The 72,089-nt window shown below is 42.8% G+C and overlaps 2 protein-coding genes across 5 annotated transcripts in view; one reads left to right on the top strand and one right to left on the bottom strand.

The window, feature by feature from the left end:
* Window positions 1-37,841: 37,841 nt before the first annotated feature.
* On the bottom strand, window positions 37,842-45,862 carry preb (prolactin regulatory element binding). Of its 4 annotated transcripts, none has more exons than XM_022753634.1 (11): window positions 45,774-45,862; window positions 44,767-44,838; window positions 43,600-43,789; window positions 42,910-43,108; window positions 41,720-41,973; window positions 40,792-40,872; window positions 40,553-40,680; window positions 40,280-40,453; window positions 39,077-39,149; window positions 38,842-39,001; window positions 37,842-38,728 (listed from the first exon to the last, which is right to left on the bottom strand). In XM_022753634.1, exons 3-11 carry the CDS (start codon window positions 43,732-43,734, stop codon window positions 38,634-38,636), a joined length of 1,299 nt encoding a protein of 432 aa, XP_022609355.1. In that variant the 5' UTR covers window positions 43,735-43,789; window positions 44,767-44,838; window positions 45,774-45,862; the 3' UTR covers window positions 37,842-38,633. The 4 variants fall into 4 exon arrangements, with proteins under 4 accessions (XP_022609355.1, XP_022609352.1, XP_022609353.1 ...); XM_022753631.1 differs by lacking the exon at window positions 45,774-45,862 and adding an exon at window positions 45,000-45,169; XM_022753632.1 differs by lacking the exon at window positions 45,774-45,862 and adding an exon at window positions 45,008-45,169.
* Window positions 45,863-52,095: 6,233 nt separating this feature from the next.
* Window positions 52,096-72,089, top strand: part of LOC111227842 (adenylate cyclase type 3-like) — a 23,206-nt gene continuing 3,212 nt past the window's right edge. Inside the window, 13 exon segments of the mRNA XM_022753567.1 lie at window positions 52,096-52,770; window positions 58,224-58,373; window positions 61,619-61,749; window positions 63,042-63,153; window positions 64,333-64,460; window positions 64,699-64,857; window positions 66,256-66,421; window positions 66,636-66,755; window positions 67,149-67,291; window positions 67,696-67,857; window positions 68,048-68,135; window positions 70,421-70,551; window positions 70,761-71,211. Of these exon segments, the coding sequence (XP_022609288.1) occupies window positions 52,096-52,770; window positions 58,224-58,373; window positions 61,619-61,749; window positions 63,042-63,153; window positions 64,333-64,460; window positions 64,699-64,857; window positions 66,256-66,421; window positions 66,636-66,755; window positions 67,149-67,291; window positions 67,696-67,857; window positions 68,048-68,135; window positions 70,421-70,551; window positions 70,761-71,211 (2,616 nt within the window).

Raw genomic sequence — 72,089 nt, 5'->3', positions numbered from 1 at the left:
TGTTAATCAGAGAGGCAGCAGAGTGATCCTCTCATCTCAGAGAGATTTCTATTCTATTTCTTTAAACTCTACTTCTCTGAATCCCTGCCCTCCAGTTACTGTCAATGACAGGTCCATCCAAACAAAGAACAGAGATTTGTTCCAGAGGGCGTCCACCATCCAAAGTCAACCTGAGCAGAGCCTGTGCCGTGCGAAGCGACGATGGCTCACTTCACCCTTTATTTTCCTAAAATACTCTGGAGTTGGCAGCAGCTCTCAGCTCAGAGAACACTGCTTCCCCTCTCTTTCCTGTGTAATGGAAACCGATGTGAAACTACAGAAGCTGTGTTAAAGTTAAATCGGGGGCCCGGGGAAAGCAGGTGCTTCCCCAAACCCCTGGGAGACACACTCGCCCCTGAGTGCTGGTCCAGGATCAGCTTTCTCTACCCCACATCTGACCCCTGTTCTGACCTCAGCAGCTATGAGCTAATGGGCCGGCCCCTCCCTCGAGCAGTGGTGCGAGGTGAACGCCACCCTCGTGCCTTGGTGCAGCAGCAGGATGACTTCCTCAGTGGCAGCCGTCTTCATGGGAGGAGAGGTTTTGAGAGCAGGCGAGGGACTACTCACGGCTAAAACAAGGTCATAAACAGGATAATTTATTTCTCAATCATGCTTTTGGGACAGATTGAGCAGTTTCATTGGGCCAGTTGTGTAAAGTGAAACTGCACTGTATCATATTCTGTCCCTGTTGACCTTTGTGCTGACATGTATGCTTCTAATTTTCTCCGTAAGAGAAAGAATGGAGAATACATCCATCCACATCAAAGTGGAGCCTGAGAATAAAATGGTATTGCCAGAAAATTCCTTGGCCTCCTGTGAGCATTCCAGCAAATCCAAAACTTCTGCTCCGCCGCTGTAGGTAGAAGGAGTCACAGATTACATTAGAGAGGAGAGGTACCGTGAGAGAGGAGTAGAGCAGCCCAGTGCTCAGAGCCAAACTGGGCTAACAGCGCTGCTATCGTCCCTCCATTATCTAGCGTGTTAAAGGTTCAGCATGTTTATAGTTTTTCTCTCCATAAAAAATTTACACTCAGCCGCACTTTCATGTCGGTTGACTTATGTGGCTCTCTCTGGCAAGGCTGCAGGAGGGGGCTTTGATGTGGAGCCATAAAAGCTGGAGGAGAGCGGCCAAGGCTGCATACTGCAGTGTAGGCTGAAGACTGAGGTCAGCAGTGATACACTGTACGGTGGGTGAAGACAGGTACCGCTGAGGAGGGAAAACACTGGATCAGGAACAGCCTAATTCCTGGAGCAGGAACAGGACAAGACTAAAGTTTATGAAGACAAATAAAGTGTTTACTGAAAACTGCAGCTGCAAACACAACTGGTAAAATTACGAGTTGGAGAGGAAAATAAAGTGAAGGCTTCAACTGTGGCGTAGTGAAGTGTGAGAATTAAAGGTCCATATAGTATAAAGGTAGATGTCCATGTGTTGTTTGATTATAAAGCAGGTCTTGGTTCTGTATTAATACTGTGAAAGTATCAAAGTGCTCAGTCCACAGAGAAATGCACACAGCCTGTATTCACAAAATGAGCCTTAAAACCAGCCGTCAGGACTTCTGGAACTTTGTGATGTCACAACAAAGCAGCCAGCCAAAGCAGTCAGCAGGAGCAGGAAGTAAACACAAGAAGACCGTTACGGGACCCGTCTAGCTCAAACTTATGAGTTCACCTGCTGGTGGGGTGGGATCAGATTCAGAACTGTTTCACTACAAAAACTAACCGCTCCAGAGTTTGTTTGGGACCAGACCCAGACCACCTCCTCAAAAGGGTCTTGGCGCGGTTGTTTTGGTCTGCACCTGAGTGCGATTGATGTTTTCACACCTGCCCAAACCAGTTGTACCAAGGGGGAAAACCGGACTACGGGTGTTTTCACACCTGCGCTATTTAGTCCGATTAAACCATAACCTGGTTCGTTTTCCCCCGTGGTATGATATTTTGGTGTGAAAGAGTTCTGAACTGGATCCAACTCCACTAGCAGGTGAACTCACAAGTTTGAGCTTGACGGTTCCCGTAACCTTCTTCCTGTTTTTACTTTCCTGCTCCAGCCAGACAATCTGACCAATAAGAGGAGTGAATGTTGCCAAATGGTTTGTAATGATGCATTTTGGTTCACTTGAATTTCTCTGTGTGAAAGCAAATCGAACCAAGGGGAAAATGCTACAAGTTTACAAACTCTTCAACTGAATCGGACCAGAGCCAACTTTAGGTGTGAAAACGCCCAAAGGGACCAAAGCTGTTTCACAGATGGCAGGTAAAAGCTTGGGGGCAGGTTGGAGGGGGGTACAACATGAGAAGGATTCACTGAGTCTACAGTTCGCATCTTACAATAGGCGGAAAGATGGATCCAGTATCCTCCACTAAATTTACAATACAGAGAAGATCTGAGACGAAACCTGATGATGAATTAAGACAATAGATAGAAAGAAAATATAATAAAACAAAAAGATTTTTGGTAGCCTGTCAGAAACATCTCAGTGGCTGTGGTTCTGCTCAGGGAATCTGGACTCATGACCTCATTATTTATAAACCCTGGTCACAGCCCTGGCCCCCGTCTGTCTAATGTTCAACCTCCCCATGTTTTCCCACACCTCTCTGCTTCTCTGTTCACTGCTCCAGCTTCCTGCTGCAACTCAAGTCCACTTCAAGACTCCAGCCTGCAGAGCATCCAAGACCTGGTCATCCCCTGGTCCTCTGACTCTGCTCCACAACACTCCAGTCTACCTGTCCTCCTCTCTTCTCCTCTCATACACCATTCACTCACTAATGACTCATTTCCTAAAGAAGAAAACAGACACCTGCTCTGCCGCAATGATACATAATATCACACAACAATTATATTATACATAATATATAATACAAAAAATATAATTTATAAAATCTAACATCTGTGTAATAATATCCGCAGAGGTATAAATGACTCCAGACAGTAACTAGATCAGGCCCTTTCCCTCCACCCTCAGCATCATTAGTGGGTTCAGGGCAGGGACAGAGTTTGTGTGGTCCTCTGAGGAACAAGACCAGAGTCCAAGGGAAAGCGGCCGAGGTTTATACAAGATAAGACCCACCAGTGTGTTTCAAGTGATAAACTGATGCAGATCCAGACATTCCACTCCATCACCTCATGTGTGTGAACCAGAGCTGGAAACAAGATAACACCCACAGTCACATTACACTGTGTTGTGTTAAGATGTTACAACCTTCAGTGTCAGTCACTCATTCATCTGCTCTGTTGCAACATCATGTCAGTGTCAGTGTGAACAGCTGTACTCTGTGATCTGGTGGAGTGATAGATATTTCCTTCATGTTCGGTCTATGTGCTGCTTAAGGTTGTAATCTGTAATTTTTCCACATTAAAATGTCTAAAAAAAACTAGACATGTGTTCTATATGTTGTTGAGTTGTGTTCTTTCGTTATCCCAAATGTTTCCATCAATTCTCAAACCAGAGAAATCTGTGACTGAATCGTGGTAACGGTATGTGCCATTTGGTGGCCTTTCAATGACATCATATCTTCTATGATCATGTGTCAGTCTTGTTGTTGCTTGCCAGAGGCTCATAATTGACTTTCATCTAGTTTTAAGCCACATACACTTTTTACACCTTGGTGGTTTTCAGCTCTATATTTGACCCAGATGATGAAATCTCAATCTTATGTTATGAGAGAAACAAACTGAGGAAATGTTAGACAGCTCAGCTCCAAGCTGCTGGAGACGTCCTGTCCTGTGTCCACTGAGGAGTTGTCAGTGAATATCTGATTTTCTAAGTGAAGCTGTTTTATTCGTTTACCGGCTTTAATCCCCTGCTCCGTTTGTTATGGAGAGGAGGACAGCTCAGTGGATAATTCAGCTGCCAGTAAAAATCTTCTCAAAGTCTGGTTCATAAGTTATTAAAGAAACAAAGGTAATCAGTCTCGGTTTCCAGTTACTCCAAGACGTCATGTGTCCGCCCAAGAGCGTCAGTGGTATAACTGATTTTTTAAGTCATTTTTTGGACATTTTTGTTATAATCACTGGTTCTGGTTCTGGCGAAGACAACAACTACCTGTGATCCGACGCTGAAGTTACACATTGTGCGTTTAATACAGTCTATACAGGAAACGACAGATATGATGATGCTGCCCCCACCATTTAAATAACAGTCTAACACCAAAAACACCAAACATGTTTGTCAAACGTGGAGAGAAACAACTGAAGTTGATTCAGGATTCATGGACTGTATCATGAAGTACATATGGTGTCATCAACCCGACCGCTCCTTTTTGTGGTGTAGTTCTGAGACTGTCACACTGAGGTTTTCAGCTTTGTTGCTGTCGTTCCTGTACAGAGACCAGAACCAGAACCTGCACTCCGTAATCAGAGTAGCACCAGGTGAGTGGATGAACTGCTGCTCCTCAAACCTTTACCATTAAATATGATTCATGTTCCCCTCAGGATGAACGGACTTATCATGTAGCACCATCATCAGGTCAACATCTGAATTTGTCCAGTATTTTGGTTCATAATTTATACAAACTTCAACATGTTAGCCTGCTGAGCATTCAGCTCACAGTGCTACTGTGCCTAAACACAGCCAGAGCCATATGTTGGCTGTAGACTGAAACACATGGTGTGTGTCAAAACCCCACATGGTTTGTTTTTTGTGACAGACTTCAGACCAGCAGCTTCTTCAGATGTTTCCAGCGTTCACTCATGTCCAGGCTGGTCAGGCTGTTTCCTCAGCGAACTCACCTCAGACATGAGAACAACAAGAACCTGAACGTCTCACTCTCACAATTAAAATGACTGAGTGTCAAACTAAATGTTGAACTGTTCCTTAAAAGGATCCAATAGACAACAGTCTGTTTTCTCACTTCCTTTCTTTCTCACTGGATCATTTTTCCCTGTATTCTCCTCCTCCACACACACACACACACACTCACACACACACACACACACACACACTCAGTCCTGGCTCTTCCTGACTCCCTCTGTCATGATATAAAGTGAAGAATGCTTCTCATCAGGTTACTGTGTCCTTTCATTTGCTGCCAGCAGAGAATAAAAAGGTTTCAGCAAATTCTCAGGTCCTGAAATTTTCAAATATTCTGCTTATCAAGTCCACATATAAATAACAATGAAAACCACTCAGATCAAGAACTATAAACATTATGGCTGAAGTAAGGTAAGAGTTCCCACAGGAAACATATAGGAGGCCATTGAGTGTTTTAATGTGAGCGAGTGATGGCTGCACATGAAAGAGGAGCCCGCTGAGAGCGGTGGGAAAAGGGTTAACCCCCCCAGCTCTGAGATGTATAACTATTTAGGAACAATCTGTGGGGGGGTGTGTGAAAGACTCCACTCCAGACACAGTGAGTGAAAAAACACATGCTCCTGGGAAACTGCTGAAATATTATCTTACTAAATCATAACATTTTGTCATTAACTATAAATACTCAGCGCTGGAGAAACGCAGCGCTGCGTACCCAGAGTCCACTTCACCGGCTGACGGACTGACGAGCGCCAGAAGTTTCCATGGAAGAGGTCTGTGAGAAGGGCGGTGGACGAGAGGGAACCTCACACACACACACACACACACATACACTGCAGACATGCTCAGGTCAGTATGATAAATTCTGTACTTCATGATAACATGGAAATTCTTTCAGATTTATAGTTTAATTCTTCACATGATAAATTTTATGCTTCAACACATTAAAGAGACATTTTAGTAAAGAACTGTGATCAAAACATGCAGTAAGCCTGCCGTCTGACCACTGATGAATAGACCTTGCACATACATTATATTATGTTGTTGTATGTATATATTATTATGTATATATTTCTTTCATTGTCTCAGTATGTCGTCAAAATACTTGGCTGTAATGTTACTTTTTACATTTACTGATCTGTGACGCTTTTTTCCAAAGCGACTTACAACTGAGGGGCATCACTAAAGCTTCAGTGCAGTAGGAGACCTTGTTGTAAGTACTAAGTAAAGGCAAAAATGCCAGACAGTTAGTGTTACAGTTTAAATTCTAATTATTATCACTACAACCGTGGTCGATTACGATGGTTAATTACTGTGATTAATTTAACTTGCATTAGGAAACCAGCAACAGTCTCCCAAAGCATGCACAGCAAGCATAGACTATATAAAGATGGACATAGCCTCCATGACATCACCCACAGGTTTCTGAAGAGCAGTTTTGAAGCTCAGAGTAAACTGTTCCACCATCGCCACCTTGGCAGTATCTGACTCCACCCCTAACTCCCACCTCATCCAAAAATGGACAAAGAGGAGGGGCTTGTTTGGAGCAAAGACTTTCGTGCATGTCGGCTTGTGACAAGCATGCATTCAACCACCTGTCACTCAAAGAGGCCACGCCCTCAATTACACATAACTTTAAGCCTTAATAAAATGTAAACAGGTGAGCTTTATAAACAGTTGTCACGAAAGAGGACATAAGCTGTAGGGACCAAAACTGTTTTTGTTCCAGGCTGTAAACATGTTTATTTCTGCTGTAAAGTTGGCCATTTTAACATGGGAGTCTATGGGGATTGACTCACTGTTGGAGCCAGACTCTAGTGGTCATTAGAGGAACAGCAGGTTTTGGGCTCATTTTGGAGCATAATTCAGATTTATCATAATAATTACCTTCATTCCTTTAGGTACGATAACATTTAAAAATTTTAGTTAGTTTAGTTTAAAAAGTGAATTGTTGGGATATGTGAACAGACACTTTATTTAATTGTCTTCACTGTGTCTGGTTTTGATTTGCTGCAACATACCAGATTCATCTTTTCATTCAGATTTCATCTTCCTTTATTTGAATAGCTTTAAACTACACACACACACACACGCACACACACACAGACACACACACACATATACACACACAGACACATACACACACACACACACACACACATACGCACACACAGGTAACTTCACAGTTTCAGATCATTGCATTGTCAATTTAATTTTGGACTCACTGGTGCAGGCTGTGAACTCCACCTCTTCCCTTCACCCCCTCTTTCTTCGCTCGCCTTCATTCCTCAGCTCTCTGACAAGATGATGGGTACTTGCACACTTTCCCAGATGTACACAGTGTGCCCAGATGTACCCAGATGTGTGAGATTAAGGACAGACTCATGAACGGCTGCTTATTCCAAGGTGAAAAAAAGGAGCTGATGATGTGGAACTGTGGAGTCCTATCCATTTTCATGTTTTTTTAACTCCAGTATTTTCCACCTCTGCCTGCATAAAGTGCTGTGAGTAAGCTGCTGTTACTCATATGGAGATGAATATATTTATGCTGTGAGTTTATATTTAATGTTACACAGAATAAAATCCCTCCACCTGGTGTGTCATATCACCCTGATGTAGCAGGAGTTTTTGTACTGTCACTTTTCAGGTACATCATCAGCCACAATCTCAAATCACACATATCTGAACTTCCAGGCAGACATACTCTTGGCTTCAAATTAAGTTTCTTGGTGTCCATAGAGCATATTCACACAGCGACCATATTCCTCTGACGTCACGCTCAGTGTGGGAAGCTCAAATTCTGTCACCAAAAGTACAATGGTGTACTGTTGTGTTCCAGGTCGTAAATCATATAAACGTCAGAAATCTGACAAATCATTGTCATTTCACCACTTCTCGATCAATCAGCAACTGAAAAGACAATGGATACCCTGTATGATGGCTCGATTTTAACCTGACACTGGTGGTACTGCTGTCCTCAAAACTAAACTGTCTGTGATATGTCACTTGCTTCCTGACAAACTCAAACTATAGTTAGGTTCCAACAGTGGTCAACAGTGGTATACACTATACATGATGTGTGCTGAGTGAACTAATGCAGTCAGCAGATCAAAGGTCTGCACTGTTGACCAGTCTTCATACTCAGAAATGGAATTTATTATAGCCTATACATGCACACATTGTGCAGCAGAATTTTACCACCCAACCCTGTAGCATTTTCCCCTTGGTTCGATTTGCTTTCACACAGAGAAATTCAGGTGAACCAAAATGCATCACTACAAACAATGTGAGAACGTTCACTCCTCTTATTGGTCAGATTGTCTGGCTGGAGCAGGAAGGTAAAAACAGGAAGAAGGTTACGGGAACTGTCAAGCTCAAACTTGTGAGTTCACCTGCTAGTGGGGTCAGATCCAGTTCAGAACTCTTTCACACCAACAATGAACCACTCCAAAGTTCATTTGAGACCAGACCAAGACCACCTCCTCAAAAGGGCCTTGGTGCGATTAATCTGCTCTGCACCCAAGTGCGATTACTTTTTTCACATCTGCCCAGACGAATCGTACCAAGGGGGAAAACGAACCAGGGTTGGGTTTAACCCAATAAAAAGTGCAGGTGTGAAAATTCCTTAGCTAACATTAGTCAATAAATCATAAGTTCTCAAATTCAGGGGCACTGTGGCCACACTGCCTACCTACCTGTGTGTAATGGCTACCACATTGAACTGCTCCAACTTGTGTGTGTCCACACTGCCAGCCCTATCTTTCTACATTGAGTTTGCCTCTGGTAATGGCTTCCATCCATTGTTGATGAGCAGTCTGAAAAGTAAAAAGTTGTAATCAGAAAGCAGTCACATGTTTTTTGTTTACCCTCATCATAAACACACTGAAAACACTAACATTAATAGAGCTATTTCTATGTTTCGCTATTGCCACATACTACATACTTCTTAAAGGCAGACTGGACACTACAGTGTTTTCAGTATCAGAAAGTGACTGAATGGAGCTAGCAGGCTAACTTCAGTAGAAGACATGATAGAAACAAGAGTTGACATTGGAGTATCTTTCCACCTCTGGAGACAGATGGTGAGTAAAGAAATGAAGTTTGATGCTGAACTCACATTTCTTCTAAACTGGTAAGTAAACAGTTGCTAATGCTAACATTAGCTATGTAGCAATAGCAAAACATACTAATAACTCCTACAACAACCCATAATGCTACATAATCTCATGTGATCAATTAACATGTAATTATCTTCCCCTGAAATATAAGACAACTGTTACTTTGTTAAAATCTAATTTCCAGAAAAAAATGATTTTTGTATTTGGGTCAATACGGTATCCTTCCTGTCCAGAGTGGCAGTGAACTCTTACCATAGTTTTTTTCTGTTCATTTGGCCTTGATGCCGCAGCTAAGTCTCATAATGGTCGGGAAAACCCTGCATTTACTGAGTCCCTAACTCACCAAACCGCCTGAGAAAAACAGTCCATTATGTACGACTGCCCTCACTTCACCCCCACTTCACACACATTAGACTTCCAAATCTATTTTTATACTTGTTTTTTCCACATGTGTAAACGCTCAATGTGAAGCTCCTGGAGAAAGCATCTGACTACTTTAACACAACTATTTCAACCACATAATAATTCATGCCATTCTCCCATCATTATAAAATATCTTTTCTATATTTAGCCTGGGCACAGTGTCTGATGAAGGAAAGTGTTGTGTCTGTGGTGGGCTGTACAAACGTGTCTCTTTCAAAACGCTCCACATCCATCAGCATGACATTTCCTGATTGGCCCTTTGTCATTTGGCCATCAAAATGCAGCTCCATAATTTTAAGACAGGTTTTCAGACATGCTTTCATACTTTTGTTCTGAACAGGAGTTTTGGATCGCAGACACATATTCCATTCTAGTTAGAGTGGTGGTTGTGAAGGTTTTGACTATGCAGCTACAAGCCAGCGTAAACTTTATTTTTAACAGTAGTAAACACAATAGTATTTTTAGTAAATCTAGTTATAAATCTTATATTGTTTAATTCACAACTAGTAAACTCCAACTTCAACACTTAAAAAAGAAAATACTAATGATATACATCATTCTCCCAAAGTAAGCTTCAGGCTACATAAAGCTGATAACTTAATAAATAAAGAAGCATTTTATTTAACTTATTATGATAATTGTGTTGATGATGTGTATTTTTACAGTAAATAAAACTCTGCCAACTCGTTTGTCATATCAGAAAAGCACAAATAAAAAAATTACTTCAAATTAAAAGGTAGAACAATTATGAAAGGAACTATATGTAATATATTCACTGTACTAAATGATAAAATGACTATAACTTGTCATCAGAGATTAAGGAAACATAATAAGTTGTAATACAGACAGTATGTTCTCCTTTGATCCCTGTGTGATTCCGCCCACTGCCCATTTCAACAACCCGGTTGCCAGATATGAAACATGCTGGAGATGCCTCCTCTTCTTGTGCCATTTACATGCTACCCCTGGGGCAAATCGTGCTTAGACGCGATATTAATTTTCACTGCTATGTGGATGACATGCAGTTGTATGTCTCGATAAAGCCTTGTTACAGGGAGGCACCCTACATCTTGTCCTGCCTCGCAGATATTAAAATATGGATGTCCAATAATTTCCTGCAACTAAATCACTCCAAGTCAGAGGAGATTCTTATTACCCCTTCAATACCCCCTCCTAACAATGTTCGACAAGAGGCTCGCAACCTGGGTGTTATTTTTGATTTCAATTTGTCTTTTGATGCTCAGGTGACCAAAGTAGTACAATCCTGCTTTGTTCAGCTGAAGCAGCTAGCTAAAATCAGATCATTCCTTTCATATGCTAAATTCAAAAAGGTCATACATGCTTTTATCTCATCAAGATAAGACTATTGTAACGCATTTTATTCGGTATCAGCAGATCAAACATCCTTAGACTGCAGTTGATTCATTACACTGCTGCCAGGTTACTTGTGATTTTTAGAATTGATTTTAAGATACTGCCAATCCAAGCTGCCTTTCATTGGTTACTTGTGATTTTTAGAATTGATTTTAAGACTTTACTGCTTGTGTTTAAAGCTTTGAACAGTCTGGCTCCTCCCTGTATCTACGACCTGCTTACTCCCCATGAGCCCGACTGCTGCCTGAGATCACCCAGCAGGGCCCTGCTCACTGTTCCAAAATCACGAGTTGTTACCAAAGGTGACCGGGCCTTTGCCGTTCAGCTGCAGATCTCAGGCAGGTAAACTCTGTATATTCTTTTAAATCTTTTATAAGACTCACTTTTATCGCATGGCCTTTGATTGACAGTTGTTTTTATTATATTGTAGCGTTTGGTGTATTTTACTTTGGATCTTTCTATTCGTATTTCTGTTTTTATTGAAACTGTGCACTGTGTAACTTTGATTTTGAAAGGTGCTATATGAATAAAGTTATTATTATTATTACTATTATTAACCATTACCAGGGCTAACCTAACCAGGGCTAACCTAACCAGTAGCTAAACCAGCAGCTGGGTTATTTAGAAACACCCCACCTCCCCGGAGATAACCAAGAAAAATGTCCCAACACACTCAACCCTGTGTTTGAGCAGATATATTAACCCAGGATTTCTCTGTGTGTAAAATTACAGACCAGAGGCTGAAGTTTTTGTCCGAAATACGTCTGAATATGAGCACCTGTTCAGCTCAGTTCAGAGCTGACTGACCATCGACAGTTAAATTTACAGTTTACAGTTAGTTTTACCAAGCTACAGTCATAGGCTACAAACCGTTAGCTGTGGTTGGCTTGGCTGCGTGTCACTCAGAAAACAGTCAGCCAATCAGAAAAGAGGCTCCGAGACCAACACAAAACACCCTGTGATTAGAGCTCCAGAGAGAAGCCTGCGAGAGGATATGTAAAAGAATATTGAGATGGTTTTCGGTTCTTAAAACCACATATATATCTTCTTATGGATCAACACTTATAAAACAGATGAAAAGTCTTAAATATGGAGCTTTGAAGTTATAATCTGTAACTTTTCCACATTAAAAGTCAAATGTTAAAATGTCTAAAAACAACTACAGTTTGTGTTCTTACATCATCCCAAGTGTTTCCATCGCAAACCTAGAGAATTCTGGGATTTTAATCATGGTAATGGTACATGTTATTTGGCCTGTCAGTGACATCATATCCTCTATGATCACGTGTCACTATTGTGTTTTTCTGACAGAAGCTCAACATTGACTTTTATCTAAGCCACATACACTTTTTCCACCTTGGTGGTTTTCAGCTCTATATTTGAACCAGATGAAGGATTTTAGTCGTCGGACGTCTGGATCTGAAGTTATCAGAGAAACAAGCTGAGGAAATGTTAGACAGCTCAGCTCCAACTCTTCCCTGAGTCTCTGTCCTCCGTACAGCGTCGCTCAAACACTGACTTTAAATGTGAAACTGCTCTATTCTGTGTTTTTAACGGTTATCCAAATCCAAACCAGGGGAAGCTTACGGTAATGATGGTGAAGACAACAATTCCCATGATCCTACGCTGTTATTGTTTTGATTGAGAGACCCCTAGAGGCAGAAGTTACATACTGTGCATTTAAGGGTAAATATCTGTCAGTTATTCTGTCAGTTACGTCTGGATAAAGGCTGCCTATCTTCACATTCCTGTCCACACACCCCACCCCTGCCCTTTAAATTAACTCCACTGTATGCCCTGAGAGGCCACTGGAGACAGGAGATAGGTGAGTGAGGTCAGGAAGCCTCCCACTGCCAGCTACTGATATGAGCCAGGAGCATGAACATGTGTTGTCTCGTGTCTCATGTGTGTATATGTGTCCATGGTCTATATAATATTTACAATAACAGACTGTGAGGTAAATAAAATTCAGAGAAAAAAATCTGCACCCAGAAAGGAAAACATGATTATTAGAGCCAATTCAATACATCAGCCAGGCTACGGTCAGTTGGAAAATAAATGGAACTAAATGAAAGAACAAGACAATTATAAAATATTTTTAATAAGAGAAAGAAAAATTAAAAATTAATAAATAAACATATATATATATATATATATATATATATGTATATAAGTGTTTATTTATAAATTTTTCTTTATAGATGTTTTGTATTCATGATGGTGCATCCTGTCTGCTGTCATTTCTCTGTTAACAGACAGAGAAATGTTTTACCTGTAGTCAATCAAATCATTTTACTATAAATTACACTCAGTTTATTAGGAACACCCAGGTAAAACTTAGTCCTGTAGTAAATCCTCCTTCATGAAGGTTATAGTGTTCAGTCTGTGTTGAAGCAGTGTCAGAGGTGTTGATTCAAACAGAAAGATGCTGAACTGTATTGTGTTGCACTGGCAGGTGTTCCTATTATTTTGACAGACAGCTGAGTATATCTGTGTATAAAGCACTAACATGCAGGGCTGTAGCCAGGATTTTAGAGCAAGAGGAAATTTATAAATTGTATAAATTTAGATTTTATTTTAGTTTTTGAGTTAACAGTTTATTAACTGAATTACATTATGATATTTCTCAACATGAAGGTTCCACACTGGCAGGAATCAGGAGAGACAGGTTTCCCAAGAAGATTTGTGCCAAAGTTCTTATTGAATTTGGAACTAAATAAATTATATTATTATATAATAATAATAATATAATAATATAAGTAATTCTAATCTAATTATTGATACGTAACAGGGAAGAGAGGGAGTAGTGAGGGGTGATTTTACTTTGATGATGAAGTTCAAATTGTTGTTTCATGAACACAAACTGTCTACTGTCTGTCTTACTGTGTTCATTGATGAAGGTCTTCTTCCTCTTCAGTTATTAGTCGTATCTCAGTGGGAGCTGTGGCCCATTAACCATCAATCTGTATCATAGTCTGATGTTTACCATACATAAGTTACATAGATTGGAATATTTTATTAATAATTATATATATATATGCAGAGGCTACAGTCCTCGCTGCAGTCGGCCCCGGTTCGAATCCCGCATCAGACGACCCTTTACTGCATGTCATTCCCCCTCTCTCTGCCTCCCCATTTCCTGTCTCTCTCTACTGCACTATCATAACGGCATAAAAAGCCCAAAAAAATTATATAAAAAATAAATAAATAAATAAATACATTTATATATTTCAATATACAGAATCTTAATAGGAGAAAATACGTCTATTGAATAAATGTATTTGAATAGTTGATTTTGGGCACTTTTTAATATTTTTCACATATAGTAGACATATGTAAATTTATTTTATTTTATCAGGGATATTTAAACATATTAATTGCCTTTATATGTAAATAGTTGCAGTTCTCCAACTGTGTAAATACATTAATGTGTGATATATGTACATATTTAAATTAATGGAATTTGTTAAAATATTATTTTTCTGTGTATGTAAATTATTTTTGAAACATATACAGATATATATATATATATATAATTTATGCAAATGTTTAGTAAATTTTTAGGTAAACTTACATATGTTCAATCACATGTTAGGTAAATAAATTATGTATCCATATATGTAAATATTTTAAATTTTATATACATTGCTAAGTTTATAAGTTAATGATCCCCCATAAATTGAGTAGTCAGCTGGCAAAAAATTTAAATTTTCCAGACAATGCAACTAGAAAACATGGATCCAGTTGACATAATATAAAATTAATAATAATAATAAATTTGTTAGCATTTGAACAATGACTTCAGTAAATAATGCAAATTGATTTTTATTGATACCAAAGGCACACAGAGGACAAAATACATCAAATTAACTGCCCATTAACACGGTAAATATTAGCAACATATTAGCAACAAATATTAGCAAAGCAGTGATGCTTGGTAGCTAATGTCTCACTCTGATCTGTAAACACAGACATGTCTTCTGTTGGTCTTTGGCTAAGTGAGACAGTGACCACACAAACATCCACTGGGGGAAAAGGTCACATCAGCTTCTCAAACTGAACTCAAGGCTGAATACACACCTGCTGAAGTCAGTCAGTGCAGATGCTGAAGGGTGTGGTCCACACGTTCTGTTCACACATGCAGAGTCACACTCTGCAGACAGGATGCCACTGATTGTGAACTGAACCTTGAGACTCTCCGCTCCACATACACCCAGCAGTCAACATGCTTCAGCTACCGGAGAGGCAACCTGCTAATACTTGTTCTGATTCCATCGTCAACAAGCTGCAGGAGCCTGAACGTTAATGAATGTGAACGCTACATCAACAGTTCTGTTGTTACCCAGGGGAAGAAAGAACTGTCAATCACAGACTTCAGACTCCAGAGAGACTAGAGACTGCTGTTGCTGCTTTGTATTTTATGATGCTTTGTATTTTTGTATCTGATGACGCTTTGTGGCATGGTATCTGCCGCTGCTGTGTATCCACTGCCTCTTTGTGTCTCTGCTGCTGCTTTGTATCTTTGTATCTTCTGCTGCTTTCATCTGCTGCCACTTTGTATCAGCTAACGCTTGTATCTGCCGAGGCTTTGTATCTTTGTGTCTGCTGCTGTTTTTATCTGCTCCCACCAACATGAGGTTTTGTATCTTTGCATCTTCTGCAGCTTTGTGTCTGTGAATATACCATTATGCTTCAACACTACTGCTAACAAGACACTGTCTTGACTTAGCTTATCAGCTACAGCTCCCAACACTGAGTCTGTCACCGGTGCTCAGCTGTCAATCACACAAACACTGGCACCGCCTGCTCTGGAATGTTATTCTGATTTACCAACCTTAGCTCTGCCTCTGAGTAATAATAATAAATTATTAATAACAAATGTGAAGATCAAATTTAAAATGATGTTTAACTGCAGGAAGGGGATGACGTGAGATCTGAAGGGGACAATATGAAGCATCATGAAAAAGTTACCATGTCTGAGGCACCACACAGGGACACAAACAGTGTATCTAGCTGCAGTGAAACAGTTATTACTACATCCACGGCTGTCCTTGGTCCAACTTATAAACTGGAGGTCCAAAAAGCTCTGGCAGCAGTGCAGCTGCTTTTATAGTGCCAATGAGGCCATTCCAATTCAATTGGGATTTGAGACTTATGCAACATCCTGTTCTCAACATCAGCAAGTAAAGCATTAACCTACAGCATCTGTTTTCTCCTGCAGTGTGTCAGTGTGTGCCTAACTCCAAACTGATGAGTTCTGTCTGTGCTCAACAGCTTCTGAGAAATACGCTGAGAGAAGGAGAAGTGTCTTTCTTCCTTCAAACAGTGGGCGCAGTTGTCCGAGAAAAACTAACCGCCTGACAAATCATCTGCTCTTCCCGCCCTCCACCACACAGACTGAACCGTCCCCTCATTCCTCTCACCTCCTTTTGTTCTCTCTGTCTGACCGTCCTCTCCTGCAGGGAGGATGGAAACGTGAGGATCAGTTCCACTCTGATTAGGCAACAGTGCTGAGATCATTTGGAGTGGACTGGTGTGGATGGATGGATGGGGTGGGGGTGCACAGGCAGGATAAGGAGGTGGGCTCTTGCAGGAGGAGGTGGAGGCGGGGGTTAGAGAAGGGAGGTGCAGCCAAAGCAAACAGAGCTCAGAGTTTGGTTCTAGCCTCAGTCACTGATTACTTCCAGCTACGTGTGAAAGAATGCTACTGTTGAAGAGCCAGCAGCAACCCTCCCACCTGACACCCCCACTGATGAACTGGCAGCCTCCTCTTCATCCCCCAGCCTTCACTCTTCTCTGCCCCTCCCCCTCACTGGGCTGTGTAGCCGCCCAGGTCTTTAATGATGTAGTGATGGGGATGGATGGAGCTAATGAAGAAGAGATCCTGCTCCTCCCTCTGTGAGAGCTAAGGGATCTGAAGGCAGCCACGACTCTGATGAGGTTCCTCTTGTTTTTACTTCGGCCCATTTATTACACTTTGAACACACTGGTGATTAAACACTGCCCATCTTCTTCAGTGTTCATCTGCACCCTTCACCCCGGCCTGAAGTGCACCCCCTGCTGGTCAGATGATAGTGCACTCCTCGGCCTGTGTGTCAGGGGGAAGGAATGCTAATCTGGACGAACTGCAGACTGCAAAGTCTGAGTTTTTCTGGCTGCCAGTTTCCACTGCACAGTACTTTCCACGTGGAGCCGCTCCAGAGCGGCCGGGCTACAGAAGGAATTCCCGGCCGAGGGAGCCGAGGTGTTGACAGATTCCAGATTGCTCATCTGACCACACCTCCTCAATAAAGATCACAGGCTGATGGGATGATCACAAGATCAGGGATTTATTCATCTGGAGGGATGATAAGAGTTGATAGAGAACACTGTGGAGCTGAAATCTCATGATACACACGATGACTGCAAGGAAACAACATGCGAGTGAGATCACATCATCTCATGAAATAATAATAAAATAATCACCAAAAAATAAAATTATAGAACATTGTGTCTAATATTATGCAGTCATATCATATGTTATATACCTGTTTGGAGGTTTGATGCACATAATGAAAATTTGTCTGTGAACTTTGACCCCATTCTGACCCAGACTGCATTTCTGCTATCAAATGAAAACAAGTTAATTCAGGTGTAAAATACATTTCAGTCAAAATGTGAGTGGATCAGTCTGATCACATCTGGAGGTGGTCTGGGTCACAGTGTGATGTCATCAGATCTCAGGTGTAACAAAGAAAACTTCAGGGTAATGAGGAGAAATTTACCAAACCTGCTACAGATTACCATAAAGTTTAGCATCAGTGCAATTTTATTTTTTAGAGTGTATTTACTAAGACTTAAGATGTAAATTAGCTGAGGCAGAGTTCATCTGATTTGCAGGGCCTACTTTAACTATTACTGGCTCTCTTAGTCACATCTCAGAGGCCCAAAGATGAGAGAGTCATTAAAGGTGAGAAAAAATAAACTGGAGGCAACTGTGGGAAACCTACGGTAATGTAATGTGACAGAAAGGTGAAGAGAAATATATTTAATGGGTAAATTAGAAAAGGGAACCAACTAGACCGCCTCAGGAAAGATGAACATTTAGGACATTGGTAACTGCCAACAACCTTAAATCCACATAAGGCACAGTGGTTCACTGAGGACAGTGATTCAAAATTAAACTTTACTTAATAAAAAGATGATATGACTGGGAGAGAAAACCTACTTTAAAAGCTGCTACTTTAGAAGCCTCATGGCTAACAGGTGTCTTAAATATCCCTGGCCCTGATTGATAGGAGGGGAGTGGCTAGTCAAACAGACAAGGGCAACATCAAAAAGCAGTGAGGGGGGAGTATTCCCAGTGTATATAAATGAGAGCACATAAATGAGAATGAGAACAAAATATTGTATATGTGACCACAGAGAAGAGGAGAGAAGAGAACAGATAAAGAGCTGAAACCAGCTGACAATAGACTGAAACCAGCTGACAGTAGACTGAAACCAGCTGACACTAGGCTGAAACCAGCTGACACTAGGCTGAAACCAGCTGACAATAGACTGAAACTAGACTGACAGTAGACTCAAACCAACTCACCCTAAAGTGAAACTAGACTGACAGTAGACTGAAACCAGCTGACACTAGGCTGAAACCAGCGGACACTAGACTGAAACTAGACTGACAGTAGACTAAAACCAACTGACCCTAAACTGAAACTAGACTGACAGTAGACTGAAACCAGCTGACACTAGACTGAATGATGACAAGATGATGTCATGAATATGCTAACTGGCGTATTACATCATCTAGCTATATTTAGTAACCTTTCCAACAGCTTTAGCTACTTTCAGTGGAAAGTAGCTAAATTAGTCAAATTCCACACATTTACCACACACAGCGCAGACAGATACTGGGTTCTGACCTGTTCTGGTTTCTATGTCATTTAATAGTTCTGTTATGTTGTAACATGGATATGTACCATATAGTGTTTAGTATTTGACTATTATTGTAATGAGAATGAGTGACAGGCTGATCTGAATAAACAGTAATGCTACACAAATGTTTACATTCCCATCAGGTTTCATGTACTCACTTTCAGTTGGAAGTGTGTCACATGACAGCACATAAACAACAGTCCAATAATCTGACAACACGTGCACAGTTTCTAAAAGACATTGCAGCATGTGTTACATGTGTTTTCTGGCCTCAGTTATAGATCATCTAAATACAAATGATTTGTCATTTTTATAGACTAATATGTTGTGAATATTGCTTTTTGTTTTCAGGGTCAGGTCATAAATTCTCTCTCAGTTTTCTTTGCTCTCCCTCTGCAGCAGCAGCAGCAGCAGCAGCAGCAGGCTGTGGAGGAATCACTGCTAATCAGATGGCAGCTGAAGGCAGCCCGTCAACAGTCAGAGCTGAGACTGCTGGACCACCCTGCTGTTCAAAGAGGGCCCTTCTTATTTTCACTTTTTATCTGTGCTGCTTTCCAAAAAGCATCAAATGCTCAGCTTTAATATGAAGACATGAAAACATTCTGGCTGCTGGACCCCGGGGGCAGCACACAAACACCACCAGGAGCCTCCACTCTGGCTCTGCTCCAGCTTTACGCCCCCCTCCTAAAATTACACCCTGTCCACCCCCTCTCCTCACCATCTCCGGGGCACCCTGCCAACCAGAAGTCATTAAAGCTCTGTTTTAGCTTAGCTCATCAGATCCAATGTAATTCAATTTGCCTTTTCCTGTTGCCAGAAGACAAGGCTTTATGGACATTAACACAATGTTAACAAGGCCTTAAAATGCCTCTCTGTTTATTATGCTAAAGCTCCACCAAGTAAATGTGCTAATGTTACGGTTTGGCAACGATAACTCACACAACAGCAACAACAACATACAAAGCTTTGTGTGCTGCTTTCTGTTCCACTCATCTGCATAAAGGTATGATCACACTGTGTGTGTGTGTGTTTCTACACACTGTTATCTCTTACACTATGAAATAAGTATTAGGATTATATATGAATATTTGTACACTCCCTCCCTGTAGCTTTCATTAAGAAATACCAAGTTACAAAACCTGTGTGTGTGTGTGTGTGTGTGTGTGTGTGTGTGTGTGTGTGTGTGTGTATGTGTGTGTGTGTTTGTGTGTGTGTGTGTGTGTGTGTGTGTGTGTTAAAACTGTAGACCACACAGAGTGTGGGTCCTGAGATGGTCCTGGGGCTCCTTGGTCCTGAGGTGCTGTCACTGTGTCCTGGTGGCTGAATGTGTTTTAATATAAGACTTACTTATTATGGTCACAGTTGACTTTTCATATTTGTACAGGTCTGATCAGCCAGCGGCGGCATGGTGGGCAGTGGTTAGCGCTGTCGCCTCACAGCAAGGAGGTTCCGGGTTCGAGTCCCGGTTCGGACGCGGGGTCTTTCTGTGTGGAGTTTGCATGTTCTCCCCGTGCTTGTGTGGGTTCTCTCCGGGTACTCCGGCTTCCTCCCACAGTCCAAAGACATGCAAATGGGGACTAGGCTGATTGGTTACTCCAAATTGACCATAGATGTGAATGTGAGAGTGAATGGTTGTTTGTCTCTGTGTGACCTACGATGGACTGCCGACCTGTCCAGGGTGCACCCCGACTCTCGCCCGAAAGGATGCTGGGATAGGCTCCAGCCCCCCCGCGACCCTACTGAATGAATGAATGAATGATCAGCCAGCCCTCTCTGCTCTGTGTATTTATTCTGTTTTAAGTGTTCATCATTGACAATGCTGTCAATGACTCCTTGAGGTTTAAATAAGATTTTAATGAACGTAATACAACCCTATCTAGTCGTGACAGGGTTGCTGATTCATGTAACATTATGTAGTTAGGATGTAATAAGCTACAGCTTCAGCCTTTTCAGCCAATGTTGTTATGCTTCATTTCTGTGTATTTACTATGTATAAATATTAATAAGGACCAAAATAAACTGCTCTCTTCGCTGTGTATAGTCACATTACCTCAGGTCACAGGTGTGTTGCTCCACTCCTAATGTTCTCTACTGTCTCATGTGATTTAGTCCAGGTGAGGTTTTACAGTTTTTTCAATATGTTCATATATCTGCAGAGCAATGTTTACATTTCACTAATTTTACCAAATCCTAAACAAAAAAACAGGCAAACCCCCCCAGCTCTCAGTAATGTTTATATTTCAAATGCACTGGTGTCACATGTTTAACTTCGGCTTTCATAATTGACTACATTATGAAGTATTGATTTCTGTGAACGTGTTGCTCAGCGTCCTCCACCAGCAGTCGTTGTCTTTGAGTGAGTCGAGGGAGATTTGAAGCAGACGAAGAAGGATCTAGTTTGGTTGCTGTTCTTCATTTGGAGCTGCTGGTAAAGAGCTGGTAGTTTCAGATGTGATGATGGACATAAGCTGCTTTGTTTTTTATGTAAAGTGCAGACATAAAGTCACCTGAACGTAAACCCACATCCTATCATCCCCCAGACTGAATATTCAGTTTAATTAAATACTGATATTATTATATAAATCAGACTGCTGATGTTGTGACTGTGTTAGAGTGAAGCTGCAGTGTGTCCACAGCCAGCTGCTGATAGGTTTGCCTGTGATTGGAAAAGCAGCTTCTGGCATCCAGCAGAGGAAGGAGGCCTGTTGACTCAGGGCCCTGCGGGGGCGGCCATGTTTTCCTATGCTGTTTTGGGGGCTTGGCTGCTGAAGTGCTCAGGGTGACAGAAACTTGCTCCGTTTCTTGAACCGTACGGCCCTTTATTCGAGCTGGTTTGGATCATGGCTGCCAGAGAAAACCTCTGTGAAGCAGAGAGTGGAGCCCAGATGCAGGATAAACACGAACCCCTCCAATCACAATATGCCCCTCCCCAGCCCTGCTTATTTTGAAGAGGGATCACATTCAAATTTTGTCCTATTAACATTTCAAAGCATGATCAAATCACAAAGTACCACGAGCTCTTTTCCCCTCCTCCTTGTCTCTCAGTCACAAATGGCTGCTGTTGAAGGTAAGAGCGTGGAACCTGATCACTGGAGGAAATCTAATTTCATGTAGCTTATTGTTCCCAATCTCCCCTCTCGTCTATTACACTGATTCAATTTAGACTGTTCAGAGGCTCTTTGACATCACAGAGAGACACTCCGAGTCGTCTGAAGTTTATACAACTGCCCTGAGTAGACTCCATCTTAAAGAGTGGGCCCTCGTCCAACATATATATTATTCTAACTTTCTTACTGCCATGAGACAGTGGCTCCTCTGTGCTGTGAGAGTCCATAGATGGCCCACCCCATTTACACTCAGCACTACTCTACTGCTGAGCCAGATCATCTGCAAGGAGCTGACCTTTCAGGAGCAGCCACACACTGCCCTGTGTGAGCTTTCTGAGGGCTGTAGAAAGACTGGTCTTTCCCTGACATCAACCTGGAGGCAGAAAGCTACAGAGACACTTTATTTTATAGATCTACTCATGGTACTGGGTCAGTTTCATTAGAAATCAGTGGGAAAAGACAAGACGAGAAGTCTGTAACTCTACAGTGGCCCCTACAGGCTGCAGAGTTCTTTACACCCCCCAAAAGACACAACAGATATCCTGATGGTTTATCTCTTTACAGCCTCATCAGGGTCCTGCTCCTCCAACATGGAGAACCAAGTTACTTCTTCAGAGCTGGTTTAAAGTCTCTGTGGAGGTGTTGTCAGCTTGCTGACAGTTAGCTGGATCATGACCATTTACAGACACGAATGACCCCTTTCATCAGAGGTGTCAGTAGATCCTTTAGTGTCCTGGTTTCACTTAAACTCACAGTATGTAACTTCTGCCTCTAGTGGTCTCTCAATCAAAACAATAACAAAAGACACCTTTGGGTGACATCATGATGTAGCATTGGATCACAGGAGTTGTTGTCTTCACCACCATAAACGTAAGCTTCTCCTGGTTTGGATTCCTTCAGTGTCAGTGGTTCAGGAAAACCAAACAGACCCAGTGATTCTAACCATTAAAAACACTGAATGAAGCAGCTTCACATTTAAAGTCAGTGTTTGAGCGACGCTGTACGGAGGACAGAGACTCAGGGAAGAGTTGGAGCTGAGATTGATGCTATCCTTTGTTCTGATTGTTTCTCCGATAACTTATGAACCAGACGTTCAGCAGGTTTTTACCAGCAGTTGAATTATCCACAGAGGTGTCCTCCTCTCCACAACAAACACACCAGGGGATTAAAACAGGCAGAAATACCTACTTCACTTTAAAAATCAGTAATTCAGGTCATCCCCTCTCTCTCTCACCCTGACTTTCCTCTTTCTCACTGTAGCTATCTGAATAAAGGCATAAATGCCCAAACGAATTACTTTAGAAAAATGAGTGATTCACCGATGTTTTCCGACACATGCCGTCTCGGAGTAGCTCGAAACTACAGCTACAAGTGGTGTAAGAGATACCTTGTTAAAAGCCAGGCCCAGAGGACGGTCCTACAGTCAGATCCACCTTTCTGACTGACCTGTGGTGGCTGCAGGACCCTCGGCTTGTGCTCTGCTTACACCTCAGGACAGCCATGTAAGTGTTTGTCACTGAGCTGCCACCCTGACATGACTGTGCAGATGTGGTTTGACTTTTGTTCTCCACATAAAATAATATGACTGGTTTAGTGAGTAATTAAATAAAGTTCTGGTTATGTGGCAGTTTAGAACATGTATATTGTTTTGGCTAGACCAAAACAATGGGACAACAATGGGGACCAGCCCTACAAATGCAATGGTTGCTGACTGACTGAGTCATGAAATTACGTCATTGGTCAGCCAGTCCATTGTTGGTGTTTCCCAATTGGCTGTCGCTCATTGGTGCTAACAGTTTCTCTTACATCATCAGGGGGCGTTACAGGTAGTGTTACCAACTCACCAACTGACTTTCAGACACATCAATTTCTTTTTTTCCCAAAAGCACCTAATGACAAATTGAGTGACTTTTTGGACAAACCTTGGATTACCTTAGTGATCATTTTATAAGTAAATATAACCGAAATCACGGTACATAATAATTTAAAACATGCAGTTCAATTGGTAATGGTGTGCTATGACTACTGGTGATATATATGGTGAAAAATGTTTATAATATATATAGAGTTTATAATGGGTGTGTATTTTAGTGTTGGTCTCATTGTGATGTCACTTAGTGTTTTTAAAGAAATCCCCTCTTAGTGCAGAGAGTGCTGTCCAAAGCTCCCATAGATGCCCATGTTAAACTGAGTTCCTGTGAAAAGCAGAGTTGAGGGGAGTTTTTACACAATGATAAAACATATATACTTATATAATATCTCAATATATCAATGTGTTTGTTGACGCCTTTGGACACCTGTAGTGAAGAAGTTTTTTGATAGGATGTGTATTTTTCCCTCAATGATTGGATTTTCAATTAAAATTCTTAAAAACTGTTCGTCTGACTAGGGATACACAGTAGATTGTGTGTGTGTGTGTATTTCCACCCTCCCCCTGGGGGCCCCAGTCACCAAGCAACCAGTCAGCAGTTGCTATCGACTCAGCTGTTTCTGGGCAGAAATGGACAACACTTATTCTGATTGGTTAATTAGACTGATCAGCTCTTAGCCTTATACTCTCAGCCATGATGTATTCAACTAGTAGAGCAGCTGTAAGGCAAATCAACACCGTGTGTGTGTGTGTGTGTGTGTGTGTGTGTGTGTGTGTGTGTACATGTCTTTAATGATTGTGAGGACTAATTTTGTTTTGAAGTGATCATTGTAAGGTTTTGAGGGTTAACATAATCTCCACTATGTTAATTCACCTTCAAAATAAGAGTGTCAACCAGGAAAGAGGACCTTACTGGAGACTCTGTGGTAGACAGTGTATAATGCCACTGACACAAAAACATTGTGAAAACAAACATGATTTTGTTTTATAAGCCCAGACAGACAGTTGAAGATGTTTCACAGCAGAGATACTGGCTGCAAGAACCAAGCAGAACTTCTTGAATAAATGTTCCTCCAAGATGAACATAGTGGCCAAATGTATACCTAGTGTGGTTCTTGTTAACAAACAGGGTTAATCCTCAGAATCAGGTGTGTGTGAGGGTGGCCTGGGATGGAGTCAGTTCCTGTCCTGAATCATTGCTTCAGTCCTGCTGTGAACCACATCTGCATCATGAAAGCTGTGATTTGCAACATGAGATCATTCATCCAAACAAACACCATGTTGTGACCCCTGAGTTTGTTCCACTCCTGCATCAGATGTTGTGGTCATCAGCCACAGAGAGTTAAAGCAGATTTAAATGAACTAGTTCACATTCATTTCTTCCTTTGTTTTTAACAAGCTGCTCTGAGCATTTCTTCTTCAGTAGAACTTCCTCCTACCATCCATCCTCAGCCTCCAGTCACTGACAGAGGTTAGTTTTAAAGCCTTGAAAATAGTAAGTGTTATACCACCTAAACAGTGCATCATGACGGTGTATAGATAAAAACGACATGTGGACACAGATGTTATCAATGAATGTTGAACAGGTGACTTAAACTTCACTCATCGCCTGCAGTGCAGAGAGGGAAACATCAGCTGTGTGCGGAGCGATGAGGGGGAAGATGAACCTTCCTCACATTAACACATGAAACAAACAGAAACATCAGATCTCCACCATGTTCTCCCTTCAACAGCGTGACACACAACCTTTAAATCTTTCGTGAAGTTGAAGCTGATGATGATGTGGAAGTAAAGTATAAACCACCTCTAACATCAGGTGACCTCAACAGAAATGATGTCAATTGCTTAGTTGTGTGTTTAGTTGTGGCTAAACACTCATGACTTTCTCCTGAAGTTGTATGTGGGAGTTCACAGTAACCCTCACAGCTTCATGCTAAATGTACACCACAGCTGCCAAACCTCCCTCACAGAGCCACACCAACACAGTGACAGATTCAAACTACACAGCTCTGAATCACACTGTTTGCCCTGAGGCCTAGACGTATAATTTCACTGTACAGCAGAGTCTTAAAACCAGTGTGGTGGAGAGGTCCCACCATACTGCTGTTAAGACTCCTCATTATGCTGCTGTGTTTACACTGAACCAAACAAAGCCACAATGTTTCCACCCCTGTGATTTCAGATAGCATGCTGGGGTTCAGGAGTGTGACGTGTAACACACCAGTGTCGGCGTCTGTCCCGCCATGTCGGCTCTCTCCTTTACACAGACGTCAGTTGTGTGTCTGCGATGACCAACATTGCCCCCATAAACAACTAAAAAATCCTTCCATGTTTAGAATAAAGGGGCTACTGATGGCATCAGTAAGCAGGCAGCCCCCCCACCACAATCCCACAGTGTATGTGTGTATGTGTGTTCCTATGGTTGTGAGGACATTTTGGCTTCACAGCTTCAAAGAGCTGTTTGAGGGTGAAGACCTCACAGTTAACGTAATACAGAGAGAATATAATGAGGTAAGCTGCTATAAATGACTCTAACCCTAACCCTCCAAAACAAGACGTGATGTGACTTATTTCCTGTCAACCCTTTAAATTTCCAAGTTCTTTGTTTATCACACTCTATATTACAACTGTTGTAACCAATGCACTGTAGATCTGCTGCTTTCCTCTGTTAATAAAACATGACAGGTGGCTAAAATAAAAGACTTCATTTTGGCTATGACTGCACAGCTTTCTTCATCCAGGGTTCAAAACACAAATTCTGATTAAAGATCACTTCAAGATTTTTTGCTGAGGACTTAATGTAATTTGTTGGTTCACCTATAGGTTTTCTATGAGTTGAGTTCTTTTTGTGAGTACAGTGACCTCAGATTTTGTGTGATTTAAAGTTATAATAGGTAACTTTTCCACATTACAATGTGTAAAAATGACTAGATCCATGTGATATACTATATGTTGTTGACATAACATAACATATCATTTTCCCAAATGTTTCCATTAATTCTCAAACCAGAGAAATCTGTGATTTTAATCCTGGTAACGTTTCATTGGTCGCCTGTCAATGACATCATATCTTCTATGATCACGTGTCAGTGTATTTTTCTGACAGAAGCTCAACATTGACTTTTATCTAGTTTTAAGTCACATACACTTTTTCCACCTTGGTGGTTTTCAGCTCTATATTTGAACCAGATGAAGGATTTTAGTCGTCGGACGTCTGGATCTGAAGTTATCAGAGAAACAAGCTGAGGAAATGTTAGACAGCTCAGCTCCCAGCTGCTGGAGACGTCCTGTCCTGTGTCACTGAACTGTGTTGGTTTTTAGTGTGAGACTGTTTTATTCAGTGTTTTTACTGGTTATAATCCTCTGGTGGACACCTCTGCCAATAATTCGGCTGCCGGTAAAAACCTGCTGAATGTCTGCTTCTTTAACCTATTAAACAAACAAAGGTAAGCAGTCTCAGTTTCCAGCAACTCCCTGTCCACCAAAAAACATCAGTGATTCACTGATGTTTTTTAAAGTCATGTTTTGGGCATTTTTGTCTTTATTTAGATAGTGAGAGAAGAGTCACAGAGAGAGGGGGGGGTTGACATGCAGGCCACAGGTCAGACTGGAACCCGGGCCGCTGTGGAACTAAGCCTTTGTGGTACATGCTCTACCAAGTGAAAAGCAAAACTGCTTTCTGGGTGTTTCTAATGGTTTGAATCCCCTGGTGTGTTTGTTGTGGAGAGGAGGACACCTCTGTGGATAATTCAGCTGCTGGTAAAAACCTGCTGAACGTCTGGCTCATAAGTTATCAGAGAAACAATCAGAACAAAGGTTAGCATCAATCTCAGCTCCAACTCTTCCCTGAGTCTCTGTCCTCCGTACAGCGTCGCTCAAATACTGACTTTAAATGTCAAACTGCTTCATTCAGTGTTTTTAATGGTTAGAATCACTGAAACACTGACACTGAAGGAATCCAAACCAGGAGGAGCTTACAGTTATGGTGGTGAAGACAATAACTCAATAATCTCACACTGCATCATGACGTCAACCAACACTGTGTTTTGTTATTGTTTTAATTGAGAGACCCCTAGCAGCAGAAGTTACATACTGTGAGTTTAATTGGATGAAGTTGTCTGACATGCAGTATTTTATTTATTTCACTTTCACTGGAGGGTTTCTATGTTGGACTGGTCACCACGGCTGATTGGAAGATAGAGCTGTGTGTCATCAGCATAACAGTGGAACTGTATATAATACAGTATTTTTGGGTGATGTTACAGAGTGGGAGCAGGTAAGTGGTAAATAAAATGGGAGTTTAATTGGGGCTCTAGCCTTTTTTACCAAATATGCATCATTGCTCTCTACTGCTGGAGCCCACTGAATGTATCAGCTGAGAGGGTCCACTTGATCCTGAGCAGGAGTACAACATTAAGATATGAATCCAGTCTGGAGAGAGTGTATGAAAATCTTAGTTTAGTCATATAGAGCAGTGACTGACAACAAACACTCTCTGTGCCCCATCACTTACACTGAAAAAACGTTCAGATAGGATCTTCAAAAGTCCAGTATAATCAGGACTGAAAAAGCACTTCATTGTTCACATGGGCAAATTACTATTGTTTTAAAACAGACATGACAAAATGTGCGTGTTCGAGTGTCTGAAGGTCCTCACAAGTGTACTAACACAGAGTCTGTGGTCTGAAACACAGTAGTGAAACCACAGCTCCGTCATCAGTGTGAGCCTGTGTGACCTTCAGGGTCTGTGGGAGACACCTGAAATAACCACTGCTGTAGTCACACATGTTGGGCTGTGGCACATGTGGTGTGTGTTGATCCTGCCTCTGTGTCACAGCATCATTCTTCCACTGTCTGGGCTAAGAGGGGCTGACTCCCTCCCTCTGTGGTGAGGGAGAGTTCACCTCACCCACAGAGGGAGGGAGTCAGACAGTGGGACATGGTTGTTCCACTCACCCTGTCATTTTCTTTGTCTCATTCCCCTTTTGTCAGAAACCAAAGCCTCCTCCTAATGGGACCTTGTTTGCTTTTCCATGTTTGTCTTAAGATCTGCTTATATTGCCCCAGAATGGAAGCAGGGTGTGTGCGCAGCAAGATCCCCATCACATGTGTAATTTAGTCCCATGGTGTTGAACACACGGAGCTGCCACAGTGACACGTAGAGCAGAGAGAGGGGAGTCTGCCGTCTTCATCCTCTAGAAGCAAACCGAAGGTTCTGGTTAAAACCAACACCCTGACCTTTATTGAAACACCACAGACCCAGAGAGGACATGAACTGTGGAGGACCAGATACAGAGAGACAGAGTTCAGACAAACCAGAGGTCAAACCCTCTGTGGGTGAGAAGAAATGTGCACATAGAAGCAATCCAGTGAACATGAAGTCTCCCTGGAAAACACAATTTACAGCCACGTAATGTGTTCTTCACAGCACGAGGTGAAAGGTCAGGCTGTGGAGGATGAGTGTTTAACATGTCCCACGTTTACGCTCCATCAGAATTTATATCCAGTCTCAGACTTCTGCCTTTTTACAACCAGCCACACACAGGTTGAACCTGTGTTCGTACTTGAGTTTGTCATTACTCTCTTTTTTTACAAGATTTCTGCCTGTTACCATTTTAAATGCGTTATGCCTTTAATGCCTTATTCCCTGTGCAATCACAGTCACTGATGTTGGAACATGTGACCAAGCCCCTGCACTACACGTGCACCACCCTTAGCTTTCCAGTTCACATTGACCAGCTCACTTAAAGGTTCTATATCATATTAACTGACACTATATGTCGCACTAGACCACCAGCTGGCGATAGCAACATTTGTCAAACACACTCATAATATGCGTAACAGCAAGTTAGCTAACTTGCCTACTGTAGCTGTCACTAATAAAAACAGACCAGAACATTACAAAGCATCAAGTTATTTATAGATGGAGGGGAAGAAAAAACAATTCTGAGACCAGTATTGGCTCCACAGTCAAACAAAATATTCAGCCTTGGACCCATCCATAGGCACCGGCCGCACCAATGACACTGACGGAGCCAGTAATGACCTTGAAGGAGCCGGTAAAGACTGATCTGGTCTCATCTCTTTCTTTTTCTGAGGTCACTTTCACCTGAACGCTGCGTACTGTGCTGTCTCACCTGTGGGCGGAGCCTGTGTGTTTTTTAAAACAGCTACCAAAACAAAGAACAGAGAAACTCAGATTACAACACACACAGAGGGGGCGTGGCTTAGTTCTCTGCTCAGGATGCCATTTCTCCAGTATATCTTTACATGGACAATAGTTGTTTGCGGCTATATTTTTGTTTAAAATCTGTTATCTGTAACCTTAAATCGAGTATCAGTATCTTCAGTCACTATGTGGTTTAGTCATGACTCTGCAGTGACTTGAAGCTAAACATGCGCACAGTGACAGATGTAACCAGACAAGTAAAAACACAATGGTGTACTTCTGTGTCTGAAATGGAGACAGTACAGAATGAAGTCAGGCGTCTGCTCTCGTACACTGAACAACAGAAACAAAGGAGACTGTCACAGCTTTAAAAATAAGCAACCAGAAAATAAGAGGAGCTCCTCTGGTCTTACACCCACAGCTGCTTCCAGAGGGAAGAATGTACCTTCAGTCACTGATGAAGAATTATTTTCCTCTTTAAAGACAAACGTAGAGCAGCTGAAAATCTCAGCTGACCTCCAGTGGTCTGACTCCTCACCTGGCTGCAGTGACGTTACAGGTGTGACAGCCAATAACTGCACCCAACAGACAGAGTGTTGTCAGAGGCTAAACAGCTAGAGAGGATGGTGAAACGCTGTTTTGTTTTGAGATATTAGTAAAGTTTTGTTCAGGCACTCCAAGTTTAGACTGAGTCAGTCTGATCTACCAGTCATGTTCCTAATATTCTGTCCACCTCATTAGTCTTAATGAAGTGTATATTGTTCATAATTGTTTCAGCAGTTTCCTCTTAGTGTTCAGCGTGCACATTTTCCACAGTCTCATGATATCAGACTGTGGCAGTAATCACCCTCACTGTGTCTGTGTGACCTTCTAATGCTCCTCCTCTGCCTCTGAGCTGCTCTCTAAATAAAGTGTGGCAGCGTCTCCCTCTTGTTTGTGTGGTCTGGTATCTGGCATACTTGCATGTGTAGTCGTCATCCATTTTTAGCTGTGTGACATCTTTCCCACTCACTCCAACCCTGAGCCAACAGGCCCTATGACTGACGTCAGTGTGTGGAGGCCCCACTGAGGCTTGTGGTGTGTTTGTGTGTGTGTTTGTGTGTGTGTGTGTGCGTGTGTGCGTGTGTGTGTGTGTGTGTGTATGTGTAGGAGAGTGAGAAACTGCAGGGTTTTCTCTGGAACTCCCATCTTACTCAGCTCCTTTCTGCTCCGTCACCGCTCAGTTTGTACTGAGGATAACAGCAGCACAGCCCACAAACCACCTACAGCAATGTGGTCACACACACACAAGCACACAAGCACACACACACACACACACACACACACACACAGCTGCCTGGACTTTAACATGGCACGCACTGTCAACCCACCAGACCATGATCCACACACAGCATCACAGAACCGGTTTATGACCGTGTCCCAGTTCAGGGATGCAGAGCTGTACTGATGCAGATGTTACTGCGTCACAGTGGCTGACCGAGACTCCTTCAGATGGAGCAGAGGGCTGTGGCTTCATGTGTCTGAATCTGGAGGTCACAGCTGGGCCTCTGGATCCTCAGGTCATGTTCTGTCAGAGCCATAAGAAGTGTTTATACCTGATCCAAAGATAAAACTTTGTTTTACATTAAATTTGAATTAAATGGAAATTTGTCTTCAGCAATCTGGCAACACAGTACGTGGAAAATACACAAAAGTACATAAATGCATTTTTCAGCAGCAGTGCTCATTAGTTATGGCGGTGGGGTTTTGGGGTGGAGGGCGTCCCTGTTCAGAATGGTCTCAGCAGAGGACACAAATGATTTCCAGGCTAGTGGGACCTTGAGTATACTACCAGATGTCAGTTGTACAGGTCTTGGAGCTCCAGTTGTTTGTTCCTGGTGATCTTGCTAGTCTGGCTGACCACCTGTGTCAGGCTGTTCCTGTTCCTCTACCTGACTGAGAGGTTCCCACACCAGGAACCACTGAGGTGGATGAAGCTACAGTCAAACTAGGTGACAAGGTGGTCGACGTGCTGAAAGTAGGAGGGGCAGGTGACGTCCTGCAGGAAGTAAACCAGGGCCATGACATCAGTGTACTTTATTATTATTTATTATTTAAATGTAACAGGTAATTCTCTGGACTATTCCCCATCCCTCCACCAAGTTTGGTGCAAATCGGTTCAGAATTTGTTGTGTAATCCTGCTGACAAACAAACACATGTTTGACAGAGGTAAAAATATTTTGAAAATAAAAACACATCAGTGAATCTCACTGTTGCACCAGGTGACATGTTCCTTCATCACCATGAACACACACTGTAGTTTGTCACACACACACTGTCCTCCTGCTTCAAATACTCACTACAAATGTGGATTCATCCACTACTGAAAATAGTCCCCAACAGAGGCACTATTTCCTCCTCCTTGTTGATAAAAAAAACCTCAGTGAGTAGCTGTTTCAGTAAATTACTGAGCCGCTTTAAAATGAAAATATATATTTGTGAGTTTTTAAAGATTTTTCATTTTTAATATGAACCAGTCAGCGCTCCATCGAGTCACCATCATTCCCATCAGTTACATTTTAAGGAAGGACCACCGTGTGTTTCTGTATATCTGTGTGTGTGTGTGTGTGTGTGTGTGTGTGTGTAGGCTGACACCCTGATCTTGTTGAGATGGGTCATCAGTGTTTAAACAAAGACTGGATGAGAAGAACCAGAGCAGGACAGGGAGCAGAGCTGAAGACAAGGACTGACTCTGTGGTGTAGACAGGAGGACTGAGTCACTGAGGATTAGGGAACAGTTACAGTCCTCTTAAAGCATCTGGGTCAGTCTCAACCAGCTCATCCAGATCAGAAGGTCAAAGGTCATAACCAAACTGATTTATAATAATAACTTTATTTACATAGCAACAATACAACAACAGAAAGCCAGACAGTGAGGCCAAACAAAAGTTAGAGAGAAAAGACAAACAATATACTTCAATATGAGTGAAAAAATGAGAGAGAGTAGAAACAGCAAGTAATAAAAACAATAAAAGGATGATAAAAAGATGACATCACATAAAAGCGAGTCTATATAAATGGGTGGTCACTGACTCTGCCTCATCTCCTCCAGCAGGTCGTTCCAAAGTTGAGGGTCCTGATGGCAAAAGCACGGTCACCTTTAGATTCAAGCCTCGACTCTGGAACGGCCACAAGGGCCAAGGTGGCTCATACGGGGTTAACACTTCTGTTTAGGTCCCAGAGTGCTTTAAAAGTGATCAGTAAAATTTTAAACTCTTTATTATTTATATTATATTTATTTTATATAATGATTATTTATATTTTACAATAATATTGTAACTGCTGAAGCACCGCTCCGTATGAAACAAACAGGAAGAGCACGATGAAGAGTCACAGTATGAGTTAGAGCTGAGAGCTGGTTGGAACATCTGGGCACAGCTGGACTGTGATTGACTGAAGCATCAAACACACAGTCCATCTCAAGCTGATACCCGACATTTTCCTGTTCCCTGTCAGACCACACGGAGGAGGACTAACAGGTCCCAGGTATTGCTGGGTGTTCTTCATTCTCATCATGTGAGAATGAGACACCACTCTGAGAGGATTCAGTGAGTGTGGGAGCTGCTGTATAAAGTGGTGGGATGGTAGGGGGGGGGGGGGGGGGGGGGGGGGGGGGGGGGGGGGGTTAGCCAGAGTGGCACCAGGTCCAGTTCTTTATGGGAGATGGAAGACATTAGAGATTATTATTGCTTCAGCATGTTTAAACCTAAACCTTCTTCTTCTCCCTCTGTCATCAGTCAGCTGTGGAGGCGGAGCTTCAAACTCCTCTGATAAAAGCAACATTTGTTTTTAACACAGTCACTATGTTGTGAATGAGGCGGTGTAGATCATCAGACTAACACCAACCAGAACAAACTGAAGTCAGTTACTGGTTCAGCACCACATGCTGAAGTGATTTTCATGTTGTAAACTGACAGATCACAGTCCTCAGCAGACACGTGTGTCATATTTACCTTAATCAACAACTTATCTCGTTGACTCATGACTGTGGATCACAGATATTCGTGGTCCCCAGAGGATCTGTCCAGATGTTTCCAGTGACCCTTGACCTTTCCTTCAGTGCCACAACAAGATGCAGGTCACATGAGATCCATCAGGCACATTCATGCTCTCCAGAGGATCAACCTTCTCCATTATGGACCCAGCACTTCAGTACAAACAAGACCCAGCATGTTCATCACTGAGCTGTAGAGGTGTTGGTTAACTCTAAACTCTGGACTGAGCCAGGCCAGCTGCTGCTTCCAGTCCTCATTCTAAGGTAGGTTAACCAAGTCCTGACTCCAGCTCTGTACTGAACACACACACATGCAGTGGTATCAAACTTCTCATGACATTTGTGATAACATAAAATCAATCAGCATATCCCCCAAATGTTGAACTATAGAGTTCTGCAGGAATGAGTCCCAAAACCTGGAAATTAGTTGCATTTTAGCATTTCCTGTTCCCTGGTCCTGAAGTCTGGTTTTTTGAATGTGTTTTTTGTCTGAAATAAGGTCTGTGGTTAACACAAGCTCAAGACATTTTTGTTTTATTCTACGTCATAAAAGACGTCAGTAAATAGTCCAGTCCTGATTTCTTTAAGCTTTTACACCTATTAAAAAAAGACAGTAAAGATATAGAAAAAACAATGGAAAAATCCCATTGGCTTTTAGCGGCGGGATTCAGGGTGATGCTAACTTCAGGGTTGGACCACAACAATACGTCATCCCTGCGGCTCTGTATGGTTTTAAATATTGCTAACACCTGCTGACACTGAGAAGCTCAATTTAATGTGTTTAAAAGGTTAAGTGTTTGTTTCCTAGTGTATAACTAACATGAGTGTGGTTTATTTCTCTTCTGTCACTTGTTAAAACAGACTGAGCGTGTCCTCACGGGTCACTGTTATAACACGTTACTGTCCAGGATGGACCACAGCACGACAACAGCAACAGTAGCGTTGTTCAACACAATGTGACCCAACGTCACGGCAAATTCCATATAACCACATCGTCCCCAGTTCTCCCCAGGATCACTGAGTCACTTCATGCAGACCAGAGTCAGTTGCTATTTCTTGTTGGAGACTCCATCAAATGACGACAAACTTCAGGTTCAGGTTTTAAAAGCCTTGTCCTGTTACAGGTGGAGAAACACCTTCATCTGCCAGCGTCATGACAACAGTGATCATCAGTGTTTCAGTGTTTCCTGTGTTATGCACTGAGGAGCTGATAGAGTCTGACAGTGCTGCTGCAGCTGACGTCTGCCCTGTTGTCTGGTTCATATTATCCTCGACGCTCACTGAACTGCACTGCCTTTAAAAGGCTTATGGTATTTTATTAGCTTCTGACCCCAGGACACGTTTCATCTGAGAGAAAGAAGGTTTCTCTCTCTCATTTGAAAAGCTTGATCTTCACTAACCCAGCACCATCAGAGGGGCATTTATAGTGGAAACATGCTTCATGATGTCTACCTCACACCTCTGAACAGCAGCACTGTGAGCAGGAGCTCAGCCGACACATGGGTTTGGTTTTTCTGATATTATCTGATTACTTAGTGTCTCAATCTGCTTGTGCGACACACAGGAGCAGAGACTTGCCACTGACTGAGTGAGGCAGATAAGACGTTGGAAATGGTACGGTCCACCATAGGGGTGAAATCGTATCACAAGATTATTCCAGGCATGAATAGGGGAAATATATTGTAATATTTACAATTACAGGTAAGAAGGATATATAAATGTTTCAACCCCTCCAAATGGTTGTTTTTACCTATTTTGGGGGGATCCAAGTCTTAACCAGGAGGGTCAGAAGCAGCCCCAACCCCCCACGAAATTTTAACCCTGGGTCCACTGAGTCATATAATCCTGCAATATTGAGTGTAACCACTATGCCCAAACCCCCACCCAGCCCAGAGCTGCTCCTGGTGGCAACAGCACACCAGTCCTTGGTGTGATGGTTTCTGGCTTCACCAAATGCAGGAAAGAAGTTGAGCACTGATGACCTGTTCCCCCTTTATTCAACTGACTCGAACTCCCCAGGCTTCAGCCTTGTTTCAGCTTATTTGTTCATTTCTTTTGATAGAAGTTATCTTATAAAGCAGTTGGTCTGTGGTTTTCCTCTCACACTGGTTGGTGAAGTCTGAACTGAGGATTTTTACACATGTGAGCTGAAATAATGAATAGTCTAAAACTGTGACACAGGGCCCCTCTGACATCAGGGCCCCCGTCATGTTCAGTTTATATTCTGCTGTAGTGGAGCGTCTGAACTCGACTGCTGGGTCCCTCTGAACCCTACAACCAGAGTTTTAATGGTCTAATTCTACATATCCATCTGTGCACAGCCAGTCGTCCTGGTGACCTCCACTATCTGTGTTGCCATGCCAACTGTGACAGAGTTAGTGTCTGAGAGGGACAGACATGTTCATACCTCTCTTTCCTGACACTTGACTCACTGACCGGTCTGAAGACTGAGGAGAAGGTGTGAAGTTTCCCTCCACGGCTGACGGAGGATGACGGGGGCTGACTCGGGCCGGGGGTGTATATGTTGAATGTCTGGATACTGCTTCACAGTTTGGTGACAGGTGGAGTCCACCTGTATGTACAGAACACACACACAGGAGCTGAGCTGTAGTGACGTCACTCTATGTCTGGGCCAGTGGTCAGGTGTTCTCACACACTCACACACTCACACACACTCACACACACACACACTCACACACACACACACTCTCTCACACACACACACACACACACACACACACACACACACACACACACACACACACACACACACACAAACACACACACACACACACACAAAACATCTTCATCCACACTGTCCCAAATATCCACTGTTTGAGGATGACAGGTGAAATATCACATCACAGCCCATATCATATCTGCTACTTTTTATAGACTGTCATTCATTTTCAGTGCACGGTTTGCTACTGCGTCTTTCTACCTGTGTATTTATTAAATGTGTATTTGCTTCTCTATATCTAGAAGAGTGAAATGATGATGAAGGGGAAGGTTCCTCCTCAGAGGTTAAAGCACCAGGACTCTGAGAGACCCTCTTTATGTCCTGGACTCTTGAGTCCAACCAGAACTGGTCCAATGGACCTGGGTGAGCTGCTATTGAACCAAATGTAGGTTAAATCAACACAGCAATCTCATTACAACCTCACAGCTCACTGCTGTACATTCAGCAGACATGTGGCGCCACCTGCTGGGCAACAGAGGTACAACAGTGAGTTGAATCATCAGGCGTTGTGTTCACGTGTTCGTGTTTACTTTGTGAAGCAGCAACACATCCTGATGGTTAAAGCAATTGATTTCTGTGGAGGTATAGTCCAGTTGGTTCAGGATCTTCCATCACATCCAGTGGTCAACATCTGTCCTTCCATGTGACTGCGACTGAGGAGGTAGAGCAGGTCGTCTTCTGAGGTCGGTGGTTCAATCCAAGGCTCCTCCAGTCTATGTGTTGAAGTGTCCTTGTGTAAGATATGAACCCCAAACTGTGTATTAACGTTTGGGTGAATATGTATTAAAAAAAATTACTGTAAAGCACTTTGAGTGGTAACGGCTATGAAATAAAACTGGGACAGTGATTTCACTCTGTCAGTATAACAATGAGAAGTCTCTCTCCTGTGAGGTCATGGACTCACTGTGGTTTGTTACACCGAGCTTCTCTGTACCCACAGAATGTCAGAGCAGGTGTCATGTGACCTGATGTAAACGACAGGAGAGATGATGACTGAAATATCCAGAGTTCAGAGAACATGATCAGTTCAGCTGTTTTGAGTTATTCACTCTTCAAACTGGTCTTTTGGTTTTTAAAATATCTAGACGAATGAAGAACTGTAAACTAGATATTTGTTAGATGTGTAAGCAAGCCCTGAAAGCCCCCCCCCCACCCCCACAGGCATTTATACAGATGAAAAAGAACTTCCTCTCCAATGTGTAACATTCACATGTGGAGTGTGGGCGGTGGGAGGAGTGGGAGTCTGACATCAGCTCCGTCACCACAGATCAGGAATCATGAACAGACCAGGTGTTTTTTTATCATCTATCTTTCTTATTGATATTTTATTTCTTCCATCATTTCACCAGGTTAGTTACAATGACAGGGATCATTTTAAAAAGTCATTCACATTTTTGGGCAGCCAGAGAGTTTATCTGAAAACGAACAGGTCTTCATAACAGAGAGAACATCCAGCTTTCATCACCGTTACAGATGTTTACAGATGTTTACTGACTCTGCTTCTCGTCTGCTCAGAGCAGCTTTACCCACGTTTGTTTTTAAATTAATATGAAATTATTTTAGAGGCTGTTGAACTGCAGAAATGTTTCTGGTGTTTTCTGTACTGACACAAATTTCTCTTCACCTCAGGACTGTGTGATCTCTGCTGCCCACTAGTGGATAAAATGGGAAACACATAAAATTGGAGACTAATTCAAAGTGTCTGTGTGAAGGAAAAACTAAGTCAGACACATTATGTGCCCATCATTTATATTTGTATACTGTTCCTTAAATATGTCAATAAAAAGATCCCGCCCTTAAACATTCATGAGTCCTTCAACTCTCCAACATGAATCCAGAAAAGATTAAGATTAACTGATAGAGTAAAATCCCAGTCTGTGCTGGTCTGAGTCCACTGGGTTCACAGGTCTGAGAGAGAACAACCCTGAGTAGGAGCTGAGGGGGGGACGAGGACGCCATGACAGCTGCAGGTGGAGAGCCTCCAGGCTCAGCTGGGACTCATAGTTCTGCAGTGGATGGTTGGATGTTGGACTGAGGACTGCTGATGTTGACAGAGTCAGCAACGTGGAGGTGTGTCCGTGCTCCATCAAGCCGGATTCAGATGAATCCTGGGAAGAGGTACTGGAGGAGGAGGACCACCCCCACGACGATGAGGCCACAGCAGAACAGCACCAGCCAGATGGGGAAGGACCCTGGAGGACACAAGACAAGGTGAGAGGGGTCTGAGGGTCTGACTCATGGTCTCTGTGTGTTCACTGGGCGGCGGTGGTGGTGGTGATGATGATGATGATGATGCAGGACTTACTGCGGTTGGAGACAGCGTGGACTTGACAGCGGCTGTCCACAGCGACACTCAACATGGCTGTTTCATTATTCCCTTTGATGTTTCTGCCTCTCAGAGAGTCGGGCAGGAAGGCCAGGTCTGTCACCACGATGCCGTGAGACTCCTGGACATAATACAGTTTCTACAGAGAGAGGAGGAGCAGGTTACATCACACAGCAGGCCGACTGTCAGAGACGTGTGTGTTCAGTGTCTTTACCTGCAGGGAGAAGGCAATGTAGATCGCTACTGAACCTGTTACAGTCCCAAGACCGAGAAACGTCCCGGAGTCACTGTCAGAGACAAAGTTACATCTTACACAACAGGACATCCATAAGTTTGTCCTCAACAGGCTGATTTACCTTCCACACAGTCACCTGCTTCACTCAGCTGAGACACCGTGTAAACCAAGAGTTTAAAGGTTTCTTTATCTTTGTATATTACGTGTACAGATATATTCCTGCTAGTTTAAATTCTGGGCACTGAATTGAACTAACTTTTTTTTAAATCCTTCAGGGAAATATCTGGTATGGACGTTCCACCTGATCCCCCCCAGCAACAACACTCCTCTGTACCTTAAGCGAATGATCTCTTTGACCTCTCTCTTAGCTAGATGCCTCATACTTTTTAGATGGAAACATGTGTCTCCACCTACCCATAACAGATGTTTTATTTTTATATCAGATTAAGCTAGAGGAGATTAGATTTTCTCTGACAGGTTCACTGAGGAACTTTGGAAAAACATGGGACACCTTCTCTGGACTATGTTAAGACCTGAACAGTCGTTCCAAAGGATGGTAATATCAAAAGATAGATTCCTTCATATGCACTTACAGTGGATTTATCACATAGATACAAACACATGCTGGGATGTTTTTCTAGTGTAGGAACCCTGTTGTTATTGTAAAGGCACGGGCTTGGGGGAGTGACAGGGTTAAACGCCTTATCTCGTCAAAACGTGATGTTCTCGTGTGACCTTGTAGCTCAATGACATGAGCACCCGCCTTTAACTGGGACACAGTACTTCATATGTTGACCAGGGCTCAGGTCTAATTCAGCTTCTACCTGATGGTGTTTGAACTCTATACACATCATCCTCACACTCTTTTGTGTTCGATCTGACCACACCATCTGTGCGACATACAGGGATCTTACATATTGCTGATTGGAGTGTTTCTGAACTCTGAACTACTCCATCGTCTGTTTTGTTTTTGATGATCTCTTGATGTCTCAGCTGCTTCTCGCTCATCTCTGCTACGGGGACGGGAGGGAATACTCGAGTACGGTTGTTCGTGTCATGTTGGAAACATTGCTAAACCTAATAAACAGATTAAGAAAATACACTATACTATTTCTATTACTAATATAATTATGTGTTTTTGAATGAAAGTTCTGTATGTTGTAATCTGGAGCCCTCAGTCACCTGACAGCCAGGCTGGAGATGACCTCAGTGCCACAGGGAGCCGTCAGCATGGGCAGGAAGCTCTTGCCGTCCCACTTGGTGAGGTAACACGGAGGAGGTCTTCTGTCTCTTTTGTGGGGGATCTGGACTGTGTAGAGCCTCAGGGCGTCTTTCTGGTCCTCTACCTTTCCAAACCTGAAACATATCAAAGTATCACCATGTACTGACTGACCATGAGTGACTGTCAAATGAAACCACATGGATATGATGAGTCACAGAAGAAGAAGAAGAGACCTGCAGGCCATGTATCGATACGTCTTCTCATCCATCTGAGGCACAGTCTCATTCCACTTCAGACTCACAGCCAGCTGGTCGCCGCTCCACACACTGCAGGCAAAGTCCCGGCCAACAGTCACCAGGTGCTGCACGACAACACAGCATATTGATCATTACCAGTGGATCAATACACAGCATCCGTCATTACCCTGAGCCGACAGTAAACATCCACACCACAGGAGAGGTCAGGTTGTCACCTTTTTCCCTGGACTCAGGTCCAGGTCCTCGATCTCCCCCTCATGAGCTCTGAAGTCAAACTTCTTCTTCAGGGAGGGAAACTGAGAAGAGTCAACGACAACAACAACAACCAGGTAAACAAGGTAAACAACAACATCAAAGGACATCAGACTGATAAAGACATGTCATCTTTGTCTTTTTAGAGTTCCCATTTAGAGTATCCCATCATGATAATGTGATCTCACAGCACAGTCCAATAAACCCGACCTCAGTTTTTTAGACCCTGACCTTCATTCTTCCGTCTGGTGCAGTCAGTTCCACTGCAGCAGCTCAGTCAGTCTGTGAAAGGTTTGTGTCTCCACCTTCATCTCCACCTCTTAATAACCAGTTCGGGATAAAGTGGACTGGTTTAAAACTTTCAACACAGTCATCAAGTCTCCACAACTCAGTAATTTAGTTTTTTAGTAAAATGACAGATTTCCTTTTGTGCATGACTGTGCACTTCTCAGAAACAGTCACCACTCCAAATTTTCATTTAAAATGATCAAAGATAATAAATGATGAAAGGAAAATGTTTCTATAATCCAGAAGAAATAATATTAATGACCTCAAACCTCTTAGTGGAGGAGCTACAGCAGCCGAACTGAACAGAGTTTTTACATGTGAACAGCTGTAAGCAGCTCATTTGTGCAGGTAAACTACTTCAAATATTAATCAATAATTAAAATGTGTTGCTGATGGATTTATAATCTTATCTTTTATTCAGTAGGTGGGGCTTTGATGGGAAAACTGAAGGACAAAGCACAATAAGGAGTGTTTCCTCCAGCTGGATCACATGTCAATGTCCACCTGACGTCCATACTCAGAGGTCCTGACCTCCCAGCTGAATCAGACTCAGTCGCTGTGGGAACACTGTGAAAGTGAAAATTACAACCTGACAGTGTTTACCTCCCAGACTCGGACGTGTCCATCTGTGCCTCCTGTCAGCAGGAGGCTCAGGTCAGGACTGAACCGGACCACCTTCTGGAGCGGGTCCTGAGGGTTCAGGTCCGACTGCACTTCAGCCAAACCGGTGACAGAGATTTGAGCCGTCTCATCCTTCAGCTCTGACTTATCTCCAGAGGCTGCAGCTCCATCCTGTCCCCCTCTGTCTCCTTTCCCAGCTCGTCTCCTGGTGCTGCCCTGCTGCACGCTGCTCCTTCCTGCGTGTGCACAAATGAATCATTACACATCTGTTGTATAACAGTTGTTATGACAGTGTTATAACACATTTACATTTGCATCAGGCTCCTACAGTTCTGTCCTGTGCACTAAGGTTTAAATAAAGTTTCACAAAAGGACCCACAGCACTGATATTCTGTGATATTCTGATAATCAATAACTTGTATAATACTGTAACTCTTCATTTCAGCTGCTGAGTTCCCTCTAATGAAGCTGTTACAGTGTCACTGCTTCATCAGCTCCTGTCCTGTGTTGGAGCTTAACACAGATTTACTAGTGTCTGAATCACCGACGAAGACAGAGGAGGATGAGGAGGAGAAGAAGATGGAGAAGAAGGAGAAGAAGAAGAAGAAGAAGAAGAAGAAGAAGAAGAAGAAGAAGAAGAAGGAGAAGGAGGAGCAGGAGGGGGAAGAAGAAGAAGGAGGAGTAGGAAGGAGGACGAGTAGGAAGAAGAAGAAGGAGAAGAAGAAGTAGGGGAGGAGTAGAAGAAGAACAACAACAAGTAGAACAACAACAAGGTCTCCCTTAACCTTAAAAATAAAGGGATAACCTGAATATGTGTCCATACACATTATAGACCACTGAACATGTTGAAAACGCCAACCATAACTACTAACAAGTCCCAGTCTTAGCCACAGTTTTAATATGTGGACATCGTTCCTACAGCTTCTCCAGGGGCGTAGTTCTGTTGTATACACTTCACAACACTGAATATTACTGTTTGCTACTGCAATAATCTAATTAGCCCACTGCTTTTTCATAAAATCAGATACTTCATACTTCATCATCACTTCATTATTATGTCTAAGTAAATGAAGGCGGACACATGCAATCGATAAATGAGTCAGCTACACATCAATGAGTGTGTTACATGCAGCCCATGTTTTGATGAGAGCAGATGGAGCAGTTAGCCTCACCATCTTTAGCAGCAGCTTTGCCTCGTTCTTTCTCTGCACTGTGCTGAAACCTCATCAGACAGCAGGTCCCGTCCTGTCCTGCAGCAAGTACACCATCGCCCACAGCCATGTTCATGGTGGCACGTGTGTCCGTGTCATGAGAGTGAAGGAGGGTGGCGCTGTACTGGTGTTCTCCAACCAGCTGTAGATCCAGGAAGTGCTGAAAACACACAGTCATTAGTCTTCTACTGCTTCTCATGAGGTCTGGGATCCAGATCTCCATTCATACATGAAACTGAAAGAAGAAGACTGCCTCCCTAACTACGTGTTTCTTTAGCAACAAACTCACAGTACGTAATGGTATTATATCCTATTCTGCTGTATCTATGGTGGCTCTGAAAGGTCAGCACACTGCAGCTCATAAAAACGCATGTAATAACACACAACACAAGCAAATAGAGTGAAGAAATCTAAATACAGGAGGAAACAAAACCAAAACACACAACACAACCAAACACATGATGTGTTGTTATGTTCTTGAAGCTGTTTTCTTCATGTTCTTGTGTTTTGTCTACGTGTCTGTGTGTGTGTGTGTGTGTGTGTGTGTGTGTGTGTGTGTGTGTGTGTGTGTGTGTGTGTGTGTGTGTGTGTGTGTGTTTTCTTCAGGGCCACTGTAGTGGTGTATTAAAACAGGCGATGGTCAGTACTCACCACAGCATTCTTGATGCCTGTCTTGGAGGCCCCTCCTCCTCCTGCTGTGATCACCAGCCCCGTTTTACTGTCCACTTTAATGGAGTATAAAGGAAAGGGGGCTCGGTACAGATCTGGGACCCTCCTCTTCCCCATTGTTGCTGTGCAAGTCACTCACACTTCTTCATAAAGCTGCTGTCTTTAACTCCACCTGTGGAAAACAGTGTTTTTAGTTTAACTGTGACATCCAGGTTTAAACACACGGCTGTCCGGGTGGACTGATGACATCACATCAGGTGGATGCAGACCTGGTGCTGGATTCCTGTGACTGCAAAGTACTGATACAAACATACCAAAGACATGAATGTAATGAATGAAGTCCTACAGCTGTTTCCATGCATGTTTTATACCCAGTGTTAAGTCATTATTAATGCAGCTAATCTCAACCACAGGAACATGATGACGGGACCTGTCGAGGAAATCAATGATGCTGAGTTTGACTAATATCAACTAGTTAGCGCTGATTATAACTCAGTTCTATCTTTATAATATATATATAACGTGTTGGCGGTGCTTTGTTTAACAGATGTCCCCAAAACAAATATGTTGAGGTGTTCACAATTTCATAAATAAAATGAACACTGGAGCTAGCCTGCGCTAACATGGCTGTAGTTAGCCTAGCCACCGTAGCCAGTCTGACCAATCGATAACAGAAATAAAGAGCCAACTAAACAAACAGTCTCATTTTTCTATCAATTTATATGAGGGATATGATCAAACGCTGGATCACAGAACCTGTTGAGGGAACTTTAACGAGGTATATATGTATTTCATACAGGTTACTAATCTCCATAAATACAGTAATGAGCCATAAGCTGATCTAGCGGTCCACGATAGGCCTTAACATTTCCGGTATAAGCTCCAGGTCACTTCTGCTGAAGTGACCGTACCTGGAGTGACTGGTTTGGCAGCTGTAGGTCTGGTTAAACTCCCCGCCTCCAGCAGCTGCCTCCATCATATATGCACAGTAAGCTGCTGTACACGTCTCAGTGACAGACAGCAGCATGTAAGGTATATTCAGCATGAGGAGACATAGCCTCAGCCTGTCTCAGGCTGAAATGATGTGTGTGATATGATTGTGATGAGCTGCTGTGGTTTTCACTGAGTGCTCAGTTTAACAGCACTGACCGTGGGACTGACGGCTGGTCAGTGTCTCCTGATGTCCGCCTCTTCCCTCTGCTCCTCCACCAGCACCGCGGGCTACACAGGAGATAGAACCGCTATGTTATCAGCAGGAATGTGAGGAAACCGCTGAGTACAGCTGGTATGTGTAGCTAGCTGTAACACTAACAGGTACCACTGCCGCCTGTTAGCATGCTAGCCTGCTAGCTCCTGACGGAGATTTATGAGAAGTCTCCTACCTGTGTACCTGTTAGTGTAGTGTTCCTGTTTGTTAGGTAGCTCGGGGCTGACTCAGATGACTTGGCAGTGAGCTGTCAATGACGAGGGCCGGTGATGAACAGGAAGAGCTAAATGCTGTAGGCTAAACACGGCCGACAGCCACTTCCCTACCTACACGTCAGCAGCGTAGGGAACCGTACCGTGCGTTCTGACGTCACCACTAAAACGTTAGTAATGTTGTTGTTGTTTTAAAACCACGTGATGAAATAGTTCTTCTTAGAAGCATTTGGCAAAATGTGTTTTTTTTAAGATAAAACGTAGTAAAATATCTGTGTAGGCTGTCATTGTGTTATTGTAGTTGTTGTTGTTTCCTCTAAAGAATTCAGCATCACAGGAACATTTACTGTTTGCCTCTCTAACAGTGTTTCACTGAACATAATTGGTGTGAATACAAATAGAACTTCTTACAAATAATAGTGAACCACCATTCAACCATAAAACCATATATATCTTACCAGGTGAACTATCAATACAGAGATGACATTAAAAAAACATCTACACTCACTATAATTTCTCCAACTATATTTAATATTTGAGTATGAGAACAATCTGAACAATCTGAACTTATGGAGTCATAGGAGTGCCATAAAAAAGAAATATAGGAATAAGAAAATAAATAAATATAAGCAGGAATATATAAAGGAATAAATAAGTAAATTAAAAAATGGGAAAAAGAGAAAAATATAAAAATATAAAGAGAAATATATAAAAGGATTTTTTAAAAATGCTATTACCTTTTGCCTTTCCCCTATTACTTTAGCTATTCCTTATTCCTTGAAGGGCCAAGCTGTCAATCTTTGAGCAGGCTTTCCTGCCCAGGCTGAGTAGTCAACTCCTGCACACATGAATTGAGCTTTGATGGGACCTTTTAGTGGAAAACAGGAAGTAGACACAGGACATACTGTCTGTGTTGCATGTGTGTGGCATCTGCTGAAGCACTGCTGTTCACGTGTGTGTGTGTGTGTGTGTGTGTGTGTGTGTGTGTGTGTGTGTGTGTGTGTGTGTGTGTGTGTGTGTGTGTGTGTGTGTGTGTGTGTGTTGCACACTGCCTGCGTGTCTGCTGTGTCACTAATGCCAGCTCTGTCTTCCCCATTGAGTTTGCCTTGACTTTTGTTTACCCTTGTTCAGAGCAAGACAGAAAGAAAAGAGAGAGAGAGAGAGAGAAAGAGAGCATACCAGAAAAAAATTTACTGCCCATCACCTGTTAAATTACTGACATAATATAATTACAGCCTACACTGGTACTCTGCTATGACTATAGTACATGCGGCCTCCACTGTCTCCACATGCTGAAATGGCTAAAAAATATAATTTTTTCATATATGTGACATATTCAGGTAAAGCTTGGAATTGAAACTATGGTGAAAGGTGTCAGTTTTAAGTAATGTTGCTGGTATGATGTCAATATGACTAGCAACAGATGTTTTCCCTGTTCCTTTTTCGCTGGGAACCACATTTGGGGAGGTGTGAGACACACGTCTCAGGCAGTATGGCCGCTGTAATCTCTTAACACAGGCACTGAAATGAAAACCAAGACGTCCCACAGTCGCCACACACATGCAAGGCAGGCAGTGTTTTCCTGGCCTGAATGTGGTGGTGGTTTGGGGCCATTTAAAGCACTAAATGGCCTTGCCCCCTCTTACAACACAGAATCTATGACTCCCCATGATCCTCCAAGAACCCTGAGATCCTCCACAGCTGCGTTTTTAAATATTCCCAGGGTCACCACAAAAACCATTGGAGATTCTATTTTTAGCCCCAAAAATATGTAAGACTCTGCTTTTCAATATCAGACCTGCTGATACAGTGGACAGTTTTAAACAACTCAAACATATGTTTTTAACAGAACTAACAGCAGTCTTCCTTTATCTAAACAGCTTTGTGCTATTTCATAAGTGCTATTTTATAATAACATTGGCTGTTATTGTTTTTAACCACATGCACAAACCTTCCTTTTGTACATGTATGATAAACCCATTTTTTATCATGAAGCACTTTGAGCTGCATTATTTGCATGAAAGGTGCTGTATAAATAAAGTTCATTCATTCATTCATTCATAGATAAATGAAAGAAAAACCATTCCAGCATTTCCCTCCTCAGACTCAGGGCTGTCTGATCTGTCAGCTGTCAAACGATGCAGCGAACTTTAATCCAACACATAATCATCTCCTGGCTCCTCATGCTGAAGCACACAGTTTATTAATTATAGAGCCGGCTGTTCTCTGTGGTAATCCAGCTCCCACTGTAACATCATTAGGGGAATCCAGAGGTAAATTAATTAGTGACGGTGCATCCACAGGCCTGGTGGGTCCCTGTGGACTCCAGCACGTCTGAAACAAAGGATAATTCAGTGTGACTCCTCAGACTGAAGGTGACATGTTCCTGTCATGTCTGCTCTCTTAATCCACGAGCACATCATGAGTATGTGTCGGTTTCAGTGTGACCTTGACGGCCGGGTTGGGACGCTGATCGATGGCCAACACTCTGTATTAGCATCAGTGGAACAAGTGGAACAATCAATACAGGCCTGCTGGCACTGCGGTGTCACTGAGAGGAGCTGGTGTCAGGCTGGTTCCACGTGCACACATGCATGTGCCATCAGTGTCTTGTAAGTTTGTGCAGCTACATCAGCTTCACCACAATGTAGACTAAGTCAACCTGCACAGAGACATGATGAGCAACACGTCTCACCTCAATTAAGTGTCGTGATCTGCCATGATTCTCCTGTTAGAACAAGGAAGACGTGACGTCCAGTCAAATGTTTTTGTTCTTGTTGTTTCCATCTTAAACCCATTTGTACTGAAGCGCATCAGAAGATTAACAATCAAGATTTCTGAGTTTAAATTCAGAATTCTAAAAAAAATATATGTTTTTGCACATGTGGCCCTAATCCTCTTCTGTACATTTGGCAGGTGGCCCACGGGTCACTAGGGCCGAACAATTCATTGAAATGTTAACAAAATTGCAATATGGCCAAGTGTAGTATGGAGCTTCATTTGTTTTGATAAAGGTAAAATGTGTCACTCACAACAACAGACCATAAATAAAGTGTTATGGTGCTACAGAGACACCCCGGAATACAATTCATATTCTCCACATGTAAAGGAACATGACTGTTTGGTACAAGACCCAACAAAAATCACATCATCCTCATTTTCATATTTTTTTTAAGTGAAATGCAAAAACGCCCAGTCCAGCTGAAATCATGACTCATATCACAATATCTGCCAAAATAATCACAACATGACTTTTTGTCCATATTGCTCAGACCTACTGGTGACCTTGAATTTGGATCAAGAAGGCTGGGGTGGGGGGTGGGGGGGGCAGCGAACACCACCACTGTCACAGGTCAACTGAGACAAAGTGTATGATTTTTTTTTCAGTGCCTGCATGCATCAAAATTCTGAGCAGAGTCCACACCACTGCTGAGTGGTCACCATCCTGCAGGTCTGAAGTCATCTCAGAGGTCATGAACTAAACCTCCAGGAGGAGCAGGTCAGGATGGTGATTCAGTCCCCAGCTCCTGTCCCTGCTCCTAATGGATACCACACAAGGGCTTTGTGTGTGTGTGGGTGTGTGTGTGTGTGTGTGTGTGTGTGTGTGTGTGTGTGCGCGTGCGTGCATGCCTTGACAAGGGCGACTTTTCCTGGTACACCTGTTGAACCTTGCTGACGTCAGTGTCCATGAGCAAGGCACCAAATCAACTTCATCCACACACGTACAGATGTTACTAAGGTTACTCAGGTTACTAAGGTTACTAACTTTCCCGCTCCGACCATTTTCTAAACAGCATCTTGTTGTGACCCTCACCTCCAGGGGGGTGGAGGGAGGGGTGGTGATGGTTCCAGGAGGCGGGGATTCAGGGGGAGAAAATGTGGACACGGAGAGGCGGCAGAGTCAAGTTAGACAGAAAACGTCAGGGTAAAAGCGGAAGCCTTTCGATATGTACCTTCGAAATAAAAAAAAATGGCTAGCGCATTAATGAATATCCAAATACATTTGTTACGACTGTTTTTTTTTAACATATACATTTTTTTCCACGTTATCTGCTGAAGCTCGACTTGTTTTTGAGACCTTGGACTTTACTTTACTACAGACCTGTAATAAGAAACTGTGGTTTTATTCATTAGGCTGTCTGTAGTTTCACAGTTTGTCACAGTAAAAGAGACTGTTAATGAAGTTTTAAAGCTCATGAAGTCGACTCAGTGGTCTCTTACATCTGAGCTGACATGACAGAATAAATCTCAACTCAAGGTCCACTATTATCGCTTTCAACCACACCTCAAGGTCTTCATCACCAAATGTAGTTTTCTCAGTTTGTGTGTATAATATACATACATAGTCTTACCACATCCAGAAATACTGAGATGACACAGCTATTGTGGCGTGTATCAGGAACGGGCAGGAAGAGGAGTACAGGGATCTGACAATGTCCTTCAGTGAATGGAGCGACAAGAACTGCCTCCTTCTGAACATCTCCAAGACCAAGGAGATGGTCATGGACTTTCGGAGGTCTAGGCCCACCCTTCAGCCAGTCAACATTCAAGGGAAGGACAATGAGGTGGTGCACACTTATAAATACCTAGGTGTGCACCTGGACAGTAAACTGGACTGGTCCCTGAACACAGACGCCATCTACCTGAAGGGGCAGAGCCGGATCTTTTTCCTCAGGAGGCTCAGGTCCTTTGACGTCTGCAGTGAAATGCTGCACATGTTTTATCAGTCAGTGGTGGCCAGTGTACTCTTTTATGCTGCAGTCTGCTGGGGCGGCAGCATGTCTGACATGAACACAAAGAGACTGGACAAGCTGGTCAAAAAGGCTGGTCTGTGCTTGGCAGGAGTCTGGACTCACTCAGGACTGTTGTGGAGAGACACATGCAATGTAAGATGGAGGCCATTTTGGACAATACCAACCATCCTCTCCACAACATTCTGGCAGGACAGAGAAGCAGCTACAGCAGCAAACGTCTCATCTCACTGCAGAACAGAGAGGTTCAGGAGATCCTTTGTTCCCACTGCCATCAGGCTGTAGAACACCTCAGCCACAGGAAGTGGACTAATCTAGTTATTATTGTTTATTTATTATTAACTGTATTTATTATTTTTATTATTATTATTATTATTATTATTATCAACAATGAGATAATGGACACATTAATTTCCCCTAGGGGATAAATAAAGTATCTATCTATCTATCTATCTATCTATCTATCTATCTATCTATCTATCTATCTATCTATCTATCTATCTATCTATCATGTCCATGACAGGCTGGTACATTGACCTGAGATGAGTTTTATTTTGTATATAACTGATTCCAACATCTTGAACAGACTGTGAAGCTTCACTGAGATTGTTATGTATTACGTTATATCACCCTCCTTGCCTCACCGAAAACAAGTTTGATAATGAGAGAAAATTAATACAAAATAAAATAAAATAAACTTTGTAGGTTGTTATGAATGTGACAGATGTAATGTGATTTAGATTCATTCTCTCTGTTACCCTGAGACGGGGTGAAAACGCTACATTTGCAAACACAGCTTTTATTTCGAAGGTGACCGGAAGTCTTGCTGTAACGTTGTGCAGCTTCACGGTGACTGTTCCGTGTCTTCTGCGGAAAACACCCAGGACCAACAGAGACAGGAGTGGGGGTCTGTGGATATGTCGGCCCCGTTTCTCTGAGCCATCTTCATCAGTTCCTCCAGGCTGAGGCTGCTTCCGGCGGCCCGGTGTCCCCCCCCGTCCTCACGCCGGTCTGAGCGAACAACGCTGCCGCCCGGAGGAGAGGGAAATCTGGCTCTGACTGAAGGTAAGCGTCTGCATCAGTCTGGATCATCTTCATGGTTTCCAAAACAGCTGAAGTACCAGGGACAAAATGTCAGCGTCCAGCAGAGCAGCTGGATGGACGTGAGACAGCGGACTCTGGAACTGGACCGAAAACCATATGCAGTCAGATTTACATGTTAACGGTTGGAGCGGCTGAAGCAGCTGTTTACACAGGTTTGATCCCGTATGTCACTGTGTTAACGTCTCAGTGTTTTCACTGTGTGTGACTGAGCGCAACATGTAGCTCGGTAGGCCCTCAGCTCGGAGCCCGGCCCCGGTGTGAGACACTCCGAAGACAAATGTGGCAGTTTACCGCCGCCTTGTTTCATCGGTACAGACCAAACATCACAACACATCACTGATGTTTTTAACAAAGCTTGGGAGACATTTTTCTATTCGGCGTAAATATGAAAACACCAGCTGTAAATGTTAGGCCTGAATTTGTTCCATTGTCAGGGGATGTTTTGATGAAGGTAAAGAAAAGGATGCAAGGGAAAATTTAGTGGAAAAACCCCGATGTTTGGTGTTTGGATGTAGGCCGGAGTCTCTCACAATGAAATGATGTAGTGACGGTGGCAGGAAGAGAGAGACTATGATAAACAGCTGGATGTGGTCTGATCCAGCTGCAGGGCTCAGGGAATGAGCTGTACCTGATCATCAGGTGCTGCTGTTTGTGTGTGTGGTGAGAGATTCAGCCATGGTCTTCCTTTTCCTCATTTGTTCCTCTGTATTCAGGCCATGTGAGGCGGGACCATGGAAGGCCAACATTCAACATGCTGCCCAACCCCGAGGAGTGACAGAGACGCAGGAAGTCACACACACAGAAACCCAGCTGATCCAGTGACATGGTTCACAGGTGTGGAGCGCACAGGTGGAGAGGAGCTGGTGCAGCAGCCCCGTCTGTGAAGCTGAACGAGGAAGTTAAAAAGTGCACGTTCTCACGCCGCTGACGGAGAGTAGGCGTGCTCGATCTGTGACACGACTGAGTCAATGACAGCAGTGAGGGACGCAGCTATGTAAGAGGACGTGTCTGCAGAGCACGGGTCCAGACAATCAACACTCTGCTGTGATTCATGTAGGCTCTCAGGGGACGACGGCGGTTACTGAGCAGAAGAGCGAGCAGCAGGTGATGCACACCTGAGAGTGAGGTCTGCCTCCTGCGGGACAAACAGCTTTAACAGTTCTTCATAGAGGAGAGGACAGGAAACAAACGCTCCGACTCCACCATGCCCCGGAACCGAGCCTTCTCTGAGCCCGAGTACTCGGCAGAGTATTCGGCGGACTGCTCCGTGACGCTGCCCTCAGACCCCGGGCAGGCGGTGGGGCGGACACATGAGGTCACGGTGCGGAGCTCAGGATGCTGCCTCTGTCTGCCGCGGTTCATGCGCCTCACCTTCGCACCCGAGTCTCTGGAGAACCTGTACCAGACCTACTTCAGGCGGCAGAGACACGAGACCTTGCTGGTGCTGGTCGTGTTCGCCGCCCTCTTCGACAGCTACATCATCATCATGTGTGCCGTGGTCTACACCACTGACAAGCTGGCGTCTGTCCTAGTGGCCTCAGTGGGACTGGCTGCAGATATTATCCTCTACCTGCTGTGCCGCTTCGGCCTGCTGCCAGACCGCATCTCCAGACGGGTGGTGCCCTACGCCCTGTGGGTGCTCATAGCGGCGCAGATATTCTGCTACCTGGGTCTGAACTATGCTCGCTTCCACCAGGCCAGTGACACTGTGGGTTGGCAGGCCTTCTTCAGCTTCTCCTTTTTTCTGACTCTGCCTCTGAGGCTGACCCCCATCGTGCTCATCACCACTGTGTCCTGCGGGGTCCACACTTTGGTTCTGGGCGTCACCATCGCCCAGCATCAGCAGGAGGAGGTCCAGGGGGCTGCGCTTGGCAGACAGGTAAGCAGGGAGATGGGGTGGTCCTGACATGCATTTACTTACCTGTGTGTGAGCTGCATTCTCAGGGTTTCTAACGGCCACATTCAGGGCTACAGACCGAGCTTTGGTACTGATATTAAAACAACACTTCTGACAAATCAACCTCGACTCATGGTCCGCTTACTTACAAGTTCTGGAGCTTTTAACCATGAGTTTGCTCATGATACTGACCATCATCCATCCTGACCAAATTTTATCCAGACAGTTTGATTCGTCACCCTGGAAACAGCAGCTGAAAAAAATAAATATAAAGATGTTTAACAACAGAAACCAAATGTTACATCTGATCTAAACACAAGCAGCTCTAATCAGAGACAATATCAAACTGGAAAATAATGATTCAAATCTGATCCAAGAATCAGTCATTCATAATCTGACATTCAAAGCTCTCTGTGCTTCTTTATGCTCTTCTATGGACACATTTCAGTTGGTATTATCAAAATACTTTTGTTGTTCTAATTATGTATTTATTTATTTATTTTCTCATTGAGATTATAATCTCTTTTCCAAGAGAGACCTGAGAACAGGAAGCAGTCACAAGAGACAATCAACAACACCAGAGCTACACGATACAAGAAACTAATAAGCAAAGAATCAACAAAAACATTTACAATAATCATAAAATACATCAAATAATAAAGATTGAAAGTGTCCAGGAGAAATGTTCTGCCAACATTAGTGCGAACATGAGTGATGTCGAGGGTTGAGTGGTTTCTGGATTGTGTTCTGTGGATACTGGATTCAAATGAGGGAGGAGATGTGAGGGAGTTTGGAAGCCTTAACACAAGAGCTTTATAAATGAATAACGGCAGATGTCTGTTTCTTCTCCACTCTGTACATGAGACACTGTAAATGGTTTAAAGAGATTTTCTCCAGCCCAAGCTGAGCCTGATGAGACCGAGGTCCCAGCCACACAGCTGAGGACCGGATCTGATGCTGTAGCTTATATCAGCAGGCATGTTCGGTGGTTTTATTTCTATTCTACTCAGTGGTCTCATAGCTTCATGTTCACCTTTTACCTCCATGCACTAACACCGTGTGTACATAAGCAAATCAACCATTTCTGCTGTAAGGAAACAAACAAGCTCATTCCGATGCACTGAGCTGAAGGTGTTGTACAAGCTCTGAGCCGTTCAAACTGTCTGTTGCTCACTGCTTCACTGTGGCTTTGACTGAAAGTTCACAACAGAGAAAAGCTGGACTCACAGTGTCAGATGAAAACAGCTGTAGTGAAACAGGTGTCGCTTCATCAGTGTTATATTTTAAAATCTAATGATCATTATCAGATATTCTTCGAAACAGGAACTAACTTTGTTTTTTTTTATTATTATTCGTTATTGTGCCAGTTAATGTCAATGAAACATTCTACATTTCTTGTTATTTAAACATTTTGACACAAACCTTTTAACCTTAAAAGTGTTTAAACCTAGAACATAGTGCACACATAAAGCAATAGGGTGAGCGACAGTATAGTTGTTACTGATCATGATGTGTATCTCCATATATATATATATGTGTATATATATATATATATATATATACATATATATATATACATATGTGTGTGTGTATACGATCAAGTACCCATGTACAAATTAGTTATGCACAAATGCACCGACATACATATACATAACCATGTGTGTATATATATATCGATTATATTGTATAATATAGATAATTACTGATAACTAATGATATCATATATATTATATATATATATATATATTATATATATATATATATATATATATAGATATACTATAATAAATAAATGTATTTAACAGATAAAAGGCTTTAATATTTCATTTTAGCTTGGTTTTATGTTACTGTCTATCGTATACTACTTAAATCATCTCAAACATGATCTGTCTGATGTTTCATTGACATTTTTATCAAGTATAATTAGTCAATTTGAAGAGGGCCCATTTTTTCCCAGCTTCTTTTCATATTATTGACTTTGTAAGTTCCCTTTTACATATATATTATATCTTCCACTGTTTCTAACCAGTTGTTTACCCTGGGAGGTTCCCACGTTTTCCAGCCCTTTGTTATTTGCTAAGAGCTGTAATTCTCATAATCCAAAACAAATATAATTCCTCCTTTTGCAGGCTTTTGGGGCGGTATCCTAAAAGGATATTTGTTTTTTCGTGGTGCAAGTTTTTTACATGTATAAAAAATATGTGCATAATCAGCGTAAATTTTCCCCACATTCCCTCCAAACAGCTGGAGTAGTTTTGTGTATACTTGCAGGATCCAATATATGGTATATATGGATGGAATAAATGCAGAGTCAGATTTCCCTGATGTTAAAGTGCTCCTTCTTCTTCTTCTTCTTCTTCTTCTTCTTGTACTCATTTGAAGAGATAGAGAGGAAGACTTCTGTATTGCAAACACAACAATGACTGATGCTCTGGGCAAACACCTCCACCTGCCCCTGAAGCAGAGAAAACTTAAGGATCGAACCATAAGACCAACACATTGTTGGTTTTCTTCACATTAAGAAAAATGTAGAACAACGATCTGTGAAGCTGTGGAAACAACCACTCACTGTCTGATGATGATGATTAACAATGATCGTGGTCTGTAAACCTGGATACATGTTAACACTGAGCAGAGAGAGAAACAGCAGCTGTAGAAAATTCAGACGCACTGAGCCCTCACACATGTTACCCAGTGAGGAGTGGCCCCTGTGTACAGTATTAAAGCTCCTCCAGACATGTTTTCAAATCTATAAAAATTAGCTGCTATGATATATTCATATTTTGTTTAACATGATTTTCACACATAAAATGTGAAAAAAAAACGCTGCTGGCTCCAGATGGACAGGTGAAAGAGCAGAGAGCATCAAGATGGTTAGAGGAGGAAACATCAGAGAGACTCAGCCTCATGTTTGAGCCTCAGTCAGACCCAGACTCAGATGAGGAGTCTGAGACCAGAACCAGAGACTAGCAGATGGATCAGAGCGGTTAGCGCAGTTAGCATCTTTTATTTGTTTATGTTGTTTGTTCACTTGTAACTGGCAGTGGCTGACACAGTGTTAGTGGTTGTGCTAATGCTAACTCTCTCTCTCTGTACTGACGAGGTTTCAGGTTTATTTAGCCCCGCCCCCTGTCCTCACAGGTTGACAGGATTGGTTCCTGAGGTTTGTGACATATGAAACCCTGAATCTGTTTTTATGAGACTGTCATTGGTTCACTGCAGTTCAAGGTGGAAACACTCAGTCATGGTGCTGATGATTATTTCACTCATCATATGTCTGTATTATATAAAAAACATAAAAAAACATGGATGTTAACAAGTTTCAAAACATGATTTTCATCAGAGACGTCTTTAAGGTTTCAGACAGTTTACAGCTGTCACTGCAGCACTGGACAACTTTTATCCTTAAGAGGCTGTTTGATAAAAGGTGACACATCTAGAGTCAAAATGACCAACCATCAAACTGTTTAGTCTCAACAGATGTTTCTCTTCACTTTTCCCCTAAATTGAGAAAAGAAACGGTATTTGTAGTTCCAGGAGTCTGAGAACCAGAGTTTGTCTAAATGCATCAGATAATCTCAGCGCACAGGTGGTTTATGGGATGGATGTGATTTAAGGACTGTTCTGTTCTCATGGTTTATGGACTCAACTCGTGAACTTCGACCTCCGGTATTTCCCTTTTATGAAGGAGTTGATATACAGCAGCTGCTACAGCTGCACAAAGACTACGATGGGATAGTTGAACACTGGGAAACACTGTTGCACCGTACAGGAATCAGCTCCATGATGAGGGTTAAGGTCCAGCTACATGTGAGCTGCAGCAGCAGGTGGATACTTGGTATTAACCTCATTCTTTTCACCGAGTTTTCTGGATCACATTCTTTCTACATAAATCGCTCAGAGGAATTCATGCTTCCTACACTGTATGGAAAAGTATGGAATTTAATTTTAGTCATTTCCAGGTTAAGCATAGAAAAAAGAAAAGAGGGTATGAAAAATATTCTGTTCTGTTTTCTAAAATACTCGTTCAGTGCTTGTTCTGAATGTGCTTCTCTTGGTCTGTGTTAATCCGGCCTGCAGATTTCTTGAGCGCATCATCCAAACAACTTCACACAAATGACCTGTTACAGAAACACACTGAGTGTACGGACGTACGGCGCCCCCCAGGGGCCAGTGGGGAAGCAAGAGATCCATATGTAAATGTTTACACTGTGGGTTTAGAAACCTGCTGTGCTCTCAGAATCTGTGCCCTCTGATTTGTAAACTGTCGCTCAGATCCATGTGCTCAGATCACCAGGTCTATGAGTGAAAAACACAATAAATATGGAATGCCATCTAAATCAATATTAAATAAATAAATATAGCTATGAAATAAATCCTGACATAAGTAAATTAGTTAATACATGTAGAAATATATAAATAAAAGTAAATAGAAATTTATAAGTGAGTAAATAAATAAATAAATGAATAAATAAATAGCTTATAAATGAATTAATAAATATATAAATAAATAAATAGCTTAACAAATGAGAAAATAAATAAATTAATACATAAATAAAGAGCTTTTTTTTTTAAATGACCTTTTTATGTATTTCATGGGACTTTTATTTTATAATTCCACATTTATTTATTTCTGGAGACTTTTATTTCCACAGTCCACATTTATTTCCCAGCTCTTTTTATTTCTATTTTTTATTTTATGTCTCCAAAAATATATAAATCTGGAATAAAATATTAAATAAAAATCAAATAAATGAATAATAAATAAAATAAATAAAAAAGGTAATTTTTTAATATTGAAAAAAACGATTTATTTATTCACATATTAATTTATTCATTTATAAAGTTATCGCTTATATAGTTATATTTACATTTATTTATATATTCTTACATTTATTACCTAATTTATGTACTTCAGGATTTATTTCATAGCTGTATTTATTATGTATTTATTTAATATTGATTCAGATGGCATTCCATAAAATACAATAATAGTCAGTGAAAACAAACCCTGGTGTGTGTCTGTAAATTATCCAGGTGTTAGTTCCACAATGTTTGAAGCTTCATCTAAAAACACTGGATACTGTTCTTCCTCAGGTTCAGATAGATTCCTCCATTTCTAGTCCAATAAAATTCTGAATTTCTAAAACTAAATTAATCATAAAAGCAGATACTTTTTTCATGGTGTTCTGAGACAAACAGTGCAGCCAAGATATTTACCACAGTATGACAGAGAGTGGGTCATAGTGATGTCATTAAAAGCACCACAACAAGTCTGGACATAGGAGTGTGTGTTTAGCAGAGTAAAGTCTTTAGTTCTCTGGATGAAACTTTGTGGGAAAGTTTCCATCCTCAAACCCTCTGCTGTGTCCACTTATTACACTGAGTATTCATTTAACATGGAGCCCTGACTGCTGATTTCTTGTTGCCTCTAGCTGCTGGCCAACATCGTGATCTACGTGTGTGCGATCACCGTGGGCGTCATGTCGTACTACATGGCTGACAGGAAGCATCGGAAGGCCTTCCTGGAGGCGAGGCAGTCACTGGAGGTCAAACTCAACCTAGAGGAGCAGAGCCAGCAACAGGTCAGAGGTCAAACCTTCTGGTGTCTATGTGTGTGAATGAGCCTTACGGCATGTGTCCAGAGTCAGAACACAGTATCACTACTGATCCTCTAACCTGGTGCATTATGACAAATATTCATGTTACATTAATGCACTCTCAATTTAATGAGACCAACAGTTTAGACACATCTCAAGAAGTAGGTCAGTAATGTGTGTCATGTAATATGCTAACATACCCCTGTGCGCAAGCTACAGTGTGAACCAACAGGTACACACAGCTTCTTCTTCTTCACATCTTACATATAGCTTTGCTTTTGCAGCTTTTCACTGTCTTCATAGGCACTATAATCATCTTTGGTAATGAGATATTCAAAGGCCCATGGTAAATGTACATATTTAAAACAACCAGAATAAGCATTTAGCAATTAAAGTAGTACAAGCAGATCACAGTGTCTTACTCATACTGTGAGCAAAAAAACCCATCCCAAGGTCTCTTAGAGTTTTTACCTTTACCATTAACTTTAGCTAACATATGTTTATATGATACTATCTCCTGCATAGACTCTGTTTTAAGATCTGGAGGTGAAGTACTTTTCCATAATCTGAGGATCACTCAGGCAGCCGTGATGACTCCACCCCTCATCACTGTAAAGTCTCATTTTGATATAATGGGCAATTCTGTTTGGTCCCCCAGTAAGCAAAGTCTTGGCCATACAGGTGTCATCAAGCCCACCCACCTCCTATGTATTCCAGTATTTTTTCCCCAAATGGATAAACAAGTTTATACTCCCAAATTGCATGAAAAAATATTCCTATTTCTGTCTGCCACTTCCAGCATAAATCATTGGTCAGTAAACGCATCCTGTGAAGCTTAGAAGGAGTACAATAAAAACCTATGTATTATCTTATGCTGAATAAATTTCCCCTCAGCCTCCTTAATATATTGCCCAGTATTCGATAATATTTGTCTTCATAGTTTTTAAATCTGAAATCCAACCACATCTCTGCCGTTAGACCTGCACCCTCAGTGGAGCTACTGTACCTTCGCCATGTTTTTGTCTGTCATGTGACCAGATCTGTTTGGGTTTGAAGGGTCAGGGTCACAGCTTCACACATCCACAGGAGACTGTAAAAGGCAACTGTTAAAAGATTGACATCTGGATTTTATGAATTGATAACAGATTAATTAAATGAAGATTGATTTAAATCAGTGGGAGCCCAAACTCTTACACCTGGATGACATCGTGACTCTGACCTTGAAACCAAACAATAGAAGGACCTGGGAACAGCGTGTTTCAGCCAGTCAGGTGTTCTGTCCAGTCATCAGGTTCATTCAAAAGTCCCGTTTGTTTTTGCTTAAACCATATTCATGGTGGCCATTTTCCTCTAACGTCACACTGAGTGTGGGAAGCCTTGACCACTTCAATGTCTCTGAATAAATCCTGTGCGAGAACGGTGAGATGGTTAAAAACCTTGACTTGTTTACCTTCCATTTCCTTTGACCAAACTGATAAATGAGCAGATGTATTTGCCAGATGTTGAAAGTAAGACTGGCTCAAACTGGAAACACTGTAAGCTAATGCTAGGCTAGCAAACATGAAGTTTGCAATTAAAATAAATGTCAGTGTTAGTGCTACTAGAGTTTCTCAGATGACAAATTAATCCACTGGCTTGAGCAAACATAGATACATTCCCATCAACCTCAGCTGTACGCTGTGTTAAATGCTAAATTAGTGAATAACTGGTTAGCAACCTGCAAAACATCATCATGTTAGATTCAGTCTGTTACACTGACCGTAGCACTAGCTAAGAGAAAGAGACGAAGCTAACAAAAAACTAACATGAACAGGCTGGTCTGGAGGTGTGTGTTTGCGTGTGTGTGTGTGTGTGTGGGTGTGTGTGTGTGTGTGTGGGTGTGTGTGTGTGTGTGTGGGTGTGTGTGTGTGTGTGAGAGAGAAAGAGAGAGAGAGAGAGCTGGTACTGTGTCAGCAGTCAACTCCCTCCTCGCATCACATCTGTGGCCTCTGGGTTTTCTCCATCACTGCTATTTATGGAACAGATGGTTTATACCACAGAGAGCAAGTGAAAGACCAGAGGAGAAAGAGACAGAGAGAGAGAGAGAGAGAGAGAGAGAGAGGTGTTGTGAGACAACAAGAGCACTGATAAAACCATGAGTGGAAGAAACTCCCAGAATACTAATGGAGAAGCACGAGCTGCTGGGAGACGAGGGCCGTCAACCAATCAAGGAGCATCCGGTGGCTGCTGGTTACCATGGCAACCGGCCTCCTGAGACAGTGTCAGCTGTAATCACAGAGCCAACCCGCTCAGCGTTTGTTGCCTCTCTTTCAGGTTTTTGATAAGAATATTGAAAGCTGTCATGCTGCCCCCTCGGCCCCACCCCCTCTCCACGAACCCTGTGTGTGTGTGTGTGTGTGTGTGTGTGTGTGTGTGTGTGTGTGTGTGTGTGTGTGTTTGCTCACGTGTGTGTGTGTGTGTGTGTGTGTGCGCGCGTGCGTGTGTGTGCACATGTGGTTGTGTGCGCGTGTGTGTGCACGTGTGTGTGCGCGCGTGCACACGTGTGTGTGTGTATGTGTTCAGCTTCTGTAAACACAGATGGCTGTTCACACCTCCTTCATGCTGTAGTAAAAACAATTATAAATGATTTATGTATTGACTCCTAATCTAACTCTGGTCTGTGTCTGTTATAATTGTTTCTATATTTTAGTCTTAGCAGCTGTTTTCTGGTCAGGTGACCAGGAAGCAGCATCATTTCCTGTTGCCATCGCTGTGTGAGTCATGTGCAACAGGTAAACTAATATCACCTCCTCCTGGTTGTATGTCTCCTGCACTACAGACTACTTTCAGGTTACATCCCTGTTTATCCAGTCATATGAAATATGAACCATTTGTGACAAATTTTGTCATAGTGACAAGTGTTTTCTGAGGTCACTGTGACCTTTGACCTTTGGCCACCAAAATCTAATCAGTTTGTCCTTTAAACCAAGTTAATGTTTGTGCCACATTTGAAGGGATTGAATGGTAACTTTGGTCTTAGGCCTGAGTTAGCCTGGAGGTAAGGTGTCTAATGTTTTTGGCTTAAAATGAGTCAGTCTTTATTTTTGTGAAACACTCTAACATTGGACTGATCCATGAGCAACATTAAGACTGGACCAACACTACACACCAGTCTGAAATATCTTTGTGAAACTGGCCCCAGATCTGTAATGAAGTCCGGGTCCGTGTGTGTGTCTGTCTGTCCTCCACAGGAGCGTCTGCTGCTCTCCATCCTCCCCAAGCACATTGCTGACGAGATGCTGCAGGACATGAAGAAGGAGCCCAGTCAGAAAGAGATGCAGCAGTTCAACACCATGTACATGTACAGACATGAAAACGTCAGGTAACCTGCTCCCTCTGTCTGTCTGTCTCACCTGTTTAACCGCCACAACAAGTTTGCTTGTGGCGTGTTTGCTCAACGGTCAGGTTAGTGTGTGTGTGTGTGTGTGTGTGTGTGTGTGTGTGTGTGTGTGTGTGTGTGTGCATGTCCACGTCACTTTTGCTATTTTAACAGTGGAAAAACGGTCGCTGCTCCAGGCACATGGTTCAGAAGGGTTGTACTTAATCTCTTAATTTATCATGGGAGTGTTTTGGGCCTAACATCCAATAAACCAATCACAGTGCCATCTCCCATTCTCTAGAGTTAGACTCTATTTGTGGTCATTTGATCACATATTGTGACTGACCAGTGAGTCCAGTCCTGACCAGTTAGACCGGTCCTGACAAAGGCAGCAGCTCTGTGACTCTGAGGGGTGAACAATGGCTGAGCGAATCAACGCTCTGCTCACAGCTCTACAGTGCAGCAACGGCACAACATTAGAAATATTTGATGTGATATGATGAGAAGTGTGAATAAATCTTGGGTTTGTTATGAAACTGTGGTGACAAATTGAGGTGATGAATGTGGAAACACTGCGGAGGATTTAGGTAGTAAGAAAGAACACTTCTCTGCAGAGTCTCGTCCAAGAGACATCATGACACATGACAGCGTTACACAACACACAACATGACACAAAGAGGCTCCGACCTTCTGAGGCTGTGCTGTAATGTTCCACCTGACATCTCAACATCTAAGCACATCTTCAGCTCACTCTGCTTGTGTGTAACAGGCAGGAGTGTATGAGCTCTGTGCGCCCGTGCATGTTGACACACATCACTCTCTTGACAGTGAAAATACTGCACCACTGACTTCAGACCAGATTTTTGTAGGTCAATCACTTTCCACTGATAGACAGACTGAAGATAGCGGTGTGCGTGTGTGTTTGCTATTTAAACAACGTGGGCGCTGGACGGGAAAATGACAACTGCATCAGTCCGAAGCAAAGACACTTGCTCAAGATAGAGCCCAGTGAGTTACATAGAGTTAGCTGAACCCAACACATGTTTGTGTTCTGGTGTCAGTCAGCTGTGGAGATAGACAGGAAGCGTTTCTGTATTGGTACAGGAAGCAACACATCAACACAGCAACCTGAACATGAGGCTGCTGTGGATCAATGAGTGCACAGATGTTTCAGGGACTTAAAGGACCAGTTCACACATTTTCAACACTTAAAACAGCAGTGAGATGGCCACATGAACACTGGAACAGGTTTTGATCTGTGTGTGTGTGTGTGTGTGTGTGTGTGTGTGTGTCAGTATTCTGTTTGCAGACATCGTGGGCTTCACCCAGCTGTCGTCGTCCTGCAGCGCTCAGGAGCTGGTCAAACTGCTCAACGAGCTGTTCGCTCGCTTCGACAAACTGGCCGCAGTGAGTTCTCTCTCCGTTACCTCACAACCATCATCTGACTCTGACATGGTCCAGTTGTTATATACAGACATGAATTAACATGATGTTACATCAGGTTGCAGGAAAATGATCTGTCATTCTGATGAGTGTGGAGACTCTGTCATCTGAATGATTTCTGACCGTTTAAAACAATTAGACAAAGTCACAGTTACATAAAAAGAAAATGATGAGATGAGCCAGACAGAGGTGATGAAGCTGGTGTTCATGGTCCGGTCTGTTGCTGGATGTGTTCTTATTCCCATGAATGACTGCACAACTTCCCATAAGCCCCTGCTGCTCAAGTCCAGACTGTAGACTGAAGTCCAGACATATTCATGTTTGATTCTGATAAAATATTCTGATTAACAAGTTGTGATTCGCTCAAGACAATGTGAGGAGCATGATGTCTGCATCATTCCCGCATGATCTGTATGTGTGTGATCAGCTGAGAGGTTGTGTCCTGCTGAAGACAGAGTGACAGTCGTCTTCAGTGTTTGACAAATATTAGTAGAATAACTGATGAAAAAACATTAAGCTTTACACTGATCACAGACAGAACACGGACTGAGCAGCAGTAATTAAACAGTTTTTTTTTCCATAAACACCAAACAGACGTTTATGGCCTTAATGAAGAAATGAATGAATGATCTTTGTTTATATTGAGATTTTTACAACAGCGCAATCTCAGTTCCATCACAGTTGCCCTTTTTATCTAATGTGTTATAACAGCTTATGAATGATTTATAAACTGTTAACAAGCTTACTAATAAAATAGTTATAAGCCATTCATAAATGGTAACAAATTGTTATTATTATTAAATTATGATTATTATTAATATTGTTGTTGTTATTATAAGAGGACACTGTAGCTGGGCCTCACACTGTGATTTTACAGCTTATTTTTTTTACCAATTATTCAAACTAATGTCGGATCAGATCAGTGTATATAATGGACCAGTGACTTTGGAGGTCAGAGGTCACCGCTTTTGGGCTTTTACAGACTTGACATGAATGTGAATGTCATGAATGTCAGGTCAGTAAACAGTCCATTCAAATCTCACTCCTCCATTTACTGTGCCTGCTGAAGAGACTGACGGAGGAGGTTCAGATCTCAGTCTGGTCTCTCTACATGTCTGTGACTGAGCCTTGTCTACCTGTCAGAAATATCACCAGCTGAGGATCAAGATCCTGGGAGACTGCTACTACTGCATCTGCGGCCTGCCGGACTACAGGGAGGACCACGCCGCCTGCTCCATCATGATGGGCCTGGCCATGGTGGAGGCCATCTCGTGAGTACCAGGACCAGGGTCTGGACCGTGTCAGCTCCGCTGTGGTGCAGCGTGTTAGTCTGTAGGTCATAGAGAGGGATCGATCCTCTGATGGACTCTTATTGGCTCAGCTATGAAATAAAGCGTTGAACAGTGGTTGGCAGTGAGAGGTCATGGAGATCACATTGGTTGTGATGCGGCAGTTTGATCAGACTGAGCGTGTGATGGTGTCCTTGTGTTCCTCTGTGAACCTCCTCAGGTACGTCAGAGAGAAAACCCAGACCGACGTGGACATGAGGGTGGGAGTTCACAGCGGCACCGTGCTGGGAGGAGTGCTGGGTCAGAAACGCTGGCAGTACGACGTCTGGTCCACCGACGTCACTGTGGCCAACAAGATGGAGGCTGGAGGGATCCCAGGGTAAGACCAAACCTCAACTCCCAACAGGGGTTTAAATAAAGTTATTTCAGTCCACTGTTAGGGTTAGGGTTAGTCTGTAAACTGTGTCTGTGCTGCGTTGTGGTGGTTTTACAGTTTTATCCCATGGTCACATGAATATAGAACATTGACCTGCTCTCTATTTTGGTTTAACTGAACCTGGTTCCACCACTTTACCGTTCAACATGTGGACTGGGTTATGGTTGACCGGTTGAATGAAAACCTTAGAGAAATACATGGACAACTTCATTAAGCCACAACTTTATTATTGTAGGAGTTAAAGACCCCTCTAATAAAAAACAAGTGTTTAACTTTAGACTGGTTAACGTTTTTATATAATACAGACATATGATGAGTGACATAATCATCAGCACCAAAACAGATTCAGGGTTTCATACGTCACAAACCTCAGGAACCAATCCTGTCAAGTTGTGAGGACAGGGGGCGGGGCTAAATAAACCTGAAACCTCGTCAGTACAGAGAGAGAGTTAGCATTAGCACAACCACTAACACTGTGTCAGCCACTGCCAGTTACAAGCTAACAAACAACATAAACAAATAAAAGATGCTAACTACGCTAACCGCTCTGATCCCTCTGCTAGTCTCTGGTTCTGGTCTCAGACTCCTCCTCTGAGTCTGGGTCTGATTGAGGCTCAAACATGAGGCTGAGTCTCTGATGTTTCCTCCTCTAACCATCTTGATGCTCTCTGCTCTTTCACCTGTCCACCTGGAGCCAGCAGGTGGTGGGCGGGGCATAAGGCCCAATCCAGATTTATCAGTGAGGAAGTAAGAGGAGATTAGTTTCAGACCCAGATTTTGATTTTTTTTTTTTCACTTTTTATGTGGGATCAGGCATCAGCTACCACTGCTATAATAACCATGATGTCATCAGTAAGAGCTGCTTCATGTTAACTGCTGGAGTCACGCACAAAGAGAGACCAAGACAATGAGCTAACAGAGGAAGGATCAGTGGAGCTGAGAGCAGCTGGTGACGAAGTCTCTGTGGGGTCATCACTATAAGAGACACAGTTTAACTAAATATCTCCAAAACACAATGATTTGTAGTGAATCAAATCATTATTAAAGCTCAAGCTCAAATGTTTTCCAAAGCTTTCAACCACATGTCATTGTCTTGTCATGTGACATGCATTTACTATAGGACAAGAGAAACATTACGCTGTGTTATTCTTTAGTCTCAGACGGCCCCTCTGCTCTGTGATTCATTCAGTGAAATACTCAGACTCATTAATGGGACTCTGACTGAGTGCAGCAACATTAAACCACCTGTTAAGATGGTTATGTTATGAGATCAGTAACCTGCTGATAGATCAATAACCTGCTGATAGATCAATAACCCGATGTGACCCTCTGTTGGACCAGTCGTGTCCACATCTCTCAGAGCACGATGGAGTGTCTTCATGGAGAGTTTGACGTGGAGCCCGGGAACGGAGGCGACCGCTGTGACTACCTGAGGGAGAGGGGCATCGACACCTACCTGGTGGTCGTCCCTAAAGGGCCTGTGGGAAAGAATGGCATCAACGGTGTAGTGAGTCACACCTGCAACACACCTACGACACACCTGCAACACACCTGTACAGCAGATATTTAGATATTCAAACGTTTGTCTGATGTTCAGCCACACCATGAAACATTTGAATAACTTCATTTATTGAATATGATTTGAAAATAAACATGTTCGTGAGAGGACAGTCTGTCAGCTCGTTACGCTGATCACTTCCTGTTTTCCCGTCTCTCATCAGAAGCTGTCTGTGACCTCGTCCAATGGAAACTCTCCGCTGCTGATCAACACCACAGAGTGTAACGGCAGCGCTAACACAGCCTGCACCACGCCGGAGGAGCCAGACGAGCTGGACACCAGGGTAACCACTGAGGTCCTCACTCACAGCAAAGAGGGGTGTAGTCCCACTGGATGGACACTGACGGGTCTTAGAGCCTGGTCACACCCGCATTTACAGGCGTGAAGTTCTTTTCAGATTAGAAGTAGATCTTCACATGTTTCAACTCTAATACATGAGTTTGTGTAGTTAACCAGTAGCAGTAGTAGCTACTGACAGCTCACCCTGTCAGTCTTTCCATTAATGTGGATCAATAGTAGCTTTAAACACCAGGTCTCCACCTCAGAGCATCAAGAACATCAAGTTTCATTTAAAAATGATGAGGTTCAGAGGAGGTTAGGTGCAGGTGACTGACAGACCAATGGACTTACTTAATCTTAGACACAGACACGGAGCAGTTTGTTTGTTGGTGTTCAGGTGGTGAATCCGTCCTTCCCTAACCCGCGGAGACGGCTGCGGCTGCGGGACCTGGCGGAGAGAGTGATCGATGCTCAGGAGAACGAGCAGGAGCTCAACAAACTGCTGAACGAGGCTCTGCTGGAGAGAGAGACGGTGCAGGCGTAAGTGAGAAACAGGACTTAAACCATCTTAGTGCAGTTCCACACACCCTCACACACCTTTGCATGCCAGGCTCAAGTCTGACCATGAGGAGCAACTTGGTGTTCAGTGTGTTGCTCCGCCTCCTGATCCTGGATCAGGATGAATCTGACAAGACACTCGACCCCAGTCTCACTACTTCAGTTTTTGGTGCTGGTGCAAAGGTCAGGTTTTGGTCAGAGCCAAAAAAAAAAAAAAGTACAAAGTGAAGACTGAAAACAAATCAATGTCACAGTTTTCACACAGTGCACAGCACAGTGGTGTCACAGTGTTTTACTATAATATTATAATGTCAGGTAAACTATAGATGATGTCATAGCGGTCTTTTCCATCTGATGTAGCAGCTGAGGTTTTCTTGTGTCGTCAGTTTGAAGGGGAAACACACCAACAGGCTCTCCCTGAGGTTTGTGGATCCGGACCTGGAGACTCGTTACTCCGTGGAGAAGGAGAAGCAGAGCGGAGCGGCCTTCTGCTGCTCCTGTGTGGTCCTGCTCTTCACTGCAGCCATGGAGGCGCTCATAGACCCCTGGTCAGTCCACGACACCAGAACAAACCTCCCCACACTTCTCTTTCTAGATCTCAGACATTTATCCATCACTTCAGTTTGTATAGCTATCACAACCCAACTCACTAACATGTTGTTCTGTGTGACATATGTTTTCTTAACCACTGTTTACTTCTCTCACCGTCTGGCTGTGTGTTCATGTGCTGTGGAACAGGCTGATTGCAAACTACATCACCTTTGCAGTGGGAGAAGTCCTGCTGCTCATCCTGACTATCTGCTCTCTGGCCGCCATCTTCCCCAGAGTGAGTCACAGCACGTTTTATCCTTTTACATCTGACGGTTGTGTCGTGTTTTCACTACCTGCTGCTTCCTGGTAGCAAGTTAGCAGCAGCTTCTCCAGATGTGGCGACTGCCAACAACTGTCAGGTCAGTCTGTCTGGTTTCTTTTGGGGACCAGGAGACTCACAGTCTGCAACTTCTGCCTCTAGGGGTCTCTCAATGAAAACAATAAGAAAAGATGGCGTTGGGTGATGTTGTGAAATAGCGTGGGATCATGGGAGTTGTTGTCTTAAGCTCCTCCTGGTTTGGATTCCCTCAGTGTCAGTGTTTCAGTGATTCTAACCATTAAAAACTCTGAATAAAGCAGCTTCACATTTAAAGTTAGTGTTTGAGCGACGCTGTACGGAGGACAGAGACTCAGAGAAGAGTTGGAGCTGAGCTGTCTAACATTTCCTCAGCTTGTTTCTCTGATAACTTAAAAATCCTTCATCTGGTTCAAATATAGAGCTGAAAACCACCAAGGTGGAAAAAGTGTATGTGGCTTAAAACTAGATAAAAGTCAATGTTGAGCTTCTGTCAGAAAAATACACTGACACATGATCATAGAAGATATGATGTCACTGACAGGCGACCAATGAAACGTTACCATGATTAAAATCACAGATTTCTCTGGTTTGAGAATTAATGGAAACATTTGTGATAATGTAAGAACTCAACTCAACAACATTTAGAACATAGGTCTAATTGTTTTTAGACATTTTAATGTGGAAAAGTTACAGATTACAACTTTAAGGCCAAACACAGGTCAGTGTTAGAGAACTGACTGACTGACTGACTGGTCATGAGCTCGTGTCCTCGAGTCACACAGACGTGTCCTCAGAGGAACATGGTTTCAAAGTGCTGGGACAGTGTCTGTCTGTGTGTGTTCAGTGCAGAGCTGGAGTCAGGATGTGGTTAGCCTGGCAGACTCAGAGTCAGGTTTTCACATACGAGGAATTTGCTTTGGTGTTTTGGTGCATAACAATAAACATATTAAGAAAAAATATAAAGAAATATAAAGCAAAAACAAGTTAGGTAAAGGTAAGGTAGTTTAAATATAAATAGAAAATGTTTCAATAAAATATTTACAATAAAAATGTGAAAGAAATACTATAAAAATTGTGAATGTGAATATAACACAAATATGTTCAATTAGAACAAAGACTGGAGGCAGGAGGAAACACCTACCAACACCTACAGCTCAGTGATGAACTCACCGTGTAAAAGAGACAAACTGTGGTTAAATAATATGTTATTATTGATATATTTAACTATTCCTTTAAAATCCTTTATGTGTAATCTAGACCTTGAAGACTCCAGTGGACTCTGATAGAGGAGGAGATGTCTTCTTTGTTTTTTGTGTTCATATCAAACACGTGAACATTTTCAAAAACATTGAACATGTGGACACGGACATGTGACAGAGCAGGGGGATAAAGTGGTGTGTGTGTGTGTGTGTGTGTGTGTGTGTGTGTGGGTTGGGGGGCTCGGAGCGGTTCTGTTGATTCCACCTCATGGAAAGTCAGATGTATTGATGCAGCGGGCAGGACGGTATCGACTGCTGCTGTCACAGTCAGTCAGTCACATGCTCTGAGAAGATGCACACTCACTGTCGACATCAATATCACATCAGATATCACAGTGTCATCAGCCTGCAGTAACGTTTCCACTCACACAGGCACATGCGTGCGAGTGTGATCACTGTACAGTGTTAGCAGCCACATGTCAGAGCAGGAGAAGTACAGGTGTAATAAGTAACAATACGAGTAATGGCAGCATTCCATTTAGGTGCTAACCCCCAACCCTAAAACCTGTACCCCAATTGTATGTTCCTGCAGTACTGGAGGCTGCAGTTTCAACACCACATTCCCAGGACCCTGAATCGCAAAAGCTGCCATAAAGGTTTATTCCAACTAAAATCCTTTTTTTAGTCCTACATGTGCTTTTTAAGGGTTATTCCACCCAAATACTGCTTTCTATCTTGTGGTTGCTAGAGTTGCATGTTGGGCAGTTTGTGTAAGGTTTTTTTTTTTTTAATACAATAATAAACAATAACAAGGAAATTGAACGACCCCCGCAAGTGTGTGCAACACCTACAAGTAGAACCTCAACGACTCCAGAGAGAGGGCGAGAGAGAGACATCTGATCTGATAAGTGGATTTGAATGTGAACCTCATCCCTGTACGCACAGCGTCAGACTGAATGGTCTGGGTTCTGGTTTACAGGCTGTACTGGACTGTTTACTGACTGGACTGTGTTTGTGTGTCAGGTCTTTCCCAAGAAGCTGGTGTCGTTCTCCACCTGGATCGACCACACCCGCTGGGCCCGGAACACCTGGGCCATGGCGGCCATCTTCATCCTCACCATGGCGGACATCATGGACATGGTGAGCTGCTCTCTGCTCTCTCTTACAGCCTGTGTTTATTCTATCAGCTGGTAGCTGGACCCAGATCCAGGAACCTGGACAGAAACTCCTCAGAGTCCTGAGACAGGACGTGGATCTCAGAGTCCAGTTTTACAAATAATGTTAATGATGATCCTGATCTCCGGACTTCGTGTCTCTCCTCTGTCCAGCTGAGTTGTCTCCCTCGAGTCCCAGACTCAGGTAGCACCACTGTGGCTCCTTCCTCTTCCTCGTCCTCCTCCTCCACTCGGTCCGGCCCTGACGGTTGCCTGGGCAACCCCAAATATTACAGCTACATTGCTGTGCTTGCTCTGATGGCTACCACCATGCTGGTCCAGGTCAGTCACATGGTCAAGCTCACACTGATGCTGCTCATCACCGTGGCCACCGGCATCGTGAACATCTACAGCTGGAGGGACATCTTCGACCGCTACGACATGGCCCGTTTCCAGGACTACAGGTGAGGCCGGGAGGAAGCTGCTGTAACAGAGCTGGTGTGAGCTCACACACCTGGACCAGGTCTTAGTTTCCTGTCTTCATGTGTTTGATAACACACACACGTTTTTCTCTGCAGGTCCTACCTGGTTCCCTCCAAGTTCACCATGACCATCATGATCTTCATTATGATGGTCAGCTTCTATTACTTCTCCCGACATGTAAGTTCTCGTGTTCGGTGTCCGCTGCTCGTTAGCAGTTAGCAAGGTTAGCAGTGTTGTACTGGTGCTGCCTGAACATGTTTCCTCTGTGTCTCTGAAGGATCACATGATCTCCTGTCTCAGAAAACATCAGATAACAACTAAAGCTCCTCAGTGATTTTTATGATGCCAGGACAGTGGAGATACAAACAAAATCAATGATCAATCAATTGTGTTGTAGGTTGCTATGGCAACACACACACAGTATATAGTGTAAAAGTAACAGAGGAATCTCACAGCTATAAACATCAACCCAACACAAAACCAAATGTCAGTAGTTTCACTAAAATGAACAGGACAAACATGATGAAAGCAGCACATGAAGGCCCCTCATTTAACATGGTTTTGCCCTGTTTCTGTTTTGATAGCGCAGACCTGATTGACTCTTACTGTGATTCTGATTTATATGTCAGGAGGTGGTGCGACAGTCACAGAGATATCTGAGGTGATCTGATGTAACAGTGTAACAGAGGAGGATGATGAAGATGACACAGACCTGCAGAAAGACTCTGTAGCAGACAGTGATGGAGAAGCAGCTGTGACCAGATACACCAATAAAACTCAGACAAATCTACTGTAACTCTCCTCTGAACTGGCAGCTGTGGTGGTGATGATGGTGATGGTGATCAGAGTATTAATTTAGCATCAAGTCTGTTTTATTTATATATTTTATTTCAGTTATTTTCAGTGTAATATCTAAACTCCTGTTGAGGAGCAGAAAACAATTTCCTTAATTTCATATTTTAATAGACATAAAAAATAAGAATTGTAAAAAGAATTTATTAATGAACAATTAATCCATCAATCAATACTTAAGATATAAGAAGTGATTTACAAAA

Source organism: Seriola dumerili, unplaced genomic scaffold (assembly GCF_002260705.1).
Source record: "Seriola dumerili isolate Sdu_G_001 unplaced genomic scaffold, Sdu_1.0 BDQW01000191.1, whole genome shotgun sequence".
In the NCBI taxonomy this organism is placed as follows: domain Eukaryota; kingdom Metazoa; phylum Chordata; class Actinopteri; order Carangiformes; family Carangidae; genus Seriola; species Seriola dumerili.
The sequence above is the reverse complement of the archived record's forward strand: the minus strand, read 5'-3'. Positions and strand labels throughout refer to the sequence as shown.

Excerpts from the sequence above, each read along its gene's own strand:
- preb (XM_022753634.1), bottom strand. The coding sequence starts at position 43,734 with ATGGGGAAGAGGAGGGTCCCAGATCTGTACCGAGCCCCCTTTCCTTTA. Across the intron at positions 40,681-40,791 it reads ACCTGAGTCCAGGGAAAAAG|CACCTGGTGACTGTTGGCCG; the intron begins GTGACAACCTGA and ends GTTGTCGTGCAG. Across the intron at positions 40,454-40,552 it reads TATCGATACATGGCCTGCAG|GTTTGGAAAGGTAGAGGACC; the intron begins GTCTCTTCTTCT and ends GATATGTTTCAG.